General features: G+C 40.7%; 3 protein-coding genes and 1 non-coding gene across 8 annotated transcripts in view; 2 read left to right on the top strand and 2 right to left on the bottom strand.

Moving 5' to 3' along the window:
* The window catches only part of atp7b (ATPase copper transporting beta), a 48,988-nt gene extending 41,418 nt beyond the window's left edge, over positions 1 to 7,570 (top strand). The window contains exons 9-21 of the mRNA XM_030750797.1: positions 211 to 302; positions 392 to 519; positions 1,035 to 1,189; positions 1,672 to 1,806; positions 1,884 to 2,078; positions 3,265 to 3,447; positions 3,530 to 3,716; positions 4,536 to 4,676; positions 4,762 to 4,904; positions 4,975 to 5,178; positions 5,254 to 5,371; positions 5,530 to 5,632; positions 7,064 to 7,570. Of these exons, the coding sequence (XP_030606657.1) occupies positions 211 to 302; positions 392 to 519; positions 1,035 to 1,189; positions 1,672 to 1,806; positions 1,884 to 2,078; positions 3,265 to 3,447; positions 3,530 to 3,716; positions 4,536 to 4,676; positions 4,762 to 4,904; positions 4,975 to 5,178; positions 5,254 to 5,371; positions 5,530 to 5,632; positions 7,064 to 7,346 (2,067 nt within the window). The 3' untranslated portion in view covers positions 7,347 to 7,570. The remainder of the gene's footprint in view (positions 1 to 210; positions 303 to 391; positions 520 to 1,034; positions 1,190 to 1,671; positions 1,807 to 1,883; positions 2,079 to 3,264; positions 3,448 to 3,529; positions 3,717 to 4,535; positions 4,677 to 4,761; positions 4,905 to 4,974; positions 5,179 to 5,253; positions 5,372 to 5,529; positions 5,633 to 7,063) is intronic.
* Positions 7,571 to 27,060: 19,490 nt separating this feature from the next.
* Positions 27,061 to 27,942, bottom strand: LOC115797731 (leucine-rich repeat-containing protein 3-like). The gene has a single exon (XM_030754229.1). The coding sequence runs from the start codon at positions 27,940 to 27,942 to the stop codon at positions 27,154 to 27,156; it is 789 nt and encodes a 262-aa protein (XP_030610089.1). The 3' UTR covers positions 27,061 to 27,153.
* A 2,333-nt stretch (positions 27,943 to 30,275) lies between these two features.
* Positions 30,276 to 30,349, top strand: trnal-aag (transfer RNA leucine (anticodon AAG)). Its single transcript has one exon. It is a non-coding gene; the product is annotated as a tRNA-Leu (tRNA).
* A 9,748-nt stretch (positions 30,350 to 40,097) lies between these two features.
* LOC115794280 (poly(rC)-binding protein 3-like) lies at positions 40,098 to 68,648 on the bottom strand. Of its 5 annotated transcripts, none has more exons than XM_030749701.1 (13): positions 68,559 to 68,648; positions 56,697 to 56,865; positions 56,518 to 56,541; positions 56,385 to 56,417; positions 56,153 to 56,269; positions 54,632 to 54,763; positions 54,180 to 54,308; positions 51,552 to 51,695; positions 48,971 to 49,012; positions 46,856 to 46,934; positions 46,281 to 46,339; positions 45,422 to 45,591; positions 40,098 to 44,441 (listed from the first exon to the last, which is right to left on the bottom strand). In XM_030749701.1, the coding sequence occupies exons 2-13, from the start codon at positions 56,769 to 56,771 to the stop codon at positions 44,387 to 44,389; spliced, it is 1,059 nt and encodes a 352-aa protein (XP_030605561.1). In that variant the 5' UTR covers positions 56,772 to 56,865; positions 68,559 to 68,648; the 3' UTR covers positions 40,098 to 44,386. The 5 variants fall into 5 exon arrangements, with proteins under 5 accessions (XP_030605561.1, XP_030605577.1, XP_030605569.1 ...); XM_030749717.1 differs by lacking the exon at positions 68,559 to 68,648 and adding an exon at positions 66,773 to 66,903 and having other exon boundaries at positions 46,281 to 46,336; XM_030749709.1 differs by lacking the exon at positions 68,559 to 68,648 and adding an exon at positions 66,773 to 66,903 and having other exon boundaries at positions 46,856 to 46,931.
* Positions 68,649 to 71,447: the final 2,799 nt, after the last annotated feature.

Below are 71,447 nucleotides of genomic sequence, written 5' to 3'. Positions count from 1 at the left end.
TTTTTATGTTAACCATACATCCATGTGACTATATCAATTCAAAATGCACCAACGTAGGAGACAGGAAAAGTATATCAGGCCATACTTTTAGTGGAGTCTGCCATCTACCATGTCTGTTTGAGCGTCTTTGGCTTGATGACTTGAGAGATGGATTCTCTTGTGAGCAGGAACACACTCCTCACTGAGCCTGTGTTGTTTCTGCTTTCTCAGAGTAAAACCTCAGAGGCTTTGGCCAAATTAATGTCACTTCAAGCCACTGATGCCACTGTGGTCACTCTGGGATCTGACAAAGCCATCATCAGGTGAGACACACAAGATATAGTACACACAAATATCACCTATATAGAACAACATTTTTTTCCCTTATTGGTCAAATATTTTTATACTTCAGTGAGGAGCAGGTAGTGGTGGAGCTGGTCCAGAGGGGTGACATTGTCAAGGTTGTCCCTGGAGGAAAGTTCCCAGTTGACGGAAAAGTGATTGAAGGGAGCTCCATGGCAGATGAGTCCTTGATTACAGGTAGGAGGAAGTGAGTGCTGCAGATTTATGGCTGGTGAATGTGGATTTCAGGCATCTGCTTATGCCTTAAGAAATCTTTATGATTCAACCTAAGGAAGCTCAAAGAATCGGATTTTATTGCCAATTTTTAGGAACCAGAACTATAAAAAAAATGCAGAATGCTAACACAAAAGACCAAGTTCACAGATACAAAACTCACGAAGGTGCAAAAGTGTTTTATGAGGGCTGAGTTTGAGGCAACAACTTTTGACTGGTGTAACAGCCCAGAGTGGTTGAATGAGCCTATCTTGCTGATAGGTGATTAGATGATGAAGCAAATGGGTGAAAGCCAGTGACTCAGCAGAGACTGGTGAGTAGCCAAGCCTCAGAAAGGATCTCTGGAACAGAAACAAACCACAGCTACACATTCAAACATAAAACGAGAGGAACTGAGGAAGCAGTATGTCAACAACACAAGACAACTTCAACAGTATCATTTAGATCCTTACTGGTACTTTTTTCTTTCTTTCTGCCAGGTGAGCCAATGCCTGTTAGTAAGAAGGTGGGCAGTTTAGTGATTGCTGGCTCCATCAACGCTCATGGTGCTCTTCTGGTGGAGGCCACTCATGTTGGCGCTGAAACAACACTGTCACAAATAGTCAAGCTGGTGGAAGAGGCACAAACCTCTAAGGTAAGAGGTAAAAACTTATTTGTGTACTGCTCAAAAAAAAATTAAAGGAACTGGACTGAAAATCGGTGGCAACAGGTCTGATGGAGGTCAGAAGAGAGGTACAACAGTGAGTGTCTACAGCCATTTGTAAAACAGGGTGGAGGCTCTGTCATGGTTTGAGGGTGCATTTCAGCCAGTGGTGTTGGAGATCTTGCCAGAATTCATGGCTCAGCTTACCCATATGGCTCATATGGGTAAGCTGAGGTGTTAATAACACCAAGGTCATGGGTCCAGCTCCCATAATAGCCATAATAGTCCTTCATACAATTATTGCACAGTACTGCATATATACTTTAACAGCAAATTCTTAAGATTCAAAATGCAGCATTACACATTTTTCAAGAGAAAACACCAACCAAGAAAAATCCCTGTAAAAGTTACTACACTGAATATTTTACAAAGAAAATAAGTACCAATTATCTTGTTTCCCCTCCTCTGCTCAGGCCCCTATCCAGCAGTTTGCAGACAGACTCAGTGGCTACTTTGTTCCCTTCATCGTTATCGTTTCCCTGCTAACATTAGTCGTGTGGCTGGCCATTGGGTTTGTCAACTTTGACATTGTGAAAGAGAACTTCCCGGTAGGTGTACATGCAGATTATTTTTGCATGTGAATAAAAGCAGTTTTGACATTATGACACTGCTGTCCTCCTTACAGGGTTACAACCAGAACATCTCTAAGGCAGAGGTTATCGTCCGCTTCGCCTTCCAGGCATCCATCACTGTTCTCTCCATTGCCTGCCCCTGCTCTCTGGGGCTGGCAACCCCGACTGCTGTCATGGTGGGCACCGGGGTCGGAGCTCAGAATGGAATCCTCATTAAAGGAGGCGAGCCACTGGAGATGGCGCATAAGGTGAGATGCTTCTGACTCCTGGTGGCTTTGATGCTCAGTTTTTACACTTCAGAAGCACCTATGAGCATTGGAAAGAAAACATGTCTGTAATGAGCACATAAATGAAAGAGCAAAGAGCTGAAACAACCACAGAAATGTGAAGAGTTTTAACATTCATTTAGATTTTTGATTGGGAACCTGATTAGAAGGTGCAAAATTAAGTGATACTGAATCTGTAATCTCTAAAATGATGTAAATCATCCAGAGGCGGAAACAGAGTCAAACAATTCCAGATAAAAGTCTTCCTATGTGAACCTTTTAACTCAATTTATATAATTTTTTTTTTTTGCCCAGTTTTTTTTAAGTAGCTCCACCAAAGTGTAACTAAATGGTAAATGGACTGTACTTAGCACTTCTACTGAAGTTGAGCACTCAAAGTGCTTTCTCACTACAGCCTCATTCGGCCATTCACACAAGCACTTTTTTTCTATGCCTAAGTACTTTTGCCTAACATAGACACATACACATGGATGCTTTGGGAGGGAACTCTGGATTTAATATCTTGCTCGAGGATATTTAAACACGTATTATCCAGTTTACCTCCTGAGTGGCCCTAACAAAAGCAGCTCAAATGTTGTTAAAATGTCGGTGTGTCCATGTAACTGTTAAAAAAAAGCATTCCAGGTGTGTGGAGAGGTCTCACAGTGATACTCCAGCAGTTTTGCATCTAATCCTGTCACCCGACAATCATTTTCATTTGAATATTTAGTCGCCCTCTATTCTAATTAACTGGTGACACCATGTGGCATTACTCTTTGATTACAGCCAGTGGCAATTCTTTCTGTTGGGGCCCAAAGCAGAAATTCACACAGGGGCCCTCTAACCATTGTGTCCTAAATAATAAAATAATAAATAATAATAATAAAATAATTTTTCTTTGACAAGGAATGGTTAGAGTGCAATGCTCTGCACAATCAGTCGCCTCTTAGAAACTCTTTTAGACCTGTAATGCAGCAGGTATTTTCCTGGAGCAAACCAGGATTAAATATAACAATGACTGTGTGGTTGAGAGAGACACACTTTGTGCAAATGTTGGTTTTAAAATGTTGCTCGAGGCCCAAACAAATCTGCTATCATTCATGTGCAGACTGTGAGTCCTAAATAACTCCAAAAAAAAATGACACTGACCTCTGTGTGTCTCCTTCAGATTGGTGTGGTGATGTTTGATAAAACTGGAACGATTACAAATGGCGTGCCACGGGTGACTCGAGTATTGGTGTTGTGGGAAATGGCCCGTATGCCCCTGAGGAAGATCCTGGCAGTGGTAGGCACTGCAGAGGCTGGTAGCGAGCACCCACTGGGCATAGCAGTTGCCAAACACTGCAAACAGGTGAGCAGTCTGTTCATTTAACTTGCCTTTTTCCTTTTCAAAAAAAGCTTTACTAACTGACTTTGTATCAATTGTCCAACAGGAGCTGGGGTCTGATGTCCTGGGTTGCTGCCAGGACTTCCAAGCTGTACCTGGCTGTGGGATCAGCTGCCGGGTGTCCAGCGTGGAACATCTGCTGTTGCTACAGCCGAGCGAGGAGCGTTTTCTGCTGCCAGGAGCCACAACTGATGAAAGCAGCCTGCTGCCTCCAGAAGAGTCCACTTCTGCAGGTGGGACATGCCTCACTTTCTAAGCATCCACTCAAAAGGTGTTCCTACTTGCTCCTCTTTTCTGCAAAACTGTATTAAACAGAAACAAACATTGTAAAGCCTCTCAGGTAACAACTGTGGTCATCCATCCAGTTTCAACATCATCTAAAGCATCAGTATGGGTGTGATGTTAGCAAAGCTAGAGCTCAGAGCATGGTGCTAAAAGCTTAGAGATCTTGAGTTCAAGCCCCATACTGACCACATGGTTGGGTTTTAAAGTTTGGTGTAAACAACATCAAAGCATGGTTCCATTCTGCTTTGCATCAACAGTTCAGGCTGCTTTTGGTGGTGTAATGGTTTGAGGGCCATTTACAACCTGAGCACAGCCTCCATGAGTATTGTTGCTGACCATGTTCTTTATGACCACATCTTCTGATGGGCGCTTCCAGCAGGATAACACACACCATGTCACAAAGCTCAAATCATCTCAGACTGGCTTCTTGAACTTGACAATGACCCTCATCAGATCGCAATCCAACAGAGCACCTTTGGGATGTGGTGGAACAGGAGATTCTCATCATGGATGCAGAGCCGACAAATCTGCAGCAACTGTGTGATGCTATCAGGTCATATATGGTCCAAAATCTCTGAGGAATGTTTCCAGCACCTTGTTGAATCTGTGCCATGAAGAATTAAAGCAGCTCTGAAGACAAAAGGGAGTCCAAAGGACTACTAGCAAAGTGTGCCTTTGTTTCTCATTTCTATTAATCTAAAATGTTATTTTTCTCTATTCAAACTGAGAGATTAGCATTTTTTTTAATCGAAATTTTCTGTTTCCAGCTGAGGGGCCAACTTATTGTGTTCTGATTGGGAACAGAGAATGGATGAGGAGGAACGGCCATCACATTGGAGCAGATGTGGATGCCGCCATGTCGAGTCACGAAACCAAAGGGCAGACAGCCATATTGGTGGCTATAGACGGTGAGGAGAAAACAGTTTTCTTTGTGGCGTTGGTGCCACATTTAAACTTCATCTTAAGCTGTGTGTGTTTGTGTGTGTTTTGCAGGTGTTTTGTGTGCAATGTTAGCCATCGCAGACACGGTGAAAGCAGAGTCAGCATTAGCAGTGCATACACTTAACACCATGGGCATCGAGGTGATCATGATAACAGGAGACAACAGGCGCACAGCTAAAGCCATAGCAGCACAGGTAATACTCGCACCCACTAAAAATCCACCCAAATGTGTAACATGTATTCAGAGTGCTTGTTTGGCTTTAGGTGGGGATCAGAAAGGTGTTTGCAGAGGTGCTACCATCACACAAGGTGGCGAAAGTCCAGGAGCTGCAGGAGCAAGGCCTGCTGGTGGCCATGGTGGGAGATGGCGTGAACGACTCGCCCGCCCTCGCCCGTGCTGATGTTGGCATCGCCATCGGCACAGGCACCGACGTGGCCATCGAGGCCGCTGACATTGTCCTGATCCGAGTAGGTGGCTGATAGTCTGTGAAGAGACAGAGCTACGTTTAAACTGTCTGACTTGGAGCATTTTGCACTATGCAGAACGACCTGCTGGATGTGGTGGCAAGCATCGAGCTGTCCAAGAAAACGGTGCGTCGGATAAGGATCAACTTTGTCTTTGCTCTCATCTACAACCTTGTGGGAATACCAATTGCTGCAGGTGAGGGTTAAAGTAAAATCCAGATTTTTCCTAAACCCATCACAGAATCCAGTAAAGGTAAAAGTGCAAGCTTGATATTTTGGGATTGATTCCTTTTCCTGACATCTTGTGGATGAGACTGAGGAGGATCCTTCTGAAATGTGAGCTGTTGGTTATAGGGGTGTTCATGCCTGTTGGCCTGGTGCTCCAACCCTGGATGGGCTCCGCTGCAATGGCCGCCTCATCAGTTTCAGTGGTCCTGTCTTCTTTAATGCTGAGAATGTGAGTCCATTTATATTTTTTGCATTTACACTACAGATTAGTGAGGACACTTCAAACTCACATGGTAGCAGCACAAAGCAGCCACACTCTTAAATAGACCTGGATATTATACGGAAAATCTTAAGTTTCATTTGAAAATCAAAGCAGACAATTTTGACTTTTTCTCCTTGGCTCTGGCCCAGTTACTGATCCTTGTCCAGTGGGTAACGAGTTGATATTTGAGAGTTTGAGATTACATAGGAACTGGCAGCAATGCACTGCAGGCTCTGAAAGGCTGCGGCTGAAATGGGAAAAACTGGCAGATGTACCGACCAGTGGCTGTCCAAATCTGACAGGGAAAAATGTCAGACTTTTGAAGTGGATGCAAGATAAAGTGAATGAAAGTAGTATTAAATGGCTGTCTAAGACCTGGAGCAGGGTGGTGTCATATTTTTAGTGAATTTAACTGGTTTTATGGAGTGGAAGTCTGTAATTTGATTGGTCTTGTCTGCAAACATTTGCCAGCTACTTGCTAAGTGGTCATGAAAATGTTAAGACTGAAAAGTTGTGCTTTTTGAAATGTGTTGATTTTGCTTTGAATGCAAATGGTTTGTAATACACTTTCACTGCTGCTTGGTGGTTAGTTAGCAAGTGTTTGCAGACAAGTCGGTGTCTCCCATGCAAACTACAGACGACTGTGACAATCTGCTGGTGACCAGAGCAATTGCAAGGAGGTTTTCAGTGACTGATTTCATCTGTTGACAGTCACCAACCACTTGCCAACCTGTCAGGGAATGTGCATTTTTTCTAAGGAACTGAGGACTGACTGAGGGAGGACTCTGGGCCTGTTTGGCTGAGGCCTAAACCTCCCAAAAAGCCATCGCATTGCTGCCCCAGTAACCTATAAGGCAAGCACCTTCTAGGTGGGCAGACAATGCCAGCTGTTTCTTAATGTGTGAGTTTTAAAAATCCTAATTGTGTGTGCTTAAAATTTCTATTTTTTAAAAATTAGAAAGAAATTATGATAAAGCACAGCTCACAAAATGTGTGCTTTGACTGAATTAGCTGAATCAGGGGGATTCCAGGGGGTCTTGATAGGGTTTGTTTTTGCCCGGGGCCCTCTAAAGTCTAAGATCACCCCTGCACACAGGGCAAGTTTAAGTTACATGTATGAGTTACAGCAAAGGATAAAAGCAGGCAAACAGGTTGTAATCAGTATGTTTACAATCTGTATGTAAAGTATTTTATATAGTTTACACTGTTAAAACACATTTAATCCGTATTCACAACACAAATCACTCCTGTAAAGAACATCTGCAAGAACACGTAGCTTAAGTTGCTTAAGTTAAGTGTAATTTATATGAAGTTTATAGTTTTCTTTCCCCTCGATTGCTTGGATAAATTCAAGCAGGAATTTAGAGGTGAACTTATTCACCATGTGTTTTCCTTCAGGTACAAGAAAACCTCAGTGGAGCTGTATGAGATGCGCTCAAGAGGCCAAATGAGGAGCCTTCATTCCTCTCAGATCAGCACACATCAGGGTCTGGACAGCCGGCGGCGGAGCCCCGCTCTCCCCAAAGCAACATGGGAACAGCGGAGCCCAAGCGGTGCGGCCTCACCCAGCCTCTCCAGCCAGCCACCCAGTCAAGGGGCATCTATTAAGGTTGTCACTGAGGAGCAGGACCGCTACTCCCTGCTGGAGCACCAGACTGCAGAGGTCCTCAATGTGTTGTAAAGGGAAGATGGGAACACCGTTTTCTATACATTTTTATATGTATTTATGTAAATAGACTAATCGTGAAACCTAAAATGCTCTTTTACTTTGATGTAACGTGAAAGTTTTACAGAAACAACAAGAATTAAAGTTGATATATATAAAAAACAGGTTTTCTTGTGTGTCGCACAAATCCTCCAGAAAATAACAAATGCACTTTCACAAGATCAACGAGTCAAAGATGCACGACTTGTGTTCGGATAAGTCCGTCAGTGAGAGTGTGGCTCTGAGAGCTTATAAATAATGCATGTGTTGATAGGGGAAAGTAATTTTCTGTGCAAAAAATCCCTCCGTCTGTTTCATCTGATTTTGTGAATGTTTGCAAATTTGCACATTCTCAATGCACAACTTTCACGAAGTCCGACCCCCCCCCCTCCACCCCCCCAAAAAAAGAGAAGAAAACTACTCTGTTTTATGTTCTCCAGTAAAGCTTCACAGATGTGAGGACAAAGAAGTGGAGTGCAGTATTCTTTTTCTTTCTTTATTCCGTGTCTGCTCCATGCCGTGCCAGGGTTAATTAATGGAGCACATTAATCAAATGACCTCACACAAGGGTTCTATAGTTAGTTTCACATTTTGTTGAGCTTAATCACGAGTGAGTAGATATATGGACATCAGGGTTATAAATATGACTTGTCTTGCATTTAGTCTGCACAATAGACTTTTTTATTACGACAGTCTGACATATGGAAGCAGGAAAAGCACAGCTGTAACCTGGTAAGCCTTTATTCATGTTATTATTCACACCTGCCAAGGGAACAAGTCAAAGGGGTGCTAATTAGCTCCCTATTATAGTGAGTCTAGAAACAAGGTTCATGTTCACAAAATTTAATTTGCCCTCATTTAATTTAGTAGATTTGATTATCAGGAGCAGAGCCTTGAAAACACTGAGCTTTATAAAGTCCGCAATAAAACATTGCAGAATCCTCCAGTATTTCTCAATTTCCTTACAGTTAATGTCCTTGCTCTGCAGAATATCGCTGCACAAAACAGATGAAGTCCATTTTTAAAACTAGTGGTGCTACTTTGATCCCTGTGAGGTCTTCAGCGACTTCCCCAGCCCTATCTCCAACCTGAACCCTGTGTTTTGGAGAAAAGTGACAGGAACTTTTTGTTTGTATGTTGTTTTTTTTTCAAATGTAAATTTTTTTTCTTATTTCTTAGAAAAATTAATTATATGTTCTGACAGCATGGTATGGAAGCTTGTCTCTGCCACAGGGAAAAAAATCATCCCAAAAGTTTGAGTTGTTAAGTCCAAATTTTAAGATTCCTAACTTGAAATTTTGAGATAATAACTTAAGTTTTGGCTTAGCTCTGCAAAAAAACAAAAACAACAGCAAAAAAATTTATGCCAGAAACAAGCTTCCATAGAGGCATGGGGTTAGAGTTGATTTAACCCCACCCCATGATCACAAATGATAATCTCACAAGTGTAAGCATTTTACAGAATGCAAGGATGGAGCTAGATCTGATTGGTCCCTGAGGTGACCCTCCACTGAACGTCAGTGACATTATTCACCTGACACAGTTCAGAGAACTTAATTGGTAGGACCTGTTTAGATGCCCAACAAGAGGCTGCAGGGATGATGTTTCTGTATAACCCTGAAGTTAGCATCACCCTGGTTCTCTTGACTAAAAGCCATGATGTAATTTTTTTTCCCCCAAGCATTTCTTTATTCAGATAACACTGAACAAAACAGCAAATGATAAGTAAGGCATAATCAAAAGTTGAACCTTTTTACAACTGAGGCACAACTTTTAGATTGACCTCCATTTCTGTTTTGTATAAAAACTTTTTCAAGTTTTACTACCGCTCGGCTAGTAGTTAACGAGCATTTGCAGACAAACATTCAATTCAGTTCAATTTTATTTATATAGCACCAAATCACAACAAACAGTCGCCTCAAGGCGCTTTGTATTGTAAGGTAAAGACCCTACAATAATTTCACATGAATGATAATAATAAAAACATGCAAAACTGCAGGTAACTGAGGCAAACTCACAGCAGCCAAGCAATCAGTAGGAGGCTTTTGATGCGACACCTTCTTTGCAGCCAATTTAAAGTCAGCTTTATTGTCAGTTCTGCGATATGTACAGGCCATACACAGGATCGAAGTATCATTTCCCCCTGACCCACACTGTGCAACTAAAATAAATATCATAAATAAACAAAAAATAAAACAGAGAGCTGTAAGACCATGAGATATAGGTATGAAATATGAATGAAGTATAAATATGAATTTCACAAGCTATATCAAAGCCTATGCACAGTTATTACCATGTATAAGCATCTGAGATGTTTTCTGTATGCAAAATATTGAGTAATTAAAAAAATCCTACATACATAATATAAGTCTTTGTACAGTGCACATTAGGAATCATCAATATGAGACTGAAACAAGAGCACAGCAGGAATATATTTCTGTGTACACAGCAGGAGCAGCAGTGTCCTTTGTGTGTGTGTGTGTGTGTGTGTGTGTGTGTGTGTGTGTGTGTGTGTGTGTGTGTGTGTGTGTGTGTGTGTGTGTGTGTGTGTGTGTGTGTATTACAGTCCAATCTTTTTAAGGGCAGAGTGGGGAGTGGGAGGAGAGGGACTTCAGTGTGACAGCCTGGTGGATCAAGCTATTTCTTATTCTGGTGGTAGAGGCTCCACGACCTTCTCCCTGAGGGCGGGACATCGAAGACGTTTTGTGAGCGGTGGGTGGGGTCACCCACAATACTGACAGCTTTTTGAGCTGTTAAAGATGTCCAGGAGGAAAGTGAGTGAGGCACCACTGATCTCTCATGCTGTTTTTACAATGTGCTGTAGGGTTCTTTGAGCGAGAGCCAGAAAACTCCAGGAACCACTGCCAAACAGTCTGGGAATATATGTTTTTTCCCCTAGCAACCAGGGGTTGTATCATGTCCAAAATGTCAGACAACGCTTGAGCAAAGTGTGCTTGATGTCATGTGGGAAACCTCAGTGGAAGTCTATGAGAAGACAACCTTCAGTAAACACCTTCCTGATGGGCTCAGTCGCTAGTTTCAGGTCTCAATGAATACAACATCCGCCACAGCAGATCATCTGCCTCCATCTCTCCCCCCTCCTAGCATTCTCCTCTGTCACACCACCCCTCTGCCTGTCCTCCTTCACTACATCCATGAATCTCCTATGTGGTCTTCCTCTTTTCCTCCTGCTCAGCAGCTCCATCTTCAACATCCTTTGTCCAATATATCAACCGTCCCTCTAAGGTACTTATTTCTAATCTTCTCCATCCTGGTTACTCGCAGTGGAAATCTTAACATCTTCAGCTCCACCACCTCCAGTTCGGCCTCCTGTCTTTTTGTTAGTTGATGTCATGGTAGCTACATCCAGTACTGACCTGCTGTGTTTGTCAGCACTAAGTTGCACCAAACTAGGGATCCAGATGGCTTTAAAAGGTCATAGAAGTTGTTTTTCAGGAGATGTTAAATGGGTTTAAAAAAAAAAAAATCAAAGCAAGTTTGTTGTCATGGGCCAGTGAGAAAATAGAAAAATGGCTTGAAGCTGCATTCTCCAGTGTGAAGTCAGGAGGTCCAGATGCTGAACAGCACTTTAATGTTGATACCCGTGCACATTTGATCATTGGGGTGAACAAGCGTCAGTCTAAGCACGTTACTAAGTCAGAAAAAACATGCCTGACTTTATCTGTTTATTGTCGCGGACTTTTTTTTTTTTTAAAGATTTGTAAGTTAAATCTAAAGATTTCTGCACAGATACCTGCTTTTTGTTGTGTCTACAGCTTTTCGATGGCATCTTCTCATTCAGTGTCGTAATCTTTCATCACTGTAGCTTCTTGCTGTGCAAATCTCTTTGAACTTAAGAGTGGGTCAAAATGTATTTTATGTTGTGTAGCATTACCCCGGGGAGTCCTTTGCTTGCTCAGCTTTAGGTCTGGTATTGTGCCAAGTTCAGGGCTGATGCGCTCCGGCCTGAGGCTGAGTGTATTTTTTTCGTCGGAGAAATACATGCGGACACAGTCTGATGGTCTCGGGGAAAATTCAAAAGTCTTCAAAAATGCTTTCTGACAGACAATGAGAAGGCAATAACTTCATTTATTTATTTAGTTTCAGGTCTGAGGGGAAAAATGCATGAGTTAAAAATCTGCGGTTCATGCCTTTGACTTTGAAGAACCTCGATAAACATCCTCGGTCAAAGAGGAGTTTCCATTAAAGCTTCTAGTGTGTTCAGTACAGATGTGTGGGTATCAGATATCCTTAGAGTGGCCTTCAATAACTCTTTTTCACCATTTTGTCTTGATTTTTGCTTGAGTTTATCTCAGCTTAAGGCCACTGAAGACTTTCCCTTCTGATAGCTGAACTACCCTACCAGGAGGATGCTGGATATTTTTCTGACTCTCAGATGTATAAAACAGGCGAAAGTCCACTCATTTAAACATTTACACATCTCATTCTGCTGGGAGCTGGAAAACCCCTGAATGATGAATTTCCTTCTAAGAAGATCCTCTGGCCCTGGAGCAGCGGAGAAGGAGAAGATTAAGCGTTGATCCAGCAGTCCTGAAGGGGTGAAACATTTCACTCTGCAAAGGTACTCTTGGCTGTGATATAGCTGTTTTTAACTTTTCCTTTCACAGATATAAAAAAGCTCTTTGTTGTGCGCTTCCCCACAGTTTGAGAGCTGTAGCAGCTTCTGATAAATAACCTCCCTGGCTGCTGGTTGTAATGGGCTGCTGAGGGTCCAAGTCCTCCTCTCCAGCTGTATCTGCTTTGTGCTGAATCTTAATGAAACAGGAAACTGGAGGAGAAAACAAAACTGTTTTATCTGGGTTAGAAAAAGTGCTTCTCCAAGAACAGGTGGTGCATGTATTCATTCTGGCATTTTGTGTTCTCATAGGATTCTATTCTATTCTATTCTATTCTATTCTATTCTATTCTATTCTATTCTAAACACTGACCATATTGTTTCAAACATGTTGGCTTTGAAGAACAATTTCTCAGCTTTCAGAAACCATTTGGATTTCTCCGATAACACAAGGTGTCGCCTAATTATGGTAATGCAAAGTGCACTTCCGCAAATATGTCGGTGGCAATACGGTCAGTTTTAAAGGCTGATAAAGGGCATACTGGTGATGATAGCTCGGTATTAAAGGGTTAAGATGGCCACAAATCTTAGAAACATGGTGTCAAACCAGATACTTACTCTGGATGGCATTACCTTGGCTTCAAGGAACACTGTGAGGAATCTTGGAGTCGTTTTTGACCAGGATATGTCCTTTAATGCACATATTAAACAAATATGTAAGACTGCTTTGTTGCATTTACAGAATATTTCTAAAATTAGAAACATTCTGTCACAGAGTGATGCTGAAGAACTAGTTAAACTGCATTTATTACTTATAATCAGGACTATTGTAATTCATTATCAAGTGGTCCTAAAAACTCCCTGTAAAGCCTTAAGTTGATCCAAAATGCTGCAGTGAGAGTACTGACAATGACTAGATATAGTTCTACTATATTGGCTTCTCTTCATTGGCCCCTCTGAAGTCAAAATCCTTCTCCTCACCTACAAGGTTTTGAATAATCAGGCCCCATCTTATCTTAAAGACCTCATAGTACCGTTTCACGCCAATAGAGCACTTACTTGTGGTTCCTAGGATACTTAAGAGTAGAATGGGAGGCAGAGCCTTCAGCTTTCAGGCCCCTCTTCTGTGGAACCAGCTCCCAGCTTGGATTCAGGAGACAGACACCCTCTCTATTTTTAAGATTAGGCTTAAAACTTTCCTTTATGATAAAGCTTATAGTTAGGGCTGGATCAGGTGACCCTGAACCATCCCTTAGTTATGCTGCAATAGGCCTAGGGAGATAGAGGGTGTTTCACTCTCTATGTTTATACCCCCACTCTGCATTTAATCATTAGCTATTATTAATCTGTGGCTCTCTTCCACAGGATGTCTTTTGTCTTGTCTCCCTCCCCTCACCTCCAACCAGTTGCAGCAGATGGCTGCCCCTCCCTGAGCCTGGCCCTGCCTGAAGTTTCTTCCTGTAAAAAGGAAGTTTTTCATTCCCATTGTTGCCAAGTGCTTGTTCATAGGGGGTTATCTTATCTGATCTGACATACTGTAGGGTCTTTGGTCCTATATAAATAAAATGGAGTGGAATGGAATTGAATTGAATCTCTACTGGATTGAGATTTGGTGACTGTGGAGACCATCTGAGAACAGTGAACTCATTGATATGTTCCAGAAATCAGTTTGAGATGATCTGAGCTTTGTGACCTGGTGTGTTATCCTGCTGGAAGCAGCCTTCAGAGGATGGGTACACTGTAGTCATAAAGGTATGGACATGGTCACCAACAATGCTCAGGTAAACTGTGGTGGTTGAATGTTGCTCAGTTGGTACTAAGAGACCCAAGTGTGGCAAGGAAACAGGCCTCAGACCCATTACACCGCCACTACCAGCATACTGAACATTTGATACAAAGCAGGACGGATCCACGCTTTCATGTTGCTGACACCAAATGTTGCAGCAGAAATCGAGACTCATCAGACCAGGCAACATTTTTCCAGGCTTCTATTGTCTAGTTTTGGTGATCCCATGTGAATTGCAGCCTCAGTTTCCTGTTCTTAGCTGACTCAGGAGTTGTTTGAGTTACTGTGCCACTCACTGGATATTTTCTAAGTTTCAGACCATCCTCTGTAAACCCTACAGAAGGTTGTTTGGGAAAATCCCAGCAGATCAGCAGTTTCTGAAACACTCAGACCAAAAAACCGTGCCGCATTCAAAGTCACTCAAATCACCTCTTTTCCCCATTCTGATGCTCCGTTTGAACTTCAGCAGGTCATCTTGACCACGTCTGCATACCTAAATGCCAGTGGCTGCCATGTGACTGGCTGATTAGATATTTACATTACTGAGCAGTTGAATTAAGAATTTATTTATTTATGAGCCTGATTAATTAATGCTTTATTTATGAACGTATTAATTTTTTCTGAAATTCATTTCTGCAGAGTAATGTCTGCCAAGTATTTCACAGAGTCACAGTTTAACATGGAGGCTCAAAGCCTTAATAGACTTTGAGTTATGCTGGAAGCATCTTAATACCTGTAGTTACATTTCTGAAGAAAAATCTTCGCACAGTCCACAAATTTCTAACCAGTCAACTAATTTTTGTGTGTCACTGAACATGCCTGGGGAAGCTGTTGGAATTAGTGAGCTTAGCCTGAGGGCTTGTGAGGTATGATTACATGAAAATAGAAGAAAGATCCCATCCCCAAATGGGACCTGATCCCTCAAACCTTGATTTTGAAGGCTAGAGTCTTATTGTTTGGCCACTGGGCCGTCTTTGAGGCTGTAGCTCCTGGTAAAAACACATCTCTTCCACTAAATCTATGAGTGTACCACTCAGGCACGCAGTCACAGATTTGAAAGCTTAAGAAGTTAAAATTCATTCAGTTTTCTTCCTTTCTTTTTTTTTTTAATCTGACCCTGCCTCATCGCTCTCTCTCCTCACACAAACACATTTCCACTGTTTCATATCTTTCAGCGTTCATCCTGAACTGAGCGTGTTTGTGCAACACAATAACAATAAATTACTTTCCTCCCGTTCTCTCCTCCACTCAAGATCCAAACATCCAAACGCTACATCTGCTTTGTCTCAACTTTTTTGTTGCAGTGTGAATGTTTTTTGTCTCCTTTCTGCTCCTTAATTGCCTGCCTACCTAATTAAAAACACTGAAATGTGCTCAGGATACGCGTTCTGAATGGACAGGGAAACAAAGATGTCATTAATCTGACGTGGAGGATGCATCCTTACTTTAACACTCCTCTCATTAGCATGCACGTCCTGTGCAGTATGGAAGAACAGACATCACCATGAGACATTATGTGCTCCATGAATAGCCCGACAACAGGAGTTTGTATTCGCTGCAGCATATTGTTTGTGTCTCCATCCATGTACCGTTGTGCGCGTGGGTATTTGCATCCACTGTTGTCCATCTTCAGAAACATGAACAAAAATGAATGCTGCTGGGAGGCTGAGCAACATTTTTTAAACATATTTGGACATATGGATATTTAAGATTCAAGTAATATAACTGAACAATTACAACTGAAGAAGAGACTTTTTAAAATGTTCTGAAAAATTAAATTCTTAAAAAAAAATGCAATTTCTGATGGGGAGTAAATTAGGACACCCTCATATTTATTCCCACTTAAAATGGCTAAAATCACACATGGGATCAGGCACACATGATCAGAATATTGTTGCTCAACATTTTGAAGGAGGCCTGAGTTATTTAAACCTCACACATTTAGTTTGGTGTGCTCCTGACTGTCACTGTTACCACAGAGAGATTAAAAGAGCTGTCTTTCAGAAAGAAAACTGTAGCAGCTCATGAGTCCAGTAAGGAATTTAAAAAGATCTCAGAAGAATTTGAAATCAGCCACTGAAGTGTCTGAAAAATAGTTTACAAGTGGAGGACATTCAAAACAACTGCCAACATATCCGGGTCTGACCATTAAAGCAAGTTCACCCTGAGATCGGACCGCAAGAGACTAAAAGTAGTCTCCAAAACCCCTAAAGTGTCATAACGGGGCCCACAGCAGGCTCCTGCTACTGTTGATGTGAAAGTGCACGCCTCTGCAATCAAGTTTAACTCAGGCGTGCAACTGAAATTTGCCAGAGAGAACATGGACAAAGACTGGGACCTCTGGAATAATGTTATAAAATCGAATTATCTGGACACCAGAACTGTCAACGTGTTTGGCGTAAAGCAAATATTCCAGGAAAGACCCTCAAACCAACTGTGCAGCACAGGGGTGAAAGTGTCACGGTTTGGCCAGCTCACCACCATAAAATCCACCATGAATTCTACTGTGTATCAGAGGGTGCTTGAGGAACATGTGAGAACATCTGTTAAAAAAAAAAAAAAATTAAAGCTGAAGCAGAACTGGACCCTGCAGCATGACAATGACCCAAAGCGTACCAGAACATCCACCAAGGATGGCCAAGTCGAAGCCCAGATCTTAATCCCACTGAGATGTTGTGAGGTGACCTGAAACAGGCTGTGCATGCAGGAAACCCCTCAGACATCTTACAGCTAGAATTCTGCATTGAAGATTAATCATGCCTGATGTCTCAAATTTACCTGGATGCTCCAGTTTCTTCAGGTCATTAGCCCTCAGGCTGTACTGATACCATCGGCTTAGAGACCATGTGGCCTAATAGATAAGGTGTCTGACTTCTGAAGATTGTGGGTTCAGCTCCCTTTGTGGTTGATTGTTGGAGTTACCTGTAAAGAAGCAGTCGTGCTCTAGCTGGGAAAAGTGTTTGATTTAGTATCATAACAACCAAATAGTCCAGTGGACAGTTCCTGTAACTGTCCACAGAAGAAAGCAATGCATTCTTCTCTCTCCCACCTTATATTAGTTTGAAAAACTTCTCTTTGATCCAGTCTGACTCTCAATCCATCAAAATATAAATGCCTCTCGGTCACACTGACTTTTTAAATAGCTCATTTACACACGGGCGCGTGCAGACACACAGATACTCATGCACAGCCTTCACCTTTATCGGTCAGAGCTGATGCGTGACGCTGCACCTTCACGGATCACTGTTCAAGGTTCAACCATCTGCAGAAGAGACAGAGAATGACGAGGAGTTTGTACTGAGGCGCCCTCGGGCTGCCCATCAAAATGTGTTTGTACAGTACTCAATTTTTATTTTACTTGCGGTGAATGAACAATATGATGTTATGCTTTTTGTTTGATGCATCGTTCCTCCAAAGTTGTGGGATAGAGTAACATCACTGGGGAGCTGAGTTTCAAAAGAAATTGCTGAATACATAAACTAAGTACAACTTTGTTGCTTGTGTCATTACTTTCAGTCAGTCTGGCTGGTAGCACAAGCTAAACTGCTCTCTGAGGAAGAATTAAATTTCGTTTTCTCCTCTTAGCAAGGCCATTTTCTGTTTTATATATATACCCATGATTATTAGTCAGCATGATGTACACTGCTGTTCAAAAGTCTTGAGCCACTGCTTATTTCTTGCTTCCAAGCAGCCAATTTTTAAAGCAACAGCTCTCCAACAGTTCTTTCTGAAGGTCTTTCAAAGTTCTTTTTTCACTCATTTTCATTTGTTTGTTTGTTTGTTTGTTTGTTAAGCCACTTAACTCTGACCTACAAATCATTCAAGCAAAAAACAAAAAAACAAAAAACAAAAAACAAAATGCTGCTAACTCAAGGGATAAACCAGTGTTGTATCTACACATAACAGACAATTTAGCAAAGAACCAGTTTTACATTGTACCTTTAGACACTTTCTTACTAGCAGCCTGTCACAAAAGCACACCATTAGTTCTAATTTCTTTAGTTAAACTGATGAAAAATGCCAAAGATAACACAGTCTGACAGGCATAAAATTGTATTTTTGCACCAACAAGAGATATTAGCTGAAAACTTGGCATATCCCAGCATGGTGTGCAGTGTGTCCTTAATAAATCTGAAAAAAAAAAATGCACAAGTGGAGGACAAAAGAAAGGGTCAGGCCTAAAAAGAACTTACAAACTACAAACTAAAATCTGCAGCAGATGAACAGTATCTGAAAGTCAAGCTTTTAAGAAAATACCTGACACAGGACCTGAGAGATGCATTTGCCTATCACACACACTCATTAATTGGGATCTCACCATCTGAGCAATCCTTAAAACATCGTAAACAAAATTTTTCCAGCTTCACATTGAGAAATAACAACAGCAGACTGAGTCTGAATGCTCACTCAGGTGTGACCAGCAATCAAGCTGGTTCCTCTGGAGGGGGATTAGCTAAACTGATTCAGAGCTCGCTCAGCACGTCATCCTCTAGATTTTTTTGTTCCTGCTAGCCAAAATAAACACAATTTTTTCATTAGCACAACAAGGTTTCACGCAATGGTCACACGGTGCTGTTTCATGAAACAAACAAACTGTGAGTGGTTTCATTCTGTGCCTCAATGAAACAAACCAGTTAATACAGATGTGCATTTTTCAGACCACATTTACTAAGTAAATGTACAGAAACCAGATGACAGATGAGAATATTTTCATTACAAACAGGCATAATTTGGTCATGGAAACCACTGCATGGGCTCAGGAACACTTGCTCATTTCAAAAGCCTGCATCTCTGATGGCATGGAGGTGTGTTAGCGCCTATGGAATTGGAATCTTGCACATCTGGAAAGGCACCATCAATGCTGAAAGGTATGCAGAGGTTTCAGAGCAACACATGCTCCCATCCAGATCACATCTTTTTTCAGGAAAGGCCTTGCGGCAGAAAACCAGAGAACACTAGTGTGCAATGAGCATCCCATTGGCCCATAAAAACAAGCCTGAGCTTCTATTTATGGTTATTGTACATGCTTAGTGAGGGAGTTGGGATAGTTGCATTCAAATTAAACGTTTTGCTTTCACATGGTCGCTGCAGACCTTTACCTTGCATAGTATGCGAGTGTTTCGTTTTTAAGGTACTTCTAGCCATTAGCGACATGTTCTACCTTGTCTCACACAAACTTGCTGTCCTGGTCCCGGCTTGTCGTGGCTGTGTTTTGGTTAGACTTGTTAGATTGGTTGGTTTGGTTGTGCTTCTAGTTCAGGGGTGGGCAATTCCAGGCCTCGAGGGCCGGTGTCCTGCAGGTTTTAGATGTGTCCTTGATCCAACACACCTGAATCAAATGGCTGAATTACCTCCTCAATATGCAGTCAAGTTCTCCAGACTTCTATATTTGACTCAGGTGTGTTGAAGCAGAGACACATCTAAAACCTGCAGGACACCGGACCTCGAGGCCTGAAGTTGCCCACCCCTGTTCTAGTTTCTTCTCCTTCATGTGTTTGCTTGTTTTCATCATCAAGTTTAACGTCAGATTTCCTGTCTCAGTTTTAGTTATTTGTGTTTGGTTACTTCCTGTTTTACTCTGAAGGTTAGTTTTCTCATGTGACTTGATTCCTGCCCTTGTCATTTTACCCTCACTTGTGTGTCTGTGTTCAGTCTATCCTCTCAGGATATATAGCCCTGTTTCACCCTGCTGTCTTTGTGAGATCACCTGTTTTTTCTTCTGTTGACTCTTACGCTGGTTTGGGGTTTCTGTCTTTGTGGTTTTTGTGTTGTTTTAGGTCTTTACACGTGCTGATAAAGGCTTGCTTTTGATATTTAAACCTGCCCACGAGTACAACTTTTGGACCCTGCCTCCATGACCCATACCCCATCATGACAAAGTGGAAATGTTTGGCCATAATGCACAAAGCCAAACACAGCACAAACACCTCACAGCAGCTGTCAGCACGGTGGTGGAGGGGTGATGATTTGGGATTGTTTTGCAGCCACAGGTCCTGGGCAAGTCCAGACCTCAACCTGTTTGAAATGCTGTGGTAGGACCTTCAGAGAGCTGTGAACACTTTATTTTTTCTCACAGGACTGTATCTACAGTGAAGGGAGTGTTTCATGCTTGTGAAAATAATAAAACAGCATCGCTCCTGGTCAGTATGTGTCCTTTTTCAGCTTGTTAACATTTGAAAGTACAGTGAGTGTGTTTGGTTTTTATTTTCATGGTCACTGTCTGATTTAAAAGTTTCATTATTCATTTCCCCTCAAAATCCCTTCACATTTAAAAATCTGACATTTTTTAATTGATCACATTTGGGTTGTTGCTTCAGAACTCAATTCTTTAGCACCCTGGGAATCCAGTCATGCAACCACATCATTCTTTACATAGCCATCTGACCTTGCTTTTCCAGCTATACTGCATTAATGGTACAAACTGGGCAAACAATTGCAAAGCTTTACAGGGACTCTATTCACTCCCTTTGTTTGCTCTTTTGGCTCATGGAGTCTTAAATTTACCTCCTTAGTTTAAACTTGCATGTTTAAAATAAGGTTGCATGTTTATATGAACTCCAGCATTTGTAAGCCATCAGAGAGAATAGGCACAGGCACCCTTCATTGTCCAGTGTTTTCCTTCCAAAAACCTGCTTAAAAACAGCTAAAATTAGTGTGCAAAATATAATGTCAAAGAAATGAAAATGTGACAGGGGTGCTTTTTAAATAGTCTTGTTGTCAGTGCAGAGAAAGGGCTTCGTATTTCAGTTTGGCTCTATTTTCACAGGAGGCTTGGAGTAGATTCTCTCGATAACAGACAAAAAATAAAGAGAAAACCCCCAAATTTACGAGTCCTGGTAAAGAGGAAACAGCAGAAAGAAAGCAAAGAGGGGATTTTATGGACTTTTGGCAGTCTGGGGCGATGATTTAGGAATTTGACAAACAAAGAAGACTATTAATCTACCCAGTGTACCTCGAGTTTTGAAGAAAGCTGTTGTCTCCTTTTCGTCCTATTCTGCTAAAGCGCTTACACAACTCTAATGAAGTGCCACTCTGAACTTAAACTTAGAGAGACACACTGACCTCAGCTGTATCCAGCTAATTAATAATATTCGCTTCATTATGATGTACACTACAGCCCTCGGGACTTGTAAGACAAAGTAATGTGGACCGTAATTAACATCCTGACTGTTTTACAGGAGGGATAGGTTGAGGTTTTGAGACTACAAGGTCAGCATTAGACATTAAGCAAAAAATGTTAAGTGCAATGTGCTGGAAGGAAGATACAGTACTGTGTAAAAGTCATGAGCCACCCCTCATTTCTTGATATTTTGCTTCCAAGCAGCCAGACTTTCTTGTAGTTTTTTTTAAAGGGGTCTTGAGCGATAGTTCTCCAGGATTTCTGGAGGTCTTTCAAAGTTCTTCTTTGAGCATTGGCTGCTTTTCACTCATTTTCAGTCCAGTCCTTGTACCTGACCATTTTCTTAGGAATATTTGTTGCTTGACAACTCAACTCAACACCTAACTCAAGGGATGAACCAGTGTTGTGTCCACACATGACAGACAACTTAGCGAAGAATCAGTTTTAAATTTTATCTTTAGGGACTTTCTCTGGAGCTTGAAAAAGACGACTGGACTTCTTTTTGTTTCTTGAAGACGTTTCACCTCTCATCCGAAAGGCTTCTTCAGTTCTCAACCAAATGGTGGAGAGACCCAGGTATTTAAACCCCTGTGGGCGTAGTCCCCTGGAGGTGGTTATGACCCTCTATTGATCATGTGAGTGAACACATGTGCCCAGGTGTGAAGGGGGCGTGGGTCATATTTAATCAGTGGTTTCAGTTGAAACCAATTTAGGACTCCGCTCCATTGTTTCCTGTGGCCTATTGAGGTCACTGGAACAAAGGTGTGAATGGGGGTTGAGACGTCTGGGAAGGGAGCTCAGGACAGCACTGTAAGCGGGGGAAAGTTGGTGACGTAATCCACCTCCTCTGTTCAATGATGGTTGTTCACAGTGGACATAGATGGCTTCTTTCACTCCTCTTTCAAACCATCTGTTTTCCCTGTCCAAAATGTGGACATTGGCATCCTCAAAAGAGTGCCCTTTTTCCTTCAGATGCAGATGTACTGCTGAATCTTGTCCTGTCGAAGTGGCTCTTCTATGTTGTGCCATTCGTTTGTGAAGAGGCTGTTTGGTTTCACCAATGTAGAGGTCCGAGCACTCTTCACTGCACTGAACAGCATACACTACATCGCTGATCTTGTGTTTGGCGGGTTTGTCCTTGGGATGAACCAGTATTTGTCTTAGGGTGTGACTTGGTTTGAAGTATACTGAGATGTCATGCTTGGAGAAAATTCTTCTGAGTTTCTCTGACAAGCCTGACACATATGGGATGACAATGTTGTTCCTCTTGTCCTTCCTATTCTCTGTAGTTTGTGTTTGGCCTTCATTCCTGTGCATCTTAGCTGATTTGATGAAGGCCCAGTTGGGGTAACCGCATGTTTTGAGGGCTTTCTCAATGTGTGTGTGTTCCTTATGCTTCCCTTCTGCCTTAGAGGGAACACTTTCCGCACGGTGTTGTAGGGTCCTGATCACCCCAAGTTTGTGTTCCAGAGGGTGGTGGGAGTCAAAGAGGAGATACTGGTCTGTGTGTGTGGGCTTCCGGTAAACTTCAATGTTGAGGCTTCCATCTTCCTCGATAAGCACCGCACAGTCCAGGAATGGTAACTTGTTATCTCTGGTGTCCTCCCTGGTAAAACGTATGTATTTATCCACTGAGTTAATGTGACGAGTGAAGGCTTCTACTTCTTGGGTTTTGATTTTGACCCAGGTGTCATCTACATATCTGTACCAGTGGCTAGGTGCCATCCCTTTGAAAGAACCAAGAGCTTTACTTTCCACTTCCTCCATGTAAAGGTTGGCTACAATGGGAGACACTGGGGAGCCCATGGCACAGTATACTTCAAACCAAGTCACACCCTAAGACAAAAACTGGTTCATCCCAAGGACAAACCCGCCAAACACAAGATCAGCGATGTAGTGTATGCTGTTCAGTGCAGTGAAGAGTGCTCGGACCTCTACATTGGTGAAACCAAACAGCCTCTTCACAAACGAATGGCACAACATAGAAGAGCCACCTCGACAGGACAAGATTCAGCAGTACATCTGCATCTGAAGGAAAAAGGGCACTCTTTTGAGGATGCCAATGTTCACATTTTGGACAGGGAAAACAGATGGTTTGAAAGAGGAGTGAAAGAAGCCATCTATGTCCACTGTGAACAACCATCATTGAACAGAGGAGGTGGATTACGTCACCAACTTTCCCCCGCTTACAGTGCTGTCCTGAGCTCCCTTCCCAGACGTCTCAACCCCCATTCACACCTTTGTTCCAGTGACCTCAATAGGCCACAGGAAACAATGGAGCGGAGTCCTAAATTGGTTTCAACTGAAACCACTGATTAAATATGACCCACGCCCCCTTCACACCTGGGCACATGTGTTCACGCACATGATCAATAGAGGGTCATAACCACCTCCAGGGGACTACGCCCACAGGGGTTTAAATACCTGGGTCTCTCCACCATTTGGTTGAGAACTGAAGAAGCCTTTCGGATGAGAGGTGAAACGTCTTCAAGAAACAAAAAGAAGTCCAGTCGCCTTTTTCAAGCTCCAGAGACTACTATGACCTGGATGACTGAGAATCTACACAGACATATTTAGGGACTTTCCTTAAGAAAGAGGATAAAAGATCCAGCAAAGACCTGACACAGGACCTGAGAGATGCATCTGGACCTTCAGCTGATCCATCTACTGTTCACTGAAGCCTCATCAGAAATGGTCTCAGTGGAAGGGTGGCTGTCAAGAAGCCATTCTTAATGAAGGGAAACAGGGAGAAAAGACTGAGGTATTCCACATTACTCACAAGCTGGACTGAAAATCCAGACAAAAAAAGTACCATCAGATAGATTTTGATCCACCATGAAATATCATCTGGAAAAAAATCTGAATGGGAACAGCTTCATTTTTCAGCAGGACAATGATCCCAAACACACAAAAGGCAGAAACATCCAAAGAAGAGCTTTGAATGTCCTTCAAGAAGCCTGGAGAACTATTCCTGAAGACTGCTTAAAGAAATGAGAAGAAAGCTGCCTCAGAGAGTTCAGACTGTGCTGAAGAATAAAGGTGGTCACACCAAATATTGACTTTCAAGCTCGTTAGAATTGTACAACCTCAGTTTTTGTTTCATATGCTGTATTTCCATATATGTTTGTACATGTTTCAGTCAATCACTGCACATATTTCCCATTTTCCGAGCAACATATAAAGAAATGAGGGGTGGCTCAAGACATTTGCACAATACGAATCAAATATAGTTTAAAGGATTATACAAATGGATATAAATGGATACTGAAATGCCTTCCACAATGGCTTGTTAAATTTATGAACTTGAGCCGTTAGTGGGATGAAACTATTTTAAGGTTACAAGACACTTATTAATATTCAGCTTCATCCAGATCTGTGCAGCTGAAGATATATGGCTTCCATATTTGGAGCTGGGGGTATTTTTCATCATAAAATCTGTACCAATAGATAACAGGATCTCACTGTGAGGAATGTGTTATGGCTGCAGATTGTAAAAGCAGATTGTGGGAGAGCTTTCAGCAACTGCCTTGAAACTTGAAACAACTTTCGGTTGTGATTACCAACAAGTTGCTACCCTGTCAGTGTGCAGTGTCTCTCAATTAGCTCCACCCCTTGCTTGTCACTTCTTGTTTAAAGGAGAAGAAAAAAAAAAAAAGACCATCACAGACACACACAATGGGTGATGTCACAGTAACTATGTCCATCTTTTCAGATCCCATTAGAGTAACAGCTGATTTCCATCCAACTATTTTCCATTGTGCACAAAAAATACAGTTTTATGTTTACCTGAAGTAAAAGAATTCCATAAGGAAAAACAACGTGTGTCATTTGTGTGACGCAAATTAAATTATTGCACAAAATAAACAAAAACTCCAGGTCTGATTTCAGGTTGTTTTTTTTTCACAGTTTGTTGCCTCTTCTTCTCCTGCAAGTGCTAAAAGGTTAACTGGTTGTAATTGGTGTGAATTCAGCAGCCACCAAGATGGAAGCTTGAATTATAAAACCCTGTGAGTGGGCTCCACTTTGGTTAAACTGCTTTCAGGTGTCAGGCACAACAGGCAGAGACTGATCTGACTGAAACTGCTGCATTGAACCCACCATGAAATAAAAGTAGTACTAATTCATTAATTCTACATGTTGACAACAGATTACATATCATGTTGATGTCCAATTTGCTTAAATAAATTAATGTCCTGTCATCTATCTATCTATCTATCTATCTATCTATCTATCTATCTATCTATCTACACACACACTGTTGGACTTGCTCATATTAAACATGGACACATTTTCAAGTTAAGAAGTCAGAATACATACAAGTAATCCCTGCGTGCAAAAAGCTCAGATTTCAAACTGTTCAAAACACCAAGTTTTAGACAGTTTTTTTCTACTTGTGGCTCTATATGATGTCACAGAGAGCCGATCTCCCTATATGATCATCTCAGACACGTGAGTCTGGATTTTTACCTAATTTTTCTTACTGTTTAAATATACTGTTTGCCACGGGCAGCCAATCAAAAGGAAACTTTCAGAAAGGGGGAGGAGCTAAGACATTAGCTGAATTGAGGAGTCCCATAAAGATACATAGGGATGATTTTGAACTGTAAATTGTAGTCCAAGAATAACAATTAAGGGGCTGAAAATGAGCATAACAGATCTGCATTCACTGTGTACAGATTTCTGTCTGTTTTGTCAACTTCAGAATGTCAAAAAAGTAACTGAAACTTGATGAAATGTTTCGTGTGTGTGTGTGTGTGTGTGTGTGTGTGTGTGTGTGTGTGTGTGTGTGTGTGTGCAGTTTATTTAAACAAAAAATTGAGAAAAAACTAAATCAGTTCAATATCTAATCTATCAAACTGAACTTTTTCTGTGACAGGAATTTATTGTATTTCTTTCTCAAATGTAACAAACATCTTTTGAAGCAAAACAAGCATTCAAGTGTGAAATTTAATTCTGGGCCACCATGCCACCTTAAATTGACAGTGTAGGGGTGTCACAGGGGGTTCTCACAGCTATCAAATGCCCCCCTGCAAAACTTGTTTCTTTTATGGATCATTAAGCATACAACATCTTATCGTTAGGAGGAAACATACATTCGTTTAACAGCTAATACATCTCGTTTCTCTGCTGTTGCCCCCAAAGGTCCTCCTTTTCTTTCTTTTTTTTTTTTTGAAATGCATTAAACTAATTAAGACTCGGATATTTCTCTGTGAAGCTGTGGGGATTGTTTGTCAGGGAGCTCATTTCTGATTCACACTCAAGTGGCTCTCAGGTTCTCCTCGGCTGGTTGCTGAAGTTCTATAACTAGGTGTGATATGCAAACTGTTTCTGCAAACTTTAGAGGCGCTTTTGTGCATTATACATTTGATTTGAGTGAGATATAAAGATCTGCCATTGCAGAAGTGAAACCTTCTTTTTTTTGTAACTGAGTTTTAACTTTCAAAGCTTGCACTTAATGATGACAGCAGTATTTTACAACATTGTAATCTGTTCAAACCTGCCCTTTTAGGTGCCGTTTACACGAAGCCGTTTTCACTGGAAACGGTGTCGTTTTGATGTGTTTCAGCCTTTCGTTTACACGATGGCGTTTCAGAAACGATCCGCGTTTACACGAGGACATGTGAAACGATGAAAACGATGTAGTTCCCATGCCAGGCCACAAGTTGGCGTTGGTTTTCTCTTTGCAGTTTGTTTACGCAAGACGCGCATGCGTGGAGTGACAGTAGGTAGTGCGGCAAATTGTTCATTACTTACAAAACGGCCAATGTGAGAGGTTTTGTGTGGACAGATGATGAGGTTGGATCGCTGCTGCACACAACGCTGAATTACAAAACGGTAAAAACACAGGAAAAGCATAAGAAGCACTCGTGAATCCGCGAGTGCTGTTTATCAGTTTGCGCGTGCGCGAAAAACTGGCCGTCGCAACCATAGTGCGCATGTGCGAGTCGAGCGTTTTCAAATCACCCCGGTTTCAAGTGTTTACACGAAAACGCAAGCCGGTGCGTTTCTGAAACGCTCCACTCTGGACCCCGTTTCTGAAACACATCGTTTTCACTCTGTTGTCGTGTAAACAGAAGGCCGAAACGCATCAAAACGACACCGTTGTCGTGTAAACGCAAGGCCGAAACGCATCAAAACGACACCGTTTCAAAATGAAAACGGTCTCGTGTAAACGGCACCTCAATCTTTGTGCCTGCATGGCCATCACATCTCAATATTCCTCATATGCTGTAAACATATTCATTGGTTCAGTTGCATTCATTGGCATGCTTTGATCCACCGTCATTGGTACAGGTTGGTCTTAAAAGACGCTGCTCACTGTGTCATAGTCCTTGCTCATGTGGGAGGTGCTGGGCAGGGATTTAAGGTACTCCATGTGCCTTCTGGCATCCTCCTGGTTGTGTTTGATGTAGTAAATGATGTAAGCTGTCACCATGGAGAACCAGCAGAACATGGCTACAAACATGGCTACATCCGTCGTCTTGTGGTGGAAGTTGCAAAAATTGATCCCCGAGTCCAGGACCTGGATCACTGGCTGTCCCACATACTCCTCCTGCACCGATGTGAAGCAGCTGACCTCGTTCACCGTCTCAGGGTCGAGCCTTAGCTCCCTCAGCACCTCCTGCAAAGAGCACTCACAGTGCCAGGGATTGTGGGAGAGGCGGATTCGAGCGTGCAGCTTGGTGAAGGTGTCCCTGGGGAGGCTGCTCAGGTGGTTGTTTGAAAGGTCCAAGGTCCGCAGGGCTTCAGAAACCCCTTGAAAGGCACCAACCTCCACGATTTCCAAGGCATTGTGGGATAGGTCCAGCTGCCTGAGGCGGTGGAGGTCAGTGAAGGCTCCCTTTGGGATGTGTCTGATCCGGTTTGTTGAGAGCAGGAGAACCACGGTGTCCTTGGGTAAATTCGGCGGGATGTTCTCCAGGTTGCGTGACGTGCACTGCACCACCATGCCGTTCCTCTCCGTGCAGTGACAGACCTTAGGGCAGGCAGTGACGGTCATTATCAAAGAGAAGAGAAGAAGTGTTCCCACAAAGAAAAGAGAACTAAAAGAAGGTTTTATGGCTGACCTGCAGCTCTGAGAGGCCCCCATTAGCCCACGTTGGGACTGAAATCAGTGCTGCTGGTGAAGGTGTGCTGCTTTAAAGGCATGAAATACAATCCAGGACTTGGTGAAAGATCCCTTATAAACAGAGAAAGGCAATTATTTTTTCTTTTGCTGCAATAGCAAACAGGTAACAGCAGAACTACTCAAAGGTCACAAAGAATCTCCATTGGCCTTGCCAGGTGACCTTGCATTGTGGCAGATGCTGCCCAGCTGGCATTCAAATAAACGATGGGGTTAAAGTTTCATTCTTTCTTTACGGACGACCGATCCTGGCTCCATCTCAAAAGAGGGCACATTTTTGAACGTTTGCATGAGTGCTAGATGAGATATCACAGTGAGGCGTGGATGATGTAACCCAATGAGGGGAAATCCAGTCCAGGGTGTGGAGGGCACGTCTTCTCCACTGACTGGAGAAAACCTGTGAGACAAAATGATGAAGAATCAAACAGTGAAAAGGAAGAAACATCTTTCCTGAATGCCTTCGCTTTCACTCATCTTCACAGCCTCTTTCCAGGAACAATTTCCTCCCCTCCTTTTTTGACTCCTTCCTTCTTGGAGGGGGAAGCTAATAAAGTTCAAGATTATCATAATAATACCACGTTTTCTATAGCATGGGTCCCTCAACTCAAAATTTGTCCCCGTGAGAAAACGACAAGCCATTAAACAAGGTGTGAGCTCATCAATATGCAGCAGATGAACTTTGAAAACAGTGATTTGTGATTAAAAAAAAGAAACTGCCTGTAGTCTATAAGGTTAGCAGTGATGCATGTGGGAGCAGCGAAGGTCAGGATGCAAATTAAAACCTCTACAGGATGCGCTGCATTCAGGCGGGTGACAAGACCGAGTGATAAGCAGCTTTTTGATCAAGATGCCGAGTCTCAAACAAGCTGCTGTGCAGTGGTTTCTGAATGATGTCCAAACCGATAAGCTAAATGTCTCAGAAACTGTGGCACAATTTGGAAATTACAGGAATATTAACAGAGGTGTGTCAGAGATAAGAATGCAGGAAATGAGAAAGGATATTGCAAATATAAATGTAATTATTGGGGAATGATTTGGAGATAAGCTCTCATAAGTTCAAACTAATTGTCAGTTAACTGCGTTTAAATGGCATTTAAAGCATCTATCTTCTTTTTTTGGCTGTCAATTTAATATTTATGTAATAAAGTAGACTCTTAGTTGAAGACGAGGACTTCACTTTTGGCAAAACACTGACTTAATTGATTCGTTAATTTCCAAGGTAACTGACTAAATAACAATTAAAAATAAAGAACAATTCTCTAAAGTTCCCCTTAAGAATATCACAAAAAACACATTTTCCTCTGTAAATGATTATTTCTATTTCATAACAAAGTGATATTATGACCAATACAGGCAGAAAAAAGATCGGTTTTCTATTTAGGTCTCATTTTATCCGAAACAAATTTAAAAGGAGGGCGCGTGCCAAGGTGGCGCAGCTCACTCCTTTAAATTGAAAAAGAAATTGGGCAAAAACTTGAGTTGGCACCTACCTGACAGCTTCACTCTGTCCTGTTGGGCTCACTGTGCATTAAACGGACTGGAGACATCCAGAAATAAATCATCCTCTGCAAACAAGCAAACGTTTCCGGTAAGAGTCCAGCTGAGAGAATGCAGCCACTTTAAGAGTCGGGATCCAGCTGTTTGATCAGGACCTCGTGTCGGGTGCAGCTTTGCAGCAGCGGTGAGTCTGTCTGTGTGTGTTTGTGTGTGTGTGATGCAGAAGGGAGGCTGCACCGCTGGGGTCCCGGTTCTTTCTTTCTTTCTCGCTCCGGTAAATGTGGCACCTGCGAGGAAAACTGCTGCCCGTCCTTAACTGCAAACTTTATGACAGCAGATTTATTCCCGCAGATCTCCGGTGGTCAGAGAGCTGTTTGTATGTACAGCAGCAGTACAGCAGTGTAAGCTGAAACACTAAAGCACAACAGATAATCAGTTAATGGTAGAGTGTAGTGGTATTTGTGCTTATTTCTTATGGAAGCTTGGAAAAAAAGCCATTTTCTGCCAACCATCAGTCAAAATTTCGGGTAATTATCACAAAATTTCAACTTAACTCGAAATTTCAGTTGTTTTCTCAGATGTTTCAGTTACTAAGTCGACTTTTTTTTTTTTTTTAAAGATAATCGCCTGACATTTTGATTAATTGATGGCAGTCTTTTCTTTTCAGTGACAAAAACAAGCTCCCACATTTTTTTCTTCCAATTCAAAGGGAATTAAAAAATTTTTTTTATAATATAACTTACTTTTTAATCTAAGGTCGATCCGACTACAGACCCACTGGACTCTCTATGGATGCAATAGGCCGGTTAGCTCAGCTGGTTAGAGCCTGGTGCTAAGAACGCCAAGGTCATGGGTTCGATCCCCATACGGGCCATAAGAACACACGGGTATTTACTTACATCAAGCTGAAATTGTTTCTGCTTTATAAACTAGATGACATTTAAGGTACACCTGTTCACTGCTAATATCTAATCAGGCAGTCACATGGCTGTAAGTAAGATGATTTAAGTGATTTTTGGTCAATCTTCAGATTGTAGGGTCAGATTTTGGCATAACAATTTTTGACTTATGGATGGCAATCTGAAAGGATTGATACACCCTGCTTTGTATCAGAGCAGGGTGTATCAATCCTTTCAGATTGCCATCCATAAGTCAAAAAGTTTTATGCATTATGTATTAGGTAGTGGTGTAATGGTGTGGGGGAAATCTTCCTCACACACTTTGGGTCCCTTAGTACCAACTGAGCATCATTTAAACACCACAGCCTACCCGAGTACTGTTGCTGACCATGTCCATCCCTTTATGGCCACAGTGTACCCATCCTCTGATGGCTGCTTCCAGCAGGATAACACACCATGTCACAAATCTCAGATCATCTCAAACTGGTTTCTTGAACACGACAGTGAGTTCACTGCACTCAGATGACCTCCACAGTCACCTGCTCTCAATCCAGTAGAGCACCTTTGGGATGTGGCAGAACGGGAGATTCTCATCATGGATGTGCAGCTGACAAATCTGCAGCAACTGTGTAATGCTGTCATGTCAGCATGTCAGCTGTCCACCACCAGAACATAAGCTAAATTGAGAGACTTAAATGCTTCTGTTCAGTTCTCAAAAATCTACCAATTTTTTTTTCTAACATCAGTTTGCTTTTTGCTGTTGAATGTGATTAGAATTAAATTCTGAGTCTTTTTTTTTTTAATGCCAAGAAAACTGCATTTCTGCTTATCATTTGTGGCATTTACTCCACTAAATGATTGGCTGAGCTCCTGACAATTAATTTTTGTGACTCCCCTATTGTATAGCGTACTCCACCAGCATTATCGCTTCATTTCCCTTGCACCTAGTGATATATCACATTTAAATTTCAAGCTCTCTTGCACTTTTGAATGACATCTAAACCTTTTCTTTGGGACACCTCCTGTACCTGCTGCTTTCTTTGTCCCTCTTTTGCACATTTGATTTATATTTTCACCCCCCATCTGTATTTATTCGATTAAAAAAACAAAGCAGTGAGCACTTTTGTACCACTGAAGGGCATGACAGACTAAATTGATGAGCATTTTGTACTGTAGCACTGAAGCTGCTCACTTATTAGCCCACTGAGAATAAATTAAACATCCAAATCAAACAAAAGAGACATTAAACTTTTCATTCTTTTCATGAACATCCTGTCTAAACGAGCCCGGAGGTCCCTGCACCCTATTTTGTTAACCTACCGCCATCCTATTGTTGCCGTGCTCTGTCTGTGACTGATTGCTTGCCCCGCATGCCGCTCTCTGTCATTCTTCATAAACATTGATTACACTTGTCCTGCCCCGATGGAGGACTTCAGTGCTGTCACACTGGTTGTGACAAAAGACCTTTGATGGTATGACGGTAATGCAAAGACCACCTGAATGCAGCCAGCGCTTTGCAAAGCATCTGTGTGATTAAATGGCAGCCGTGTGCAGAGTTCAGCCCCGTCAATTTTGCTGAAAGGCAGAATCATTGATTGTATTGACCAGTGAAGCATTTCAGCGTGCATGAGTTTGCTTTTACAGTGGCTGCATCCAACCCTCCCTAGGCACGCTGATAAATGCTGTAGCAGCTCAGTGGTGTCTTTTTTTTTGTCTCTTAGGTGATCGGTGATAGATTTACTTTGCATCCGCCGCTGTTTAAGGGTTGTGTAACTTGCCAAGGCATTTGTTTAACATCCTTACTCATCTTGTCAGACCCCTGGCAAAATTCCCGCATAGTATCTCATCTTAAATGAATTCAGTCGTCCCTGGGATCACAATGATATGGAGCCGGGCCAGTTAAAGGACTGGATAAGCGGTACAGACAGAGTGATTCTGTCACATTTCAGATTTGCTGTTTAAGTGCTGAATTGCAACAGATGACATTATTTCCTGTGAACAAAGATGCAGTTTTGACACCTCCCGCCCCGCCTGCCTGGTTTGTTAGACATGACATTGTGAAGTCTCTGAAAGCAGCACTGCGCTGCCCTACAGTATATATTGACCTCTCAGTACACACTCAGTACATTTGATAATGATTTCAGGCTGCAGAGGCTGCTATTGGATTTTGCTCACTCTGTTTCCAGTTGCTCTTAATCGCAGCATGTTTCAGCTCTGTGACCCCACGACAGGAGACCGGGACAGGAGACCCCCCTCGCTCTCCTGCCTTCAAAAGATTTGGACCAACTTTGAGATCTGTATGTCACTGTTGTCCTCATTGCTTTGATAAAAGTCTTTTGCATTAGAGAGAAGGTTGTCTATAAGCAGCTTACAGCATTGCTAAGTGAGAGCATGGACAGGCTCCAGCATTCAAATCCTGAGCCAACACTGGGCCAGAGAACCTTTGGACAAGGCCAGTCGGACAAACCTTTATTGAAACTTTATTGAGGGTAAATTAAGTGAGAAGAGCACAGAGAGATAGGCTGATGACTGTGTGATTGAAAGGCAGGTTTCACAGCCCTTTGCTAAAAATTCAAGACATCTCTGTACAGCTGTCCATCTAGCTGTTCTTTGCCTTCTTTGAAAACACTCCATTTGATCCATTTCAAACTTGGCAGGTGTAAAGCTGGGAACACGAGAAATCAAAGTGCTGAGTCCGGAGTCATTTGGATGAGTGGTTCTCATATTTTTGATAAAAGTTCTCCATATGTGTGACTGCTCAACTCCATGTTTAGGGGGAAGGGCAAGTTTTCTCTAATCCACACAGTGTCAAAAGTATACTTACAGGCTGAAATATATACATGCACCCCCACTGATTTATGTCCCTTAGCAAGTGGCATGGCAGGCTTGAGCCTTGGTGGTTCCTGAGTTGTTCTTGAACATCCTGACTTATTTCCTCTCATCTGAGGGTGATAGTTTGGATCTTCTTCTGGACGCTGGGAAAGTGTCGACACATTTGAATAACTTCAAGATTCAAGAAGATTCAAGAAGACTTTATTGTCATTATATGTAAACATATAACAAAATTTGCGTTCAAGAGAAATACAAACAGAAACAAACAGGGGAGACAGGTGTCTGAGGTCGTGCAGCCGTTTTGCCGGCGCTACCTTTAGCAGGAAAACAGAAAGAGATACACTGGGATAGGTAGGTTAAAAAAAAAAATCATCTCGTATTGTGTTCATTATGAACACCTTACGAGGTTCCAAAAAACACCTCAGCAAAGCAGCAGCACATTTAAAGCCTGGAGAGCACTAGGGTGGGTAGGGGAAGGGCTGCCAGCGGAGACGAGCAGGATACTGTGATGGCCACGCTGCTTCCAGACCAGCAGTTCATGATACTGTTCATGATAAGATGGTATAGTCAGCCTTGGTTGCCAGGATACCAGTTCATACAGGTCACAACACGGGGCGGGGGCGAAGAGCATCTGTTTACATAACATCTCCAAGAGGCGATTAGATAGACAGCATCCAAGGCCGTCTGGGAGCCAAATTCCAAATACTGCAATTGTTTTGGTTTAGGTCATCATAACTATTTGCTGACAGACCTTACAGTTTCCTGGTTACCTCTCAGAAGTCCAATAATCCGAACTTGGTTCTACTCCGCCATGCAGAACAGACACTCCAACATTCCTCCAGATGTAATCCGTTTCGATTCAGCTCTACTGAGTCTGATTGAGTTCGCACTGTTTCTGCATCCCTCATAGGCAGCCTTACTAGGGCCTGAACAGCTGCCTGGAAACCAGGTATCCCCAGGTCCAATTCGGGAAAAATCCTGGTATCAATATATATGCCACGTCCACACAGTACAGCCAGGAATGTTATCTTCCATCCCCACGGGAATCCATAACATAGCAAGCCGGGTGTGTAGTTGGACCAGAGGAAAGAGGGTTCCCCTTCTCCCAATCTCCTCGTGATGAGAATTTGGCGATCAATAGTGTTGAGAGACCAGCTGACCACATCCATAATTTAATTTCCAGTTCGGGGATGTGTGAAGAGATGCTAGATAGGGAAGGCTGGGGAGAAGAGAAAAATGCATCCGTCTCTACGGAGAGCAGGAAAAAAAAACCAAAAAAAAAAAACTTGTATATATGCACAGTTGTTTGAACTGATGATCTTGGAATCTGCAGTTTAAAAATGGCTCCAAGAGACCTTCCCAGCTTGTGTAAATCTACAATTATCCTTCTTAGAACTTCACCGAGTTCCTTGGCCATTTCAGTGAGTGCTGGCAAACAAATCCTTTTCATGCTGGCAAAGAGAAACTACCAGCTGTAGTCAATCGTGATCACTAATGAGAAGTTAACAGGCCTCGGCCTTGTCAAGTTAAAAGACGCTGTTAATCAGCACCACTTATTAAAAGATTTACTTGATTTTATGTATACTTTTGACCCTGTGTGGATTAGAGAAAAACTAAAATGAATTCAAACTTGTGCACCCAATTCTTGTTTTTTTAAAGTCATTAAAGATGCTGTGCAATCATTCCACCCTGGAAAAAGAACAGTTCAGAGAAATCATTAAAAACCGAAATTACCACAACATTCATGCCTGTGATGAGTGTCTGAAAGCGTCTTACCACAACTGTAGGTTTAACCACAAATCTAAGTGCCTAAATATTGGCCTGATCTGATTCTAACTTTAAATGAAAAAACAACTTTTGACCCTCAAGCAAACTCCTTTGAAGGGTTTGAAGGGTGTGAAAAAAAAAATTACAGCTGGCCAAAAAGTCTTAGTTTTTGACCAGCAGTTTGATGGTCTGAGACTCAGACTTGTTCAAAGATAGCTGAACATTTAATTTCATTTATATTTTGTCTCTGGTTTCCTGTGACAAATGACTTCAGTCTCTCACTCATGCTGTCTGGATGAGTGGTTCTGGAGAAAATTGCATCCTGCAATTTTTCCAGTCTGCACAGCCATGAATTGAACAGGCAGGCACACACACACACACACACACACACACACACAGTGTTCAGTGAGTTCATCTACTGTTATAAAGTTTGCCTGCATGTGGCACACTCAGAGGAAACCTGCAAACTGTAGCAACAAAATAATACCTTGAGTTACACCTTTTCTGGACGGCCACTGCATTTCCTGTGGTAAAGATAGCAGCAGAATAACATGCAGTGAATGGTTTGGATAGCTCGGGGTCTCACAGCTCAGTGCCTTTGCGCTCATGTGATCTGCAGCCTAATCAAGTGGCTTTCTTGTCATCCCACAAAGATGATTTTCTTTTGACCGAACATCCAGCTTTGGCCATCAGACGTGGTGGGCGTAGTTCGAGTTGATGAAAAATAATGAAGTCAAGTTCATTTTCTGCTTAGAGAATATCAGGGAGTGGCTGGAGCACTGCCAAGGCTCGAAAGGACACTAAACTCACTAAAATGATTAACAACTGCTTTAGTTAAATAACAGGATCTTGTGAAATGTCAAAAGTTCACGACAAAGAGAGAAAAGTCAGCTTTAGGTCCCAGGGCAGCCCATTAACTCGAGGAGTTACATCATTAATGTTCACCTTTTCATTAACTGACACATACCTTATAACTCCAACCACAGTTTATTAACAATGCCAGCAGTTAAGCTTAACGCACCGCAGGTACGACGCTCAGAAACTGTAAAATGTCAGCATTAGATATTAAAAAACATTGGTCATGGTCTGATATTTTGCTGCATTGTCCCAACATTTAAGTATAAGCAACATTTTTGACCACAGAGTGTTTCGGCTGGCGATCCTCTTCAAATGCTCTTCTGGATTCTTACTGGAAAAATGACATAACTTTTTTTAAGGTTTGGTTTTCAAAAAAAAAAAAAATAAGAGGAGTCACTTCAACAGAAAGAACTGAATTGCTGAGCCGTGCTTAAAAAAATGTCCTAAAGTTAGGTGGGTTTGACTCAATACACATTTGTGGCTGTTGAGCGTGTGCGTGCTCTCTTGTGGTGCATCGAGGATGAACTGCAGCACTTCCCAAATAACTGGGTCCAGCTCTCACCTGCGTATTAAATCTGCTTTTCTATATGTGATGAAATTGAATTTATGTGCCTCAGTTGCTTGGACAAAAGCTCTCTGGTGACATATGCAGGTATATTTCTACTGTGATGTGAGCCAGTAAGAAGATAAAATGGGAGTATTTTGTCCTCCTTGGAGGTATTGCTTTGGATTGGGAACAAACACGGGTATTGTGCGCAACAGTTGATTGTTTAATCTCATAATTAATGATCTAATCATTTTCTGTGTGACTTTTTCAGTCTCTCACATCACTGTGCAGGCATTTTGGCCCACTTTTCTTTACAATATTTCTTCAGTTCATTGAGGTTTGCCTGTATTCATTTATGCACAGCTCTCTTAAGGTCTCATCACTTTGATTCTTTTCTTTTTCAGCCATTCTGTTGCAGATTTGCTGCTGTGCTTGGGATCATTGTTCTGTTGCACGACCCAGCTAAACTGTCCAACAGTTTAGCTGTTGGACAGATGGCCTCACATTTGACTCTAGAATACTTCAGTATACAGAGGATTCACAGTCATGGTTGACACAACGACTGCAGGTGCTGTGGCTGCCCCTCCACCACTGTGCTGACACTTGGTATGAGGTGTTTGTGCTGATATGCTGTGTTTGGTTTTCTGCAAATGTGGTGCTGTGCATTATGGCCCAACATTTCCACATTATCTCGTTTATTAAAATGACATCGCTCCAGAAGTGTTACGGCTTGTTCACTTGCTGAACTTTGCAAACCTAAGCCACACTGCCATGTTCTTCGAGATGCTTTCTCCTGGCAACCCTTCCAAATAAGCCATACCAATTAACATGGTGACTGAGGCCTGTAGAGTCTGAGATGTCGCTCTTGGGTTGACCAAATCAACAGAGTGCTCCACCAGCCACTGAAACAGTTTGAACAGATCATCTTCAGGCTCATTTTCTGAGAGCAATATCATGCACCAGACTGAAGAATAATCAGTGACTTCTTGGAATAAGCTAAAATTGGTGGATATACTGTAATGTATACCTTTTTCAGGTAAATTATGTTATAAACCTCCCTGTTTCTAACCTGAGGAGGTCTGAAGACCCTGCAGGTCTCCCTGAAGACTTTTCTGATGGGACAGCATGGCTGTCAGGTGTCAAGAGTTCCTCAGTCAGGCTCACTGTCAGCAGCATGTTATAATCTGCTACACACTGCAAAGCTCTGCGCTGGATCCCTGCCAACGATTATAGCCTGCCCACCTCTAAACTTCTCAGGCAGCTTATTGGCGATCACCCAAAAAAAATCAAAATCGGCCCTTGAACCCAGGAGCTATTATGTGTTTCTTTAAAACTGTGGCAGCATGAAACTTATATTTCCCAGGATTGTCCTGTGCTCAGTTTTAAGTCTTCAGTGTTGCTGCTCTGGAACGCACCATAAAACAAAACCAATTTTCTGTCATTCAGTATCTTCTCAGCCTTAAAACAAATCCAATCTTGGAACAACGTCTTATAAACCAGAAATTAAAACTGACATCCTGATTTCATGTGCCTCATGCAACCAAACTTCCTACAAAATCTAGTTGCAATGAAGATGGCTGTACAACTTAATCTGATAGGGTAAAAAGCTCTCAGTCAGCTGCCTGTGAGCTGTCTGCATCGCTGGATTTTGAGCACCTGCTGTGAAAGAGCAGTTTACAGGTTCAAAGGCGGCTTGCTCATATCGAGATGTTAAAATGAAAATAGTCTTTCACTTCAGACGGGGGTGGGAGGGGCGTCTTGAAGTGCTGCTGACTAAAACAAATGCCCTCCATACATATGATATATTTATGAAAGGAGTTTATGACTAACTACACAGTGGTACCTCTTTAGCTAATTTTTCAACCAAGAGATTGGCAGTGAATCCTTCTAACATGTGATTTTTGTTGTTGAAGCATGTTTTATGAATATATCAGTATATATGAGAAGGGTCAGGGACATTATCCTCTGTCAGATAATTACTTTTAAATGAGTACCCAGCAAAGGTTCCTGACCAAGCAGCGGTAAGTGACTAGTTTTCCCTCCTGACAGTGTTTGCTAGTTGCAGGGTAGTACCTATAAAGTAAAACAAAGGCTGCATTGGAGACGCATGATCCGCATTTCAACACTTCAGGAAAAGAAATGTCTGCTGCAGCATCAAATGTGAAATTACAGACAACACCGATGTAGAAATCATTCACTTGCCAGGGAAAAGGCAATGACTTTAAAAGGAAGGGTGCAGGGTTCATGGGTCCTAAATTGTAACAGTTTATGTTCAGTAAAGTAATATAAGACCTTTCATGTGCCTTTAATTACTTGCACACAGACAGTTAAGCAGCCCTAAGTGATGAGAATGAAACTTGGAATGTGGTTCTGATGGTGGATCAGTTGCATTGTGGGTTTTGTAGGTGGTTTCCCATCACTTTTGATTCTATCCTTATTATTAAATTATGTCTTTCAGATAAGTAAAACAAGTATAAACCCCTAACTTTCAAATTAAGGTGGCTATAATACTGAAAGTTTAGAGATGCTTTTCTGCAGACCTCGGTTGGAGTGAGTGGTTATTTGAGTTACTGTTTGTTTTTTTAACAGCCTGGCCATTCTCCTCTGACATCAACAAGGCATTTTCTCCCACAGAACTGCTAATCACTGGATATTTTCTCTTTTTCACACCATTCCCTGTAAACTCTAGATATGGCTGTGTGGGAAAATCCCAGTAGATCAGCAGTTTCTGAAACACTCAGACCAAAAACCATGTCACACTCAAAATCACTTAAATCACCTTTATTCTCCACTCCGATGCTCAGTTTGAACTTCAGCAGGTCATCTTGACCACGTCTACATGCCTAAATGCACTGAGTTGCAGCCATGTGACTGGCTGATTAGATATTTGCGATAATGAGCAGTTGAACAGATGTACCTAATAAAGTGGAAGTGAGTGTATATTAGCATTTTGTTTAGCAGATTCCCATAAAACTGAAAATTTGCACAAAATTATAATAGAAATCTGGTTGATGTTATGAAGTAACGATAACTGCACCAGATCCCCTAGATTATTTGGCACTTTACACTTTCTTCATTTTTCCTGCACTGCACTGTAGAAGCTGCATTGTCTATGTCACTTGACTGGCACTAAACTTTAAATACAGGTTTGGTTTTCTTTGTAGAAAGCTCATTGTGGAGCAACAAAATCTCCAAACAGGGATTTAATAGATGCTTGGTTGATAAGAATTTATCCCAAGGGATCTCTCATGCCACTGAATTATCATTTTATCATACTGTGTAGCTGTAACAAAAGGAGCCTGTGATTAATATTATATTTTTAACTCATTTTTTAATTAGGGTGAATTAAAATGTAATTAGAGTTAATGGTATTAATTATAGGAAATTATAGTTATCCCTCACCTTGCTGTAGACCCCTGAGAAACCCTCACAAGGTCCCTCTAACCTTACTTTGACAATCATTTCTTTAAACAATAAGCTTGCTGCAGCTTTTGGTAATAATTAGGTGACTTTCTTTAATCTGATTTATGCAAAGTTAACCTTCAAAAAAAGGATAAATGAGCTTCCCATTAAGACCTCATCGTCTAATTATCAGAATTTTGTTGTGGCAGGGTAATTAGCTTCATTCAAGGACTTTCAAAGTCTCCCCAGGGGGATTTTTTTTTTTTTTAATCAGATGTTATAGAAAAAAAGAATTTACAAAAACAGAGAAAAGCAAGTCACAGAAAGAAAAAAATGAAACTTTATTTGTATTTATACTTACCAACACTTTAAAATTAAAACCTATGTAATTACTCACAACTAATATAGATCTGCACATAGCAAATGAATCAATCAAAAATAGTTACGAAGTTCTATCACGTTTCCCCCAAAACTGCGATACACACAAAGAAAAGCTGAAAAAGAAAACAAACAAACAAACAAAAAAATACATGTCTAGTCATTCTTTTTTTCCCGCGCTGTTGCCACCACATGAAAAGTGGATAAAAAAAAAAAAAAAAAATTTAAAACAAGCTACACTGCTCTCCTGTATCTACGTTAATAATAAACTGAATAAATAATTGCACATTGCACCCTATTATTGCATTAGTTGCAGTTTGTTTCAAAGTCGCAGTATACTCAGGCATATACACAAATGTAAATACAATTTTCAAACACTGAGTAACACATGAATATTGATGTTATTGAAATCACACTGCCATCACTTACAAGTCAATATTCCTGCTTAGCAATCAAATTCATTAAACACAACAAGATTTAATTTGTCAAATGCATGCTCCGGCTGTGCAGTCATTGATTAGCCACATTTTAAGCAAACATTTCAACATGCACTGATAACTGTTTTATAAAAGCCACGATACCCTCGAGGATGTTCCTCACAGTTACAGCGTGTGGGTATTTCATAAAGATACCCTCTTAAGTATTAGCTAACTTTTCTTAAAAAAAAAAAGGAAAAAGAAAAGCAAATTTACTAAAAAAAAAACCAAAAAACCCATAATTTCAGCTTGTCCATTTGACAACAATTTCCATTAAAGTACAAGCTATGACAACTGAAAACAAAAAGAAACACAAATTCATAATTTCAATGCTATCACTACTACTTCAGTTAACATCAAAATGTAAGAATTATTGCAGAATTATCACTGACTATGCTTCCTTCAGTATATTGATACAGCATTTGGTCCATTTATATAATCACATTTATGTCATCTAAGCTCTTAAAAGTCATAGGGAAAGACATTCTTGGCAAATATGCTTATTTGTGTTCTTGCAGCTAAAAAGCTGGATGGGAAGTTAGCTGCCAGCACTCAGCTAACTTAGCTTAGCATGAAGGCTGGAAACAGCTAAAGGAGGCTTTTAGAGGTGCTTTTATGCTTTTTCTTACTTTTTCTCATATGTGCAATGCTATAAATTTTGATGTGGCCGTAGTTTCCCCAAGCCAAAAACCAAGGGTTCAGACTATTTGTTGATGCTTATTGCTACTTCTGTTACAACTGTCTTTAAAAATTGACAGCGTGGCCACAAATTACAGACTCTACCACTAACAGGCATTTGGCAGGCTTCCAAAAGGTGGCCAAACAGAAGAAGGTGGGCTTTTAAAGAGACAGAACGAACACTGCTTGCTTGTAATGAACAGTATTGAGGTTTTTGCAGCGATGTGACTGCTAATCATGTGATGTTAACTTGTCCGCCATTTTCAGATGTGTCATTCTGGGTCCGGTGAATACGGCCCCAGTCACACAACCCTAGAGAGTAGACCAGGGGTCGGCAACCTTTAACACTCAAAGAGACATTTGAACCTGGTTTCCACGGAAAAGCAAACACTGAGAGCCGCAAATACTACCAGAAGTAGCCACATATATATTGAGAAATGAAAATAAATAAATAAATAAAATGATTTTATTTTAATATTTCAAGATCACAGTAATGCTCCAATTTAGAACTACAATATGAAATGAACTGACAAAAATAAAACACACTTCAATTGGATACTTATAATTTACTTCCGGAAGCTGCACAGAGCCGCAGCTTAAGCCTGAAAGAGCCTCAGGTTGCCAACCCCTGGACTAGACCATAACCATCAGGCAACCACCAGTCACTAGGGAAAAATATGTATTCCCAGTTTTTGAAAACGTTCTTGTGATTGATTTGGTTGCTAGCAGATTGCCGCCATTGCCTTTAGCCTCTATAGAAGATGCTGACTTGTCTGCACTCACCAACTACTCTCTGAGTGGTAGTGAACCTGTCATTTGCTGATTCACCCTTTGCTCATTAGGATTCAACAAACCAGTGAGTTTGCAAACTATATCTTTTATTCTGCCTGTGGTTTCTAACTTAGGAAGAACTGCCGGAGAAGCTAGCCCAAACGAAATTAAAAAAATGGATCAAAAACATTAGCTTAGAGAAAGTTAGCTTAATTTAGTGTAAAGATTCAACAATTTTTAATTGAATGAATACGGTGTGGCATATAATTTAGAAGTCTTTACATGCCCTAACCGAACCAGGCTAGTTAGTGTTTATGTTAAGCTAGGTTAGCCAGCAGTTGCTTCGTATTTAGCATGTAGACATGTACTTTGTAAAACACAAAAATAAGCATATTTCCCCAAAAAACTTAACCCTAAACTGTAAAATTTCTCCTTTATGTAGGCTACTGCCAATAAAACAAAAGTATTGTAAATGCAGAAAGTTTCTGTGTTGGATGGCAGATAATGTGAGTTGACAATAACATTCAACAGCTGTTTGTTTGTGGCAATACTTAAAAGAGCTGAGCAGAAGCTCAGAAGTAAAGATGACCCAAAGCTGTCTAATATCTGTAGTGTATCCTCATGAGTAGAAGATACTGGGGGTGGCTGCATTACTGAATCGTACCAAATATCGCCCACACCTCCCTCTCATATTAAGTACAATACAACAAAACTAACTTAGCTTAATGTTCATGACCGATGAATGAAAAGTCATATCATAAAGTCACACCATAAATAAATACATGCTGGCTTTACTGGAAAAACAGCAAAGCAGGAATTGTCATCCAACCTGTCCTCTTTTTTTTTTTTTTTTAAACAAAAACAATTACGTTGCTGACACAGTCGCGACAATAAAAAGACATTCAAACCTAAAGCGTTAAAATCAAATCATGACAATGAAAAGAACATGACGAGATGAACAATCGTGAAAAAGAGACTGAGTGGTCACGTCCGCCCAGGCCCCGTGGGTTCCCCCCAATGAACCCCTGAACATTCCTTGGCCCAAAAAATACCATCCGGCTTTGTCCAAACGTCTAGGCCTCTGTGCCACTAAGATTCGGCTTCCTTCCTTGCACACTTTTTTTTTTAAACACTCCTGAAAGCTTCTACCAGAAGTTGAGCAATTTTTTTTTTTCTGAGACAAGGGAAGGAAGCCGAAAGGTTTGGACGCAACACTTGGTTTTTAAGTCCAACTAATCCTCCCTACATCAGAGGCAGTCCAGAGTAAAGTGTTGAGTAGTCTATTGCATGAGCGCCGCGTAGTTGACTAATGTGCTAAGTCACAAGAGTCCTCATACAAAACAAATACAGTAGAATAATAAGTTAGTAAACAATCATTTAAAATTTCAGTCAGTGTTTCAGCCACTGATTTTTCACTAATTTCCATTCATGCATCTATATACTAATAATCGGTGTTGATAGAAGGAGGCTGTATCGGAAAGTTTTTTGTCTGGGCAGGGAGTAGAACTAGACGTGAGTGGCCAAAAATGCTGAAAACAGTTTGTGGAAAAGAACAGGAGCACAAAGATATAATAATAACGTCTGAAGTACACGGAACAGACTTAATGAAATACGCAACGATACGACACTGAAAACATGCAATATAATGCAAATCTAGGAAATTAACATGAGAAAGGAGGCTCTAGGAGTGATACCATTGGCTTGAAAGGGTCATGTGATGCAGCAAAGAGTCATGGGTAGAGATTAGACAAAGATACAAATTAGGACAAAAGCAGAACGGTCCAATTTTCTGTTTTTTTTAAGAATATATTATCAAAATTTGATCATTTGGCTACATCCCACCACACACTCTGCCGATAGCATCACTGAGCAGCTGTTATATGCAAATAACTACGTTCTACAAAAAAGTTCAATCTTTTACTAGTACTTTTTTATACTTTTAAATGATGTTCTATGACGCAGCACTGACAGAGAGAAAGAGAAAGCAATAGATAGTGAGAAAAAGAAGAAAGAGTAACACAAGTTGTTCCTAATAAACATTCAACATGCTTCAACAGTTCTCTAAAAAATCTAAGCAACAGAGAATTTCTTTTTGTTATTCTTTTTCTTTTCTTTTTTTTAAATTTAATTTGGCTCTCTGAAACAAAAGCTAGCGCCCACCCCTCCCTGAAGTGCTTTGAACCAGGGTGGGAAGGTGGTCAGGGTTTTCAGAGAGCCAGAGCCAGAGTCCGAAGGGCTTCATCAGGGTTGTCTGCGGTAGTCAGTCATTGGAAAGGGCCAAACGGAGGAGCCAGTCAGGGATCTCAGGATGTGGTCATGGAAGATGGGTCAGTCCACATGGCCGCCACGTCTCTGAACCTAAAGGGGATGATGGGGGAGTCAGCACTAATTTTGTTTTCTCGTCCTCCTAAAAGTCTGCAGGGTTTCTACCCAATCATTTAGAAAAATGAATTGACTTTTGGTTTCTTATCTTCTTTGTGCATGTCAGATAAACCAGCTCAGAATAAAACCAACTTCCTTAAGAATGAGTTCTTGACAGCCACCCTTCCACTGAGAGCATTTCTGATGAGGCTACAGTGAACGTGATAGATCAGCTGAAGGTCCAGATGCATCTCTCAGGTCTTGTGTCAGGTCTTTCAGATACTGTTGCCAAGTTTTCCGCAAAGAGCTCTTTGGAAATCACCTTGTTGGTGCAAAAATACTAGTTTATGTCTGGCATTTTTCATATATTCAACTAAAAAAATGGGAACAAATGTGTTTTGGTGAGGTAACAAAGCACCTAAAAATACAATTTAACATTTGTTTTTTCTCAAGTTGTCTGTTATATGTAGATACAACACTGGTTCATCCCTTGAGTTAGCATTAAGTGGCTTAACAAAAACATTCCTTAGGTACAAGGACTAGACTGAAAATGAGTGAAAAATCAGCCAAGGGCTAAAGAAGAACTTTGAAAGACCTTCAGAGAGTCTGGAGAACTATTGCTCCAGACCCCTTTAAGAAATTACACGAAAATCTGGCTCCTTGGAAGCAAAATATCAGGAAATGAGGGGTAGCTCAAGACTGTATTTCCATTACTGTCTATATATGTAGTGTTTTGGTAAAACACCAAAAACTCTTAATGTGAGGCTAGATGGCAAAGCACTGACTGAAAAGCAATGAAAAAAGAATAAAATAAATAAATAACACAAGCTCGTTAAGAGAAGAAAAAAGTGCTTTTGCAAAATCTTGACAAAGTGAGAACAGCTAATTAGGCACTAATTCAAAAGATATGATCCATGTTCACAAGGAGCAGGTTTTTCACATTTTTCCCTTTGTTTGGCCCATTTTAACACTCTGACCTTGCGTTGATGAGGTACTGGGCCAGGCTGATGTTGGCGGGGGTCCCTGTGATGGTGATCTGGCGCTCCGATGACCCTTCCATGGCGTTAGCGATTTTGATCTGCGCCCCAGACATCTGACGGATCTCGTTGATTTTGGTTCCCTGGCGTCCGATTATGCAGCCTATTAGCTGGGAAGAAAAGAGGACGGGACATGGCTAAAGCACATGAAAGAGACATTTGATGGATTCTCTGTGGTGCGTGTGAGTACTGGCCAGTCTTTGTCAGCCTTTCAACTATAACTTAGATGCTCCTTATTTAGGTCCAACAAGTCATTTCCATTAAGGACACCCACTCTGCAAAGCCAACTGCCTTCGGCTGCACTTTGTCTCTGATTGTTGCAGCTGAGCTGCTGTCACATTGTGTAGCTGGAAACTTCAGCAGGAAGCCATGTGAAAAGATGATAAAAACGAGCACATTTGGGACTTTGTGCTTTGATAAGAGTTAGCCTTCAACCAGTTTAATGCAAATTTTCTGTTGTTTTATTTAGCCCATCTTGAGCACAACAGGGAGGGTGAAAATAGCAGAAAATTGCCACAGATTACCCAAACTGCTGAATAAGTGTGACTGAAGAAGACAACAGTGTTTCTGCAACAGTGTTCACAATATTGAATTTTAATGCTTTAGTTGCTGAAGGCAAAATGAAGCCTGATAATGGATAAACTGATTCTCCGTCAGGTTGAGAATGAAAAATGTCTCATTTCAAACCACTCTTGTTTGCAAATTTTCGTTAAACCCTGTCAGGGAAAATATGAAAGTGACAAATGGTGAATGAAAATGCATTGTTGGGTGTTCTGCACATCATGACAAATGTACTCACATCATTGGGAATGGTGAGTTCATGAGTACTGGCCTGGTTACTGGCATCCAGACCTGCTGCTGAAAACAGGAAGCAGACAGAAACAGAGGAGGAAAGGGAAAGGACATAAAGTAGAGTTTGGCACGTTGAGGAAGCGAAGTGCAACGATCTACTAAAGAATACTATACTATTTATGAACCAGCAGCAAGTGTATGTCGCTGGAAGTGTGACTCACGCCTATGCAGAGCCTATACAATATACAAGTTCGAGTTCTACTTTTTGAAGAAAAAAAAAATCCAAGGCAACTGCAATTCTATACAATAAGGATACTAAGGGAAAAATAAAAACAAAACAACAAACAAAAACAAAAGAAGCCTCAACATCAACAAGAGCAGACCACCAGCAGGCCATGTCAATGGCAGTGCACCACAGAGACCATTAGGAGGAGAACGACGAGAAGAAGAAAAAGAGAAAGGACAGAGACAGGAAAAGAAGAGAGAGAGAAATAAAGGAGGAAGAGAATGTGTTCGTCTCTACAGGTAAAAACGAGAGAAGGATCTTTGGTGAAGAGGGTCATTGTGTAGGTGGGTACGTACCGGGGAAGGCAGGGGTGGTCTGTCCGAGGGGGGTAAAGGGGGTTTGCTGCATAGCCAACTGGTGGAGCTTGCTCAACTGCTGAGGGGGGGAGGAGGAGGACAGCAGAGCTATGAGGTCATCGTTAAAAACGCACTCCGACGTATGCACGCACACGCACACGCACACCAGATACATACACGCACGCACAAAGGTCAGTCCGAAATGCTACAAGAGTAAAGAGAGGATCTGAGGAGAAGTAACAACACTGACAGGTGAAGGACAAAGATAGAGAGAAGAGAGAAAGAGAGACAGAAGAAGAGAAGAACCTCATGAAGGACTTGGCCTGAGATTGGGGCATTTGGGACTCCTGCGTCATAGTTACTATTGCTACACCTGGAAGATTCGGCGTTGGAACTGCAGTTTACAGAATGAAATGTAAATGTGCTGTTCTGGACTGAAATGATGCAGTTCTGGAACAGAACTCTGCAGACAGAGTAAAAGTAACCTCTAGAAAAAGATATCTGCACATGTTCACATTCAAAATCTGTTGGGGATAATCGTCTTCTTGGGATGCCCACTTTGCAACCTGTCTCTGACATTCCCCGTTATATGGAACTTGGCATTCAATTTGGAGATGGCACTAGGGCTCACTCCAAATAAGTCTGCAACTTGGTTTTTGCAGAACACCAGACTGAAGTTGCCCTATGGCACGGCCCCCATCCAGATCAGTCAAATGTGGCACGCTTGGAGCAGACACCAACTGACTGCTGTAGCAGGGTCCATACTCACAGGTGCTGTGAGTGTAATGCCAATCATGCAACTGATTTTCAGCACCTGGGTTGTCAGAAATGCAAAAAAAGAAGAAGAAGAAGAAAGCCAATAGCAGAATAAGCTGATTGTTATTGGCAGAGTACTCACAAATGCAATTTCCTTTATAATTTAAGGGAAAATAAACAGGCTTTCAAATGGTGTAAGATTTACTGCCAAGCAACATTGTTACAACAAAGAAATGATCAACCAAGCATAAAGTTTTAGATGTAGCTAGTAAATTAATGCGAATCAAAACTAGCTCAACTCAAGCTTACTTTGTGTGCTTTAAGTTAAGAATTGTTACTCTGGTTAGTGATTGTGTCATTTCCTTCTAATTTTATGTTTGGCTGATCATGTTACATTTTCCAAGAGTTGTACCTTTACCCTATGAACGTTCACCCCCAACCAGTTGCAGCAGATGGCTGCCCCTCCCTGAGCCTGAATCTGCCAGAGGTTTCTTCCTGTTAAAATGGAGTTTTTCCACCCCAGTGTCACCAACTGCTTGCTCATAGGGGATCATCTGATTGTTGGGATTTCTTTCTAATACTGTAGGATCTTTACATTATGACATAAAGCACCTTGAGGCAACTGTTGTTGTGAACTGACATGATATAAATACTGCTGATTGTTTTAAAGGTTTTTAACAATTCACTAAGTTGGGCTAGTCTATGATTTATTTGCAGTTGCTAGGTAAGGTTGCTTCTCTTTCACCAAATGATTCTGAATGATGTCTTTAGTTTTTATGTATTCTTCAGGACTTGAGGGCATAAACTTTCTTTAATTCAAATTTGAGCTGAGTCAAGTACTAAGAGTTTTAAAACCTTTTTGTATTCAAGGTCATCTCCACCATCTTAAATTGGCCACCAAAGGAGTCATTTTAATCCATGAAAATACCCGATTTGGGGGATTCTTACTCTTCCCTTTCTCCTTCTTCCTCTTGCGCTTCTTTGAACATGCCAACAAAGGAAAGTTTTCAAAATGTTCCTACTTGGCTGTGTTATAAAAATAAATTAAATGGATTATTATATAAGAAATGCTGTGGAGGTAAGAAGTCTCTAAAAACCTGTAAAAGTCCATCAAGAACTTCAAGGCAAATCTGATAACTTCTTCAGGCCAAGTCCCATGAGGTTTAATGCCAAACAGAGGGTGAGGAGGCAAGAATCAGAAAAGTTAGAACATATAGGAATTACATATCAGAATAAAAGCTGTATTAATATTAACAATTAATATTAATAAGGGTGGAAAGAAAGTAAGAACGTCTGGATGCAGCGAGACAGAATTATAGAGGGTGCAAAGTTCGACTGCCTCGTGGGGTTAGAACTCACATCTGGATGTGGGATGGCGTACTGTCCTTGAATGGTATACGCCTGCAAACACAAGGACAAGAACTTATTGTTATCATGTCACACTGACAGAACAAGAGTACAGAAATACTGTCATGTATAAAAATCAGCTTTGAAAAGGCAAAACAACAAAAATGGACCAAAACAAAATATAAATCAAGAGAAAGGAACTACTGACATTTCTACAGCTCAAGCACAACATAGACTTAAATGTTTTTTTATATATATTTATATATATGAGTCATGTTACATGTAAGTCATGCATTATAGATTCCCTGTCAAGTTCTCCTACAATTCATCAATCAGATCCAGTTGAACTAAATCAAAAAGGGACAAATCAGACAGCAGGAAGGTAACTAGGAGGGTGTGGAGGAAGCCAGAGGAGCGACCCTGAGAGGAGTAAGGTGTCGTGTCCTATTGGACGTGTGGTTTATAGGAGCCACAGAGGTCAGAACTGAGCAAAATTGAATTTTATCCCACAGGACAGCAAGCTTAGGTACACTGTAAGCAGAATAAAAACACACCGAGTCTATGCCTTCTGGTTTAGATGTCTTACTGCCTTTCTCAATAAAGTCCTGTATAAAATCTAAAAAAAACAAACAAAAAAAAAATAGCCATAGAAGCCTTTACTGAGAGTCCAACCAGCAACTCTCCTGTATATCACTAATGTATAACCTTTGCATCTTAGCTAATAGTAGTGAAAGTGATTAATCAATTAGCTAATCAACAGTAACTTCATCTGCAACTATTTGAACAACTGATATATTGAATAAAAAAAAAAAATCTCCCTACACACCGCTCACACAGTTCCTTTTCAGACATGTTTGGTAATTTTTTTCCACCATTAAAAGTACTTGAGTGGAAATATTGACTCTTTTGACTCAAACACACCTGAATTTGTAGATTCATAGATTAGTCAACCAGCAGTAATTTGCACAGGTGATTGTGCAAAACTTTTTCAGATATAAATATTGATGAGTAATAGGAATTTTTCTTAATCTTTTAGTGACCAAACCACCAACCAAGGGTGCTGGTTTAGCTCATAGTGTTGAGCAAGTGACCCATATGCAGTAATGCTCTTACAGAGCCAAAGGTTTGAATTTGCCCCAGGCCATTTGCTGGGTGTCCTGTCATAGTAAAGGGTAGAAAGCCCCCAACCCACTGATCAGCAGAGCTGCAAAGGTGAATATACATAGTCTAAAATGAGCCCCAGTTGCTTGGAGATAGAGGAAAAGTAAGGCCTATTTAACAGGAACCTGTCCTGGTTTCCTCTGTTATGTAGCATCTCTTGCTCTATATAAAAATAGTAGCTATTCATATTAAATATGGCCAAAACATCAAATAATGAGGTCAGTTTATATACAGTGCTCAACACATGTATTAGACCACCACCCAATGTAATGTTTGTGCCACAGCTGCCCTAAATGTTTTATGTTTCTATAATGTTTAATCCACCAGTATGCACAAGCTCTTTAATCAAAAATGTTATTTTAATTTAAAAATATGAAATATTTTATAATTAAATACATATTTTTGTTGTCTCTCTCTCTGTTTTTTTTTTTTTTTTTTTACGACAGGTGGTCAAATAAATTTCTTAACCACTGTGCAAGTAATACCCGTGAGCCACAAAGCACATTTTTGACTGCTCTAAATACTTGGTTTCTGTAGCTCTGCCTCCTCGCACAGAGGCCCAACCCACTTGCTGTTAATGAGGGGCGGCCAATCAGAAGACAACTGGCTTGAATGGTGGGTTTCTTTAAAAGGAGAAGAGCTAAAACAACTTGTTTCAGAGAGGCTCCACTATGTCCCAGTATTAGATAAATAGGGATTATTATTGACTGTGAATCATGTAAAGCTACTCTAATGCAGTTGGAAGTGATCAAAATAGGTACTCTTTAAGATATAATTAATAGAAGCTGCTGCTTGGTTTTTATCACAGACCTTAATCCTAATCTTGTCATACTAACCCCGTCCACTAGTTGTCCCCATCAAGCTTCCCTTCCTCTGCAGACTACCTGATTTAGCAACACACCTTCTATGTTGCTATTAGCTCCTTCACTCCATGTGTCTGCTTACCTCTGAAGTAAAATTACTGAAGTGCACTTGTATATTTTGCCTGCTTTAAGTTCTAAACTAAGAAAGAGCTGTGTTTTCAAAACCAATCAGTTTGTTTTTTTGTTTTTTGTTTTTTTCTGTAAATCACTGTCCCTTTTCGGTTGTTTTAGGCTTTAGAGCAAGTTTGTTTTCACCAAAGTTCAAGCTTAACTTTTGTTTCTCCTGATTTTCTTTTAGATTTTTAAGCAGAATATTTTCAGTGGGAAGCACCAGGATCTTTTCCCTACCTCAGTTTTCACCAATTAAAAGGTAAGTCCTCTGACTCAGATAAGCCGAGTCCAGATTCTCTGAATGCCATTGATCTCAGTTCTGGTTCGAGTGGCTGGGGGTGATGGATGACAGTAAAAAAAAAGCAGTGAGGGTTTCATGCTAGTCGGGAAGGGCAGGGGGCTTGGTGAGGGGAGTGAGGACGGGAGGAAAAGTGAGTAAAACCTGGTGCGACACTAACAGGCAGTGGCTGGTGCTGCAGTAAGAGGCTGAGGTTGGCTGTGGACGCCCCCAGTGGGTCTGCTCTTACCTGGCCACCTGAAAAAATGACAGGGGTGGAGGCAGGCTTGGGGCGGTAGGGGATGGTGGCACCTTTCGGTGGGGACTGAGGAGAGCAAAGGAGGAGAGAGTGGGGGGAAGAAGAAGAAGGGGTGGGATGTGGAGAAAGTGTTAGAACGGGAAGAAAGAAAATAATAGAGAGAGAGAAAGAAAGAAGTTGCATAAAGTGAGACCAGAAGGGACAGTGCCTTAGGGAAGACAACCTGTGGACACTCACACAAAAGTGCTCTTCACTGTGCGTTCATGCCAACATTAAATGTCCAAATCGTGGTTCAGTGCACAACTAAACTTGGATTTACCTGGAACACCACTTTCAACTGGATAATGATGACTTAACATACTGTTATTGAAAGTTTTTGTTGAACTCTAGAGACTTACAGTCATGTCACAAATGTCCTAGTATCCATGGCTGGTGCCATCATGAAGGCCCAATGGAGAACTGGCTGTGCAGATAGTTCAAATTAATGGCGCAAGAAAAAGAGAGACACCTAAATACTGTGTAGCCCTTTGATCCAGAGAATTATTCTAAATTTGACACGGGATTACAAAAAGGTAACAATAGTTTCACCAACAGAGCAGGGAAAGTATTCACCTCACGCTTCGATCTTTTGGGTGACTTTTAGTTACTGACACTTGAGGCTTTAGTGATGTTTTTGCTGTTCACTCGGTATGCCCATCACTTAATTATCACTAATTAATTATCACTATTGAAATGGTTAAAAAACAAAAACAAAAAGAAAAGAAAAACAAAAAAGGCAGAGTTACAAATCTATGCACATAATTACTTTTAACGGTGAAGGAACTAGTCGTCCCATAAAGCATTGCAAATGCAAAGGACTTCTAGCCTTCTCGATTTAACTGTTTTTTATCGTAGTGTTTCTAAAGTTAGAGCCTGGTTACTGATATGGTACAGTGCTTCATTCCTGACTGCAATCAGAAGTTTTGATAGTTCACTCACTAAGCAACATGATGTTCATGGTGTTTAAACATTTCCATGTTAACAACAACCCAATCAGTTTAGGATTGTAGGTAGAGTAGTTATTTTCTGTGATATTGCGAATAAAATGCGTTTTTGTTAAAACAAAGTTAGAGCCTGACCAACATATTGGCCTTACCAATATTAGCTATTTGCCGATATATTGGTATCAGCATTTCTAAGAGCAATATATGAATGATGAAAAGCAAAGAAAAGGTGGGAGAAACATCCTTCAACCATGTTATGTGCATTCTAGTTTGTCAACTGAAGGTCCTTCTGCAATTTCCCTGTTGGTAGCTTGTGTTTGCAATGCCGCAACTACAACAACCAGCGGATCCGAGCAGAGTTAGGCAGAGTGTAGATGAGTAATCCACGACTTGTTGTGACAATAAAACAAGATTATTTTGAACTGCTTTGTCATATTATCTGAGTAAAGACTCGTTAATAACTACACATACGGCATGTTAGGGAAATCTGTTTTTGTTTTGTGTGTCTGAAAGAAAAAATACTGACTGTCAATCTGTTGGGTTTTTAAATCACCAAATATTGGCTACTTTGGTCAGGCTCTAGATATCATGCAGACCTGTGGTCCACAAGAGCATATACCATCATCTCACAGTGCCATAGCTTGTAGTAATATGACTTTGGATGGTTACAATATTGTTGCTTATAATCAAAATCCTTCTGGAGAATATGAACTAGAACCTCACTGTAGAGCTCTGTAAATTTCCCTGTTGGCTAGGCTTTACCTCAGCTTATTCAAGACCCTGAGCTAGACCTCTCCACTGTTTTTGAAGTATTATTAGACTGCTGTGTGGATAATTTTACAAATTTTATAGAAGTCTCTGCTTCAGTTTTCCTGACTGAAGTTCATACAATTTATTTTGGGTTATGCACCTACACAGATTTTACATGAACTATGCTAACTAAGCTAATTAGTATTAGTGAATAATTTAGTTCTCAACCCTCTCATCCAAATATGGCTCCAAAAATGCAAACATGCTAAATCTTGAGGTTTTAGAACATGAGTTCACAAACAAATAGTGACTTTACGGTGACTATGTACATCTTTTATGTACAGTCTATGGTCTGGACTGATTTACAGGTGTGTCAGTTTGTTACTTGCAAACAAAAGTCACCCAAAAACCCAGACATGAGGTCACGAGGCTGCTGCTTTTGACCTCCGGAAACCTGCTTTTCTCCTGACTGTGCAAACATTAGGTCAGTGCAGGACATGTGCACGTCTCTGCTGTCATGCACTCAGTACTTTCTGTCACTTTTGATAGCTAACAGGCATGAGAAATGTGTCTGCAGCAGTACAGCAATGGTAGTAATCCAGATTTGCAAACATAAACAACACGAAAACATATGCATATCCATCAGATGTGATATTATATTTAGAAACAAATCTTTGGATACAGCAGAAACTCTAGAAGCAAACTGGTTCATAACTGTCATCAAGCCTTCTGGATTTTCCATATCAGACATATTTTCAGCTGAATAATATTTCTTTCATATCCCCCTGTGTGTCCACCCCATCCCTCCTCACTGTACCTCGAGCAACACCACACATATTTGTTTGACACACTGGATGATGGCCTCGGGGGCCCCTGAGATCGTCACTGCTCTCTCAGTGGAGTTGGGGAGCATGTCACCTGCCACCTGGACCTGAGCTCCTGTGGACTGGAGGTAAGAAGGAGACATAAAAAAATTAATATCACATTATTATTTGTCCCTGCTTCCCTTCAAACTGAGCAGAAACCGATACGGGAGAGCAAAATGAGCTCTGAGCTTTGAGCCCTACGCACGGGGGATTATGCAGGACTGGAAGCTTAAATGGAAACTACATGAACCACAAATATGGGATTTGGGAAGCTTACATGAGAACTGTATGAGGGATAAATACGATAGTATCCTCTGGCAATATCATTAATAAAAAAAATGTTAAAAAAGCATGATTGATTTTATGTTTATTGACATCATTAGGATAGAAAATATGCCGCCACCTCTCTCATTTCTTTGATTTTGGAGCCTCCTTTGCCAATGAGGGAGCCGCACTGGCTGGCAGGGACGACGAGCCTCAGGGTCACAGGCGGGTTGCTGGTGGCCGGACTGTTGCTCATGGAGTTGATTATATCCTGCAGGGGAGAAAAGGCCACGCATCGTCAGATACGTACTGAGTTTTATGGCGTGGTGGCTTTGTAATAAAATGGTTCTTTCTCTCACCAGCAATGCTTTAAGAAAACTTTGTGCTGCAGAACAAAATGACCTTTCAAAAGCTAAAACAATATTTACTTTTTGGGAAGAATGTCTTCACACTTTGTTACTTTAACGTTGTTGGACATGTTATTTATTGGCTATAATTGCAATATGCTCCATTTAATGTCACTGTTTCATGTAATCTACTACCAAGCAGGTAAAACTGACCACAGCAGTATTATTAATCTGATACTATTCAATGATGTAGTACTAACAGAAGGTATTCTGCCTGCATATTGAGTAGTTTGGCTTTGGATGCTAGCAGTAACAGTGATTCTGCACCTTTTTCTAGACATTTCTTCCACCATGGCTTCATACCAAACTGACACTGCATAAATTTCCTGGAAAAATAAGACCAAGATTCCCAGATATGAGCCACTTTCCACTTAAAACAAGCAAATTTGGCTGCCAGTGCATTAAGGAAATTTTACCAACCATAAAGCAGTGTGCCAGTGAAGCACATAAAATCCTGATATAGGATCCAAAAGGCTCATTTCAAGTGTTAAAATTAAGTTCGGTTACTGCAAAAGCAAGACAGTCCATTGCATTTAGCTAAAAATAACTCAAAGTTCTTTAGAAAAATGAAAAGGAGGAAAGTGACATCATCTTTCCTTACTATGTCTTTTGATGGTTATGTCTGCTTTACTATGTAATCATATAATTAACATGTAGCATTGTGAAGTAACATAAAGAGTACTTTATTACGCCTCAGGTAACTGTGGTGCATAAGAACAATATTTGACCCTAAAATTCTTACACTTACTTAAAAGAGCATTTATGTGCAGCACAGATAATAAATGGGCAAGTCTATCTGTTGTGTTATGGAGACACTTGGCTTGGTCCGGCTAAAAGTATGCTGATACGGCACCCAAATCAAAACACAGCACTGGCCCACTTTCAGAGGGTGTTGCAAGGTTAGATCAGCACATTTCTGTCCTACATATCAGGGCCAAGGCTGCTTTGTATTCCATCTGGAAATGAGTCAGTACAGGTGCTCAAAGCAAACCGGTGGTAGTGGATTCACTCAAGTACGGTCACGCTCAGAGGCGCATATTGCACCTCCATTACGTTACATTTTAAGAGTTTTGAATGTAGGCTCTTAAAATAAAAAAATTTTAAAAAATCAGTTAAATTACTTTTGCTACTTTTCTTGAAAACAAAAATAAATTTATCTTGAGGAGCAGAATGATTTTGCTTTGACATCAGCTGTTTTTACATCAGTGTCATTTTAGGAACAGCCTCTGTGTGGTATAAAATAAATGCTCTACCTCCTCAAACTTGTAGGCTATCATGGCAAAGGCCTTGAAAATGGCATCTGTTGGCCCGGTGATGGTGACTATCCGTTCAGGGCAGTTCCCCTCTGAGATGTTGATACGAGCGCCACTCTTTAGGGCAAAACACACACCCCCCAAAAAACATGAAATACATGATTATAGATCATTATAGAAAACAGTTATGAGGAGTATGAAAAAAAATCATTTGGAGGAAGGTTCTTCTTACATCTTCACGCATTTTCTTCACTGTTTCTCCTTTCTGGAAGCAAAGAGAAGAAACGGCATTGAGATGTTTTGTGTATTTGCCACAGGCCTTATGATGCTTTACATGCTCTGCTTGTTGTGCTCGTGATAAATACCTTTCCTATGATGCTTCCAACCTCCTGCAGCAACAACAGAAAGAAATGTTAGGTGCCACAGGCTCTTTGAAATTAGTTTTTTTTTTTTTTAAACAGATAATTGGAAACAAAACCAGAGCCAGAAAAGGAAAGTTTAGTTGTGCGCATGTGTGTGTGTGTGTGTATGTGTGTGCTTGTACCTTGCCATGCATCAGCAGCCTGATGGTAAGGGTCACATTCAGTCCACCTTCTGATTGGACCTTGATGGGCTCCATGTCGGGATTGGATGTGAAAGAAGGGGCGTGGTCACGTGAGAGAGGAAGTCAAGGGCCAATGCGAGTGTGATGGTGGAGTCAGCCAACCGGTCACCTGCCAGGTAAAAGAAACAGACACAGTGAGAAAAGTTTGAGGAGACGGGTTTTCTTTTATTTACTTGATACTTTGATTTATTTATTTATTTTTTTAATTTAGCCATTCCTAAACTTAAGTGTGCCCCAGCCCTATGGGATTATTTTCTAGAGCCCACGCTGTTTTAAAATTATAATAATAATAATTAAAAAAAAAAAATTATTAAAAAAAACTGAAACTCTACTGATAATTTTCTGCCAGTATATTATTTATTTTTCTTTTTTAATGGAAGTCTAGTTGGTAAATGGTAAAATCCAATATGTAGTTAAATAATATGGAAAAAATCTGTTAAAATTTCTACATAAAATTACTTCATTTTAAAACAGAATATTATATATTCGGTATTTTTGCAGTTCTTTTTTTTTAATAGTACACTCAAACAATTAATCACTCTAGTTAACACACAAATATTTTTGTTATCCTTTTATAGACGATTTGAATCTTTGGATGATTGGCTTTTTGATTTCACAGCTTTCTTTTTGCCACCTGAGCAGCAGCTCAGTTTTAGCCCTTTCCATTCTAATGATGGGCTAAAAAAAATGAAAAATAATGCTTAGATTTAAGACACAAACTAAGATTTTTATCCCAGATTTGCTGAAATGAAATTATTTGCTATATAGTATTTTCTTTTTGCAATTCATGACATGAATATGTTAGCTTGTTATCGCCAGTGAAATTTAGAGGGTTTTCTCCTCAGAAGTTTGATAGTAAGTTGAAATTTTGAGATCCCTACGGTGCTTACCAAATTTATTAGATTACTTGTTATAAAATCAAGAAAACACAAATTTTAGAAATGATCAAAAACTTGTTTAAAACTAAAAAAATCTACTGAATTCATGTTTTTATACCCAGATTTGAGGCAGCACACTGGACTTGTCTGAGAAGTCAGAAATGAATGAATCTGTAACCAAAAAAAATTGTGTAGTGGCACAACTGTTTGTGTAAATGAAGACTATTTTTAAAATAATCAAAATGTATAAATGTAAATAGATTTAAATCTAAAGGTAATTAAACAGTTTTTCAGCAGTTTGTATGTTCTCAAATGTCAGGGTGGTGCAACCATAACCATGAAACTTTTATTGTGAAGTAAAAAGGTAAAAATAGTGAAAAGGATATCTCAGCATACAGCTGGTTGAAAATGTTTGTAGCCCTCTCTTAAATATGAATAAAAATAGCTAAATTCAACTCAGATATAGGCTGGTACACTTTGCATGTCAGGTGGTAGAAGGAATGTAAAACTAGGAAAATGTTAACTTATCAGAAATGCCTTTATTTCATTTAAAAATGATATGTATGCTCATGCTACCCAACAGTTAATACAGGTGTCCAAGTAAAAGCCTGTTTAAATGGGCAACTGCAAGAAATGTCCCCTAATCAAATTAATAATGTTATTTAAAGTCCTAAGATTATGCATTCGATTTCTTTAATGGTTTTAAATGTAAATATTGACTCTGGCCGCTGCTGGATGGAAATTCAGTGCAGTGCTTTCTGTTTACTTTAGTGTATCCAAACCATACAACTCGAACGTAAACATTTAGAGACTCCACCCTGTACTTTTATAAAAATTTAGGACTGCAGGAATGAATGTTTGAAGAGCTTCTTTTAGGACTCTCAGGGGCCCCAAAGGGTCCTGGTTCACTGTGCACAGTGTGTAACATCAACTGAAAATGTTTCAAATACACATCTAAAAACAGCACAGATACTTTTTTTCTCTCAGCATGCCTCAATTAATAATTTCATTTGTATAGCACATTTTAAAATGCACAGTTCTAAAGTGATTCACAGTTTGAATAAAAGCTTAAAAAAAAAAAAAAGCATGTACAGCAGGTAAAACAGGTGTTGAACATGTCACCAATTTTCTAAAGGTGCTATTGACATGAAATTCTCATCAGTTGTCAGTAGCAACCCATCCAATCCAGACACGATAAGAAATGAAACCATAGATGTCCATAAATTATGTGTAACAATCAGAAATTACACATCTGGTGATGCTCAGGTGTGATTTTGGCACATTCTTCCACACAAACACTCTTCAGATCCTGAAGGTTCCCTGGGCCCCTTCTGTTCCTTTAATCATTGTCTTGCTGAAATGTCCACCCCCATTTCATCTTCATCATCCTGGTAGATGGCAGATTTTTAATCACAAATGTCTCCGTACATTTTTCCATTCATCCTTCCTTCAATTATATGAAGCGTGCCAGTGCCGTATGCTGAAAAATGATGTTCTCCAAACTTCACTGTTGGTATGGCGTTTTTGGGGTGGTATGCAGTACCTTTAGACCTCCAAACATGACGTGTATTATGGCATCCAAAGAGTTCAATTTTGGTCTGATCTGACCAGATTATATCATCCCTGTATTTCACAGGCTTGTCTAAATATTCAGCAATTTTTTAATGTGCTGGCAAACGTGGATACAGGCCATGGCGGGGTCCTTTGAAACAACTGTTCCTGCTGTTCCAGGTCGTTCTGTAGCTCTCCACAAGTGCTCCTTGGCTCTTGGACAACTCTTCCAATAATTCTTTTCACTTTTTTGACTTTCACTTTTTTTGATAAAAGATTTTTGATAAAAGTGTTATAGACAGTATATCAGGCTTTTTATGTTGTAGTTTTTTCTTTTTTATGTAGTTTTTTTTTTTTTAACCTCAGCTGGTTTGTTAAATGACAAATAACCACTGCACAAAAAAAAAAAACCAAAAATGGGAAAATGAATTAAATGGTAGGAAAGCATCTTATTATTCTCTCTTAGGTGCTATATAGATTGCCAATAGCACTAATATTATAGAATACATCAAAGGTGGATAAATGATAAGTGGGCTCCTGATCCGATGCAATAAAAGCAATTGAAATGTAGGTCAGCATATGTCTCCGCAGTCACGGGATGAGCCATCAAACGACAAACGCCATATTTATTTTTATCAAGCCTGTTTCAGCCCAATCGCCTCTAATTCTGCCTGACAAGTGATGCAATGACTCAGGCAGGACTTGCACTGATGAGAGTGTACACAAGATGGCGCCACGTGCCTGAATGTGACACTTAAACAGCAGCTCTGAAGGATTTGAAATCTACAGCCTGAAACTGTGGCTACTAATAAATAAATCAGGAATATCTTGACTGGGAGAATTGTCTGATATAATAAGATTTAAATGGTTTTAATCCTCTTATAGCAGAAGGGAAAGCCATTTATTGTTAGACTGCATTGCAAGGAAATCTATTAAAATAGATTAAAGGAGCAGAGAAATTATGCGCTGCAGATGGAAAGAGAAGAAAACGGGGGATTGGCTAAAAAAAAAAAAAAAAATCCCAAATTGGCAGGAAACAGTAAGAGCGATGTCCTTTTTTAGTTCTGCATCAGCTAAATACAGAGACAGGAAGTACAAGAATAGTTTAACCTTCCCATCCAGCGCTGTGCTACAGTTTTGAAACGTCTGCTTTACTCAGTACGAATGCTTCTTTCTTGTGATTGACACGGCAAAGACAGAAATATGGCCAGGAAAGCTCCGGAAGTGGCTGACCTTGACTGCAGAGACAGATAATGTCACAGTCTGCCAATCATAATCATTGTTGCAGACACACACACACACACACACACACACACACGCACACACATATATATATATATATATATATATATATATATATATATATATATATATATATATATATATATATATATATATATATATATATATATATATATATATATATGGTCTCTGCCTGCCTTCCTGTGTAACTGCTAATTACTTGATGTAATTTGTAGCTGTGAATGATTCAAATGAGCGTTGCTTGAAATTATGACCCGACCAGCTGTGCGTGTTGGTGCGGCTGCAGAGATGTTTGTTGAGGCCTTTGAATGACTGTTAGCAGCTCAGGGTTGCAGCAGTGCATTTTGGCATTCTAGCTGCAGCTTTACAGGACAAGAAATCTGCTTTTATGATTGATAAAATAAGATGTCTCACATTTAAGACGATGCAGATTTAGTCAGTGCTCTGAGCTAAAGGACAATATATGAAAAACTTATGAAAACGTGCAATTTTTGTGCAGTTTCTTCAGAGCTTTAGCTGTTTGAAGGTGTAGATTTTTCATTTTTGGCATCTATTAATCTGCCAGATGTTATATTGAAGAAGCTGCAAATCGAGGCTGATGGCTGATTATTGTCCACCAGAGCAAAGAGACTACAACCACATTACCAGTAATGGGGTGAACAAAGACTAAATATACATGCAGCTACCCCAAACCCTAAATCCTAACATCCTTAAGTGCAGAACATGGCTCAGTTTGTCCAAGCAGCAGCTCCCAAACTGAAATATACTCAGTTTATGATAATAAAATGCAAAGAAAAACACCAAAATATCATATTTTTGTCATAAATATAATACATATTTGTATTTTACTTATAGTAGCATAACTTTATTTCTCTGTCTTGTGCATGAAGAGTATTTAATTTATGAACATGGAGCATTTAGTGCAAAAAAGCACAAAAAAAATAGCTCGGATAAATCACACTATATGTACACACACGTCTTTGTTACAGTAAATTTCAGCCATGGAAACTAGCGGGTTAAACAATTGATTGAATATATCAAAATTAATTAATTGACCAAATGCCTCATCTCTAGTTTTATTTGTTTTTTATAACGTACAGTTTTTATATCCTTACAAACATAACTATACAAACATATGCTGAAAATAATACTTTTTGTAAAATGATAGCTGCAAATTCATCCTTTAATCTATGCTGGGATGCTGGTCAGAGGCCAGAGGAGGGTCGAGAGATAAGGACGGGGATTCTGTTGCCAGCTGTCTCTCCAATCTCCCAGAGGAGACCAGATTACATAAAAAGCTTTAATCCGGTTTTAAGACCCAAGCCAGCGGTGCAGGTCCTCTCCAGGGGCGGGATGGGGTGGGTGAAAAAAATAAAAACATTAAAGATTGACGACGGGATTGAAGCTGAGGATGAGCGAGGAAAGATCTCATCCCTTTCTAAACTTCACATCAGGCGCAGGAAGGCGCTTAAAGAAGAGACTTTGCTTGGAAAAATAGATTTTTCAGATTAAATAACATTTTACATCCTGTCCTTTTTATATTTTGGAAAATGCCCCCCACCCCCACCCAAAAAATGTCTCCTTCCCTGTGATTAAGACTCTGAAACCTCGCTGTAGATTTAGGTCAACAAAAATCGAGTCTGCCGGACCTCGGAGTTGAACGGGGTCACAGTGCTAAGAGCTGCATTTCAATAGCTGTTCTCGCAGACTGTATTCTGCTCGTGCATCCTGTATAATAATAGAATTAGGTCAAGGCCTTGTGAATCATTGGTGCCAATGGGCAAAAACCTTGCAGCTTTTTTTTTTTTTTTTAATTCCAACCCCGATATTCTTACTCTTAAAACCTGTAATTTAAAGACATCCCAATGGAAGCTTAAGAATGACACAGATCGGAGTCCCACCTCTGTGTCCATCATTTTTGCTAATGCAATGATGTATTTATTTTTTGGATTTTGGTCCTCCTCCTCCTTGTCTCTTGCACAGGCAGGAAGCTGGAGAAGGGGAATGCAGAGAGGGGATGGCAGGGAATTTTTCATGACATCTGATGGGGAAAGTGGGTCATGCTCGGTGTTGCAGCACTGCTAGCCTCCTCCTCTATGGCGGCTATTGAATTAATCACGCTTTACGCTCGGCTGGACAACGCAGTGCACAAAATGGCCCCCCCACCTCCCAGCTCCCCTCACCTCCCCATCTCTCGCTGCGTCTGCTCGGCACTCGCTGCAGAAAAAGGCTCGAGCGTCGCTCTAGAAGAACTTGAATCTGCGCTCTCTCTTCTTTTATCTCCTGCTGACAATGAGGAGATGCTGCTCTTGTACAGAACCAGTGTTGCGTGAATGATGGAAAAACACTTGCAAAAGTGAAGTTAGGGAGCTTTTCTTAAATGCTTTAGTGGGGAGGGAAGCTGGTTATTGATCATAAACTATCACTGATCCGTTTAACTGAATTATCTGTCTTATCAGAGTAAAAAATGCAAATTATTGGGCAGACGTGGTTACAGATGTGGAGGCGTCTTATTGTCTCTAATTCTTGGTGTGAGTCATTTGGTGCAGCTTTTGAGAGGTCCAAAAATCAGATTTCTGCAAAAAGCATTCAGCTTTAAGCCTTTTTTTTTTTTATTTTTAATAGATTATAGGTGCAATATGAAAATTTTTCTGGAGAGGAAACTAATCTAGTGCCTCATATACTGATTTAAAATGTAGGTTAATGAATTCAAAGGCTGTTGCTGCTTTGCATTTCAAGAACTGCATGATGGATGAAGTGACTTTCTCTGATTCCATCCTCAACCTTGGCTATGAGCTGTTCTATTTTGTGGGGCGTTTTGCAGAGACTTCACACTCACCCAGGCAATCACAAGAGACTGAAACTGTCAATTCAACCTCCCCAAAACTCTGCAAAGATATGAAACTTAAAGAGTGCGTGTGCAATTAATCCAACTCCTTTTGCAGAATAGGCGAATAATGCTGTTGCTGTTCCACGGTCAAAACAGAAACAGAAAAAGAAAATCATTAAATGGGCGGCCAGTACTCTAATCTAGGCCAAAACCTCTGTCATCTGTTCCACGCTAATCCACATATCTACAGATATGTCATTATGACGTTTTGACATAAACCAGAGCCTGAGCCAAAGCTGCACGGCCGACGTTTCTGAAATTGAATCTCCAGCTTGAGACTACAAGATTTTTAACGATTAGATGGTAAGTTTCAAGTGAGTTGTGTATAGTCTTCTGTTAAAGTGGCTGCTTTAAAAATGTGCTGTTGTGATAGTTAATTAATTACTTTTTAATAAAAGAATGCAAGTATCAAAGTTAAGGTTGCAACAAATTTCCATATTTATGTTTATCTTTGGTCAAAAATGTCCTGAATGCCATCCAAGTCCTCGTGTGAGGTCTGTTCATGAGGTGTACCTGAACTCTTTGGACCTTGTGCAGCTTTTTTCATGGCTGACTCTTGCACAGCTGCATTCCCGGCACATTTTATTTTCACTCTTTTTCTTTAAGAAATAAATGTTTCCAATTGAGAATGCTTCAGTACTCAGTAAATGTGAATCTTGAGTTTGACATAAGCACAACATGCCTATTAAATACCCCATTTTTGATCCACAGATCGTTTGATTAGCCTTCATTAAAGGGCCCATTATGGTCACTGCATTGTACGTATTGTGCACAAACAGTGACGTCTACAAAGCCCATTCACCATTTATGCTCCATTTAGGGCCTGGGTACCTGCTGAACATTAGGTGTTGCCACAAATTAAAGTTTTCTCTGGGAAGTCTCACCTTTTCAAACTACTGCAGCATCTCCCTCTATATAATCTTGAAATCTCTGAGCTTCAGGGCTGATATATCATTGAAATTGCAGTAAAAGCCACTGTCCTCAGATACTGCCTTGAGACACGAGGCAAACATTGAAAAGTGCACAATTGATGAAAACACCACCAACGTGTGCACAGTAAAACAATTCTGTAAAAATACAGTACAATGTACCATTTTAAAATGAAGGAATTTCTGTATTAATTTTTTATGGATTTTTTTTCCCATATTTTTAACCATGCATTGAATTTTACTATTTACTTTTTATGGATAATGCACTGTCAGAACATTTTCCATTTTTTTATGGATTTTTTTTTTTTTTGTACAGTGTGACATCACTTTTGGCTTGTATAATGGACCCTTTAGTCCCCAGTGCTAGTTTCTCAAACACTTGGTGGGTGGAGTTTGTGTGGCCGCCATATTGATAACCAAGAGAAAATGAACAAAGTGGATTCTCATCTCTTGAAAATTTTGTTCTTTTTAGTTTTCTGTCATCATAAACTGAACTGCATTTGGATCTAGGAAATTTTGATTGGATTTGTTTTAAATTTTCTGACATTCATCTGACATCAAACATCTGTTAGTTGCAGCTCCAGCGCTATGTTAGCATTAAGTAATGCAATGTTATGCTGCAGATGTGTGCAGGTGCATGCCAAGCAACCAAAAGAAAAGGTGTATTTGTAATGTAGCCAGTATGTTAGCCCATGCCTGGGCTGTTGGTTGTGGTTGTGCTCCAATTAAGGGCAAACAAAAGGCAAATTAGTGTGCATGTAGGGCAGCAGTGGGGGGAGGGCAGAGCGTGACCTCATTGATCCATATGTTTCCACTGGATCTGCTCAAAGCACTTTTTGAAAATTCTCTTCCACATTTAGACACACAAATCTCTTCTCAGTCACAGTTTGTGACAGAGGAAGCAACAGGAATAAAGAGTGAGAGGTGTGTGTGTGTGGGGGGGGGGTCGTGGAGGGTTAACGGTGGTGTATAATTGCTAGCTGCTGTCAGAAATAGTAACTGTAGGCAGATCAAGTAGAAGACTTTTCCTGGTACTGTATATGAGCAGCTCTCATCTCGTCTGGCGCAGGCTTTTGTTGTATGTGGCTGAATTGGGGGGGGGGGCATCCGCCCAGTCGGCCTTCCTATACACCGCTATGACAGTGCTCTCAAGAGCTGTCAGCACACATCAGCAGCCCAGCATCCTGATACCTCAGCCCAAATCACAGTCAAAACTCTGGCCACCACATCCTCACTGCGACCAGTCAAATCAGAGAACGCATCGAGCGAAGAAGACACGAAGACCAAGTATCACCAAGTGGCTTTAAAAGTACCTCGCCACCTCCTCTGCATTCACTTAAAATAGCCAGTGTGTCTAGGGGGTGGGGGGTTAGGAGGGTTCCACTGAGTCAAAGCTTTACAATGCAGGCACACCATGTTGTGATGCGAATGTGGCGCTAAGAGCCGAGCGTTAAGTCGGCCATTTTAGATTTGCCACAATTTGTAATGTGAGATCACTGCTTGTCACAAAGTCATGGCTTCCATACGAGGGGATTTCACCAAGCGGTCATGCAGAGCGGTTCGAGAACGCGTCTTTTTTTTTTCGGCTTCCTTCTTTTAGCTAAATGTTACCGCCTGTCGTTGCTCTGTTGCCTCCCAACATAAATTTGTGAGCGTACCGGACTTTAATGCGAGTGCCAAACAGAAGCTTTTTACCCAAACAAAGGAGTTATTCATCGCCGGTTTTCAAGTACAACACAGATCCGCTTCTGAAGTAATGACGAATGACATTTTTGGTCTATTCCTAGTTGCAAATAAAGCCATCAGCAGTGCTAATATCAGTGTGACGATAATTGGAATAATGATCTTTTGAGTCGGGGTGGGGGGGCTGATGTATCAATTCCACTGAGCATCATTTCTACAGTGAAAACGGGCAGTCTGACTTCATCGTTAGCAGCATTTAAACAGGATTTTCTCCACTTACCATTGTTTTCGAGCTATGTGCTAATTCTCAAACAATAAAATCACCCATGCTTGAATATAAGCCAAGACCGTGAACACCTAAACAATGACAGTCAAGAGACCCCTGAAAGCGAAATCGACTGACCATAAAATCAACTATTCTCTGGGGAAAACCAAAATATTTCCACCCTGCCTGGATCATCTTAATGGAGCTCACTGAGGGTAACTTACAAAAATATAAACTTGTAAGCATCGAATTAGGTAATGAGTCGATAAGTTGTACCATGTCACAGCTCATTATGTGGGTAATGATTATTCTTGGCTGTGGGTAAGTTATCAAGTTAATTAATTATTGATGGCGTTACCCAACCCAGCATGGACCCGTATTTCAAGTTTTCAACTCTTTAACGCACCGGGAAGTCAAGCAACCAACTCAAATATGTATTTAATTAAAAATCAGAACAATTAATTTTATTTGAATGCATTTATTCTAGAAGAAAATGCTCAAGCACGCTTTGGCTTTGACAAGTTTTCCTGAATGGAAGCAATAAAAAGAGAGTTTACCTTTATGTAGTGCAGGAGACAGTAGCTGACAACCACTTTCGGCGTTGCACGATTAAAAATCGCAAAGGGAAGAGTATTTTTTTTCCCCCACCTCTTCCTTTTGCTCTGCCCAGGACAATCTCTGCCACCCTATTGGTCCATGCTGCCAGGTCACGTGAGCGACCAGAGGAACACGTGACGGTTCTCGAAATTATATGATGAAACAAAACCGACTCCCCAATGAGCTCAGTTTAGGTTTCTGCGCTGCTGTTTGCCGCACTGTTTGGTGTCAGTTGTAAATAGGCCGTATGATGAGGCATAATCTGGGTGACCATCACCCCCCGCCCCATTAACCCAACCCCACCCCCCCACCCCCCTTTCCCTCATCTGCAACAAAACAGGGACATGCCCAGTGAGGCACACGGGCATCACTGGTCATGTCTGGGGATGAGGTTGGTCTGAATCAGAACTGTTGCCTCCGGGGTGTTCGTCTGTGCCAGAAGAGGGTCGAGCACCCCCCGAAATCCACAAAGCCGGCGTCCTTGTCATTGCTGATAACAATCGACACAAAAATAACCCAGCTACATGTTCACATAATCCCAATCTCAGATTAAAACAGCACTGCGGTGCTGCTTCCAAAGTGTTTCGTTATGAGGGACTCACTCAGGACAGTTGAGGAACTTTTCGAGGCTTGACGCAACCAAACACCTCAAAGTGATCAAGGTCAAAGTAAAACACACTCGCGCTTAAACGCGCACAGCAGCGCACAAACACTCCTCACGGACATGCATATCCTCTGCTTTTTAATCTGCCTCTGTGAGTGTGTATGTGCAGAATTACAGGGCTTTGGAGGCATCCCATCCAGATTTTCAAATCCAGCACAAATCCAGCCCTCATGTCAGATGGACAGTTGTGCAGGGCTTAATCTGACATTATTAGGGTGGGAAGGCAGCGGCAGCAGAACATTTAAGGGAGCTGCCAGGAGAAAGCAAACAGTGTGGTTATACTGTCTGGATTAGGGGCAGTGCAGACAATGAAGAACGAGATTCATCTCATTGTCATTGTTTTTTTTTTTTAATTTAGCACAGAAGCTCTCCATTGAAAAACTGGTTGTGTATCGAATTATAAATGCAGGCTTTGTAATGAGGCTTCCAATATGCTTTTAAATTTCCTACCTATAGATAACAAAATGGTAAACATGCCTTTACCTACCCACCCAACTGTAAAATGGCCCATGGGATAAACTACAAATAGAGCATTAAATTTGCTCCACATTGAATCATAAGAGGCAAAGGAGAAGAGTGTGTGTGTGTGTGTGTGTGTGTGTGTGTGTGTGTGTGTGTGTGTGTGTGTGTGTGTGTGTGGTAAAAGGGAGCGCCACGTCAGAGGAAATCTGCTCAATATTCGAAAAAAAAAAAAATCCCCTAAACTCTTGGCTCATCTTCAAAATGCAAAAAAAAAAAAAAATATCCAAGAGTAGTGGTAACCACGAAGAAAAACTCGTTTATATAACATCCTTCTGTAATTAATTCTAATCTTTGTTGGTGCTAAGTGCGCTCTGTGCGCAGCCCTTTGAGACATGGCACATAATCTGTAGAAAGTTGTTAGATGGAGTATTAGAGGTCACAAGGTCCAAAATAAACCATCTAAATGAAAAACTGAAATCACAGATGATTTGCTGCTTCATTAATTAACAGTATTTGCGAGCTGTGCCGGACTAAAACCTCAAAATTAATCTTGTTTGATAGCAGTGGTCATCCTCATTTAGGCTCTTTAAAACATTTCTTTGTTTCATAGAACTGCTTACCGGATAAGATGTAGGGATGCTCCTGATCAGGACAGCGCAGGTTAGGTGCTGTCTGGGAGTTTAGGACCAAGATGGCAGATTTTGGGCACACTGAGAGTTGGGACTGCTCCAAGGCCCTATAAGTTGACTCAACCCCCGCCCATGGCCTCCAGCAAGGTGATGAACCCAGGCTGATCCAGTAAATGCATACATAACCCCCACCCCATCCAAAACTCCTGCTAAACAGAGCCTGTCCTCGTATCCACCCATGTCCCCTATCAGGGTATCAGGGTCCTAATGGAGGCAGAGAGGCGTGAAGGAGAGAGTGAGGGAGATCACACTGACAGTCAATCCCACTGACTGTTGACGAGAGGATGAAAATGGTCACACATGGAGGGGAAAGAAATGGGAGAGCTGGCAACAGAAGTCCCCTTTTTCCATGTTAGTTTTGAAACTGAAATTGAAATTGACCATGAACCACAATGTCTCTGGTTAGCATCCAGTTTGGGACTAGTGTTTATTTTACTGCCATTCTTAAAGTCACAGGAAAAATACAAGAAACTACAAAAACAGGACACATAGCAAGAAAAACCAGTACGTAATTATTTTTGCTATGTAACTTGTAATTTCATGAAATTATTCATACAAGTATTCTGCAAAAGCCTAGAGCCACCCCTCATTTTATTATATTTTGCTTGGAAATTGGGAAATAGGTGTAGAGATTTACAGAAACATGTGCAAACATACATGGAAATACAGGATAAAAGGCAAAAACAGTTTGGACAGTTCTAACAAACTTGAAAATCAATATTTGGGTTGACCACCTTTATTCTTCAACACAGCCTGAACTCTCTTAGCCAAGCTTTCTTGTCATTTCTTTAAGTAGTCTGAAGAAGTGGCTTTATAGTGTAGTGGTTACACATCAAGTGAAAGTTTCCTGTTTGATCCGGGGAGATGACACAAATCCCTTTGGGTTTGTGTCAGGAAGGATATCTGGTGTAAAAAATCTGCCATATCAAACATGTGGAACTACCTGCTGTGGCAACCCCTTGTGAATAATGTATCCCATGAAAGTAGGTTTTCGGTCTTCAGGAATAGTTCTCCAGGCTTCTTGAAGGACATTCAAAGCTCTTCTTTGGATGTTTCTGCTTTTTGTTCTGCTCTCTGTCAAGATGATCCCACACTGCTTCAATAATGTTGAGGTCCGGGCTCTGGGGAGGTTAATCCATGACCGATAGTGTTGCATTGTGTTTTTCAATCCAGTATGCTTTTACTGCATTGGCAGTGTGTTTGGGATCATTGTCATGCTGAAAAATGAAGCTGTTGCCAGTCAGTAGCTTTCCAGATGGTATTTCATGGTGGACCAAAGTCTGATGGTATTTTTCCTACAACCACTGGCTGAAATACAACCCCAAACCATAGAGCTTCCACTGTGCTTTATCTATGACTGTAGACATAATACTGGTTGTGTTAGGTGCCTTTTTTATGCTTTATCGTACATTTATATACATTATGTACTGTATTTCCATTTAGCCCAACTTCAGCTGAAGCTGAAAATGTAATAAGTTGAGATTACAACTGAAATAAACCCTACAACTTACAAATGAAGAGTCATAGAAACATGATGGTGTTATGTGGACATTAAAGAGTGCGAGGCAAAGTAGGAGAGTGACGAGTCATATTGACTTTGTGCTATGCCTGCTACCCCTTTCTCTGCAGTCAATATTGATTTTCCATGAGTAACACCAACAACATGTATTCACTGACTGTCAGAGACCTGGCCTACAGTCTGTCAACTCTTGAAATACCCTTAAAATCAACATCAGTGTCCACTGATTAATGGAAATAGAACAAATGAAGATTAAATAAACAACCTCAGAATATTTTAATAAAATAAGGAAATATTCTGGGCCTCCCACATTTGTGCCTGTTGCCACTTATTTTCACATATATGCTGATAATAATAATCTCCATACACTTTTTGCGAAAGGCCATATCACTATTTGAAAATCATTGCAAGCATGGTTTAGTCACATTTATGACAAATAACACAGATTGACAGGTCAATAAACTACCTCAGAATTTTGGAATAAAACTTTGGTGTACCACAAGGCAGCATTCTTGGCCCCTGTTATTTTCACTTCTATGCTAGTGATATTGGACATTATATTTTCAATGGTAGATGCAAGCTAGTATTCAAATAAGTGTACAAGCCCACAGTGTTGGTTTTAGGAGCAACTAAGCCCACATTTCTATTCTCCTATATCCCACATCAGATAATCCACAGTAAGGGTCACCTTTGTGTGGTCTTCTGAAATACTCAGACCACACCATCAAGCACCAAGAACCATGCCATGTTCAAAATCACTTAAATCACCTTTCTTCCTCATTCTGATGCTCAGTTTGACTGTCGGCATGACATGTTGACCATGTGTACATGCCTATATGCACTGAGTTGGTGCCATGTGATTGGCTGATTAGATATTTGCAAGCCAAACTAAAGATCAGGTCATTCTAGGAAAAATAACTAGGCAAAACATTTTATAGCTGCAAACTCAAAAATGGAATCAACAGGTGACCGTCACAGAGATAATTATGACATGATACTCCTTTAAAAATGTGGATCGCTGTGCAGGAATTGGTAATAAACCAGCTTTGGCCAACTTTAGACTTTGATCTCTAATCACAATTATTGGATGGATTGTCAGTTGGACCGTTTGATCACAATAATCCATCACACAGATTAAGATGTTTGACTCAGAAGCAGAACTGCCAAGCTCCTTTCCATCTTTTCCATCCATCCATCCATCCGTCCATGCATCTGTTTTTTTATGCTTATCCAGTCCAGGGGTTCCTTTCCAGTACAACAAAATCGAATTGCTCTGATAGTTATTTAGATATTTATGCAAG

The sequence above is a fragment of the Archocentrus centrarchus genome, chromosome 2 (genome assembly GCF_007364275.1).
Source record: "Archocentrus centrarchus isolate MPI-CPG fArcCen1 chromosome 2, fArcCen1, whole genome shotgun sequence".
Taxonomy (NCBI): Eukaryota; Metazoa; Chordata; class Actinopteri; order Cichliformes; family Cichlidae; genus Archocentrus; species Archocentrus centrarchus.
The sequence above is the reverse complement of the archived record's forward strand: the minus strand, read 5'-3'. Positions and strand labels throughout refer to the sequence as shown.

Coding starts and splice junctions, on each gene's coding strand:
- LOC115794280 (XM_030749701.1), bottom strand. CDS start 56,771: ATGGAGCCCATCAAGGTCCAATCAGAAGGTGGACTGAATGTGACCCTT. Junction 56,270..56,384: donor TGAAGAAAATGCGTGAAGAT/GTAAGAAGAACC, acceptor TTTGCCCTAAAG/AGTGGCGCTCGTATCAACAT. Junction 54,764..56,152: donor TAGCCTACAAGTTTGAGGAG/GTAGAGCATTTA, acceptor TCTCCCCTGCAG/GATATAATCAACTCCATGAG.
- LOC115797731 (XM_030754229.1), bottom strand. CDS start 27,942: ATGGGGGCCTCTCAGAGCTGCAGGTCAGCCATAAAACCTTCTTTTAGT.